Source organism: Camelina sativa, chromosome 15 (assembly GCF_030686135.1).
Source record: "Camelina sativa cultivar CO46 ecotype springtype chromosome 15, ASM3068613v1".
In the NCBI taxonomy this organism is placed as follows: Eukaryota; Viridiplantae; Streptophyta; class Magnoliopsida; order Brassicales; family Brassicaceae; genus Camelina; species Camelina sativa.
The window spans coordinates 17,680,576-17,752,664 of record NC_141894.1 but is presented as its reverse complement, the minus strand read 5'-3'; the positions used below and the strand labels follow the sequence as shown (position 1 = coordinate 17,752,664).

Sequence of the window (72,089 nt, the reverse complement as noted above, 5' to 3'; positions counted from 1 at the left end):
CTCCACATCTATCTCAAACTCTTATAACTAGTCAGTTGCATTGGATTAAGACACATTTTAACCCCAGAAACACTAACATAGCTGTTTACAGCTTCTAAACAATGTTTTCTTGGTTTTAGCCTGCTTTGGGACAAAATGGGTATAAGTGGCTTTTAAACTCTCCACATCTTTCTCAAACTCTTATAACTAGTCATTTGCATTGGATTAAGACACATTTTAACCCCAGAAACATTAACATAGCTGTTTACAGCTTCTAAACAATGTTTTCTTGGTTTTAGCCTGTTTTGGGACAAAATGGGTATAAGTGGCTTTTAAACACTCCACATCAATCTCAAACTCTTATAATTAGTTAGTTGCATTGGATTAAGACACATTTTAACCCCATAAACACTAACATAGCTGTTTACAGCTTCTAAGCAATGTTTTCTTGGTTTTACCCTCTTTTGGGACAAAATGGGTATAAGTGGCTTTTAAACTCTCCACATCTATCTTAAAGTCTTATAATTAGTTAGTTTCAATGGATTAAGACACATTTTAACCCCATAAACACTAACATAGCTGTTTACAGCTTCTAAGCAATGTTTTCTTGGTTTTAGCCTGTTTTGGGACAAAATGGGTATAAGTGGCTTTTAAACTCTCCACATCTATCTCAAACTCTTATAACTAGTCAGTTGCATTGGATAAAGACACATTTTAACCCCAGAAACACTAACATAGCTGTTTACAGCTTCTAAACAATGTTTTCTTGGTTTTAGCCTGTTTTGGGACAAAATGGGTATAAGTGGCTTTTAAACTCTCCACATCTTTCTCAAACTCTTATAACTAGTCATTTGCATTGGATTAAGACACATTTTAACCCCAGAAACATTAACATAGCTGTTTACAGCTTCTAAACAATGTTTTCTTGGTTTTAGCCTGTTTTGGGACAAAATGGGTATAAGTGGCTTTTAAACTCTCCACATCTATCTCAATCTCCTATAATTAGTTAGTTGCATTGGATAAAGACACATTTTAACCCCAGAAACACTAACATAGCTGTTTACAGCTTCTAAGCAATGTTTTCTTGGTTTTAGCCTGTTTTGGGACAAAATGGGTATAAGTGGCTTTTAAACTCTCCACATTTATCTCAAACTCTTATAACTAGTCAGTTGCATTGGATTAAGAAACATTTTAACCCCAGAAACATTAACATAGCTGTTTACAGCTTCTAAACAATGTTTTCTTGGTTTTAGCCTATTTTGGGACAAAATGGGTATCAGTGGCTTTTAAACACTCCACATCAATCTCAAACTCTTATAATTAGTTAGTTGCATTGGATTAAGACACATTTTAACCCCATAAACACTAACATAGCTGTTTACAGCTTCTAAGCAATGTTTTCTTGGTTTTACCCTCTTTTGGGACAAAATGGGTATAAGTGGCTTTTAAACTCTCCACATCTATCTTAAAGTCTTATAATTAGTTAGTTTCAATGGATTAAGACACATTTTAACCCGAGAAACACTAACATAGCTGTTTACAGCTTCTAAGCAATGTTTTCTTGGTTTTAGCCTGTTTTGGGACAAAATGGGTATAAGTGGCTTTTAAACTCTCCACATCTATCTCAAACTCTTATAACTAGTCAGTTGCATTGGATAAAGACACATTTTAACCCCAGAAACACTAACATAGCTGTTTACAGCTTCTAAACAATGTTTTCTTGGTTTTAGCCTGTTTTGGGACAAAATGGGTATAAGTGGCTTTTAAACTCTCCACATCTTTCTCAAACTCTTATAACTAGTCATTTGCATTGGATTAAGACACATTTTAACCCCAGAAACATTAACATAGCTGTTTACAGCTTCCAAACAATGTTTTCTTGGTTTTAGCCTGTTTTGGGACAAAATGGGTACAAGTGGCTTTTAAACACTCCACATCAATCTCAAACTCTTATAATTAGTTAGTTGCATTGGATTAAGACACATTTTAACCCCATAAACACTAACATAGCTGTTTGCAGCTTCTAAGCAATGTTTTCTTGGTTTTACCCTCTTTTGGGACAAAATGGGTATAAGTGGCTTTTAAACTCTCCACATCTATCTTAAAGTCTTATAATTAGTTAGTTTCAATGGATTAAGACACATTTTAACCCCAGAAACACTAACATAGCTGTTTACAGCTTCTAAGCAATGTTTGCTTGGTTTTAGCCTGTTTTGGGACAAAATGGGTATAAGTGGCTTTTAAACTCTCCACATCTATCTCAAACTCTTATAACTAATCAGTTGCATTGGATAAAGACACATTTTAACCCCAGAAACACTAACATAGCTGTTTACAGCTTCTAAGCAATGTTTTCTTGGTTTTAGCTTGTTTTGGGACAAAATGGGTATAAGTGGCTTTTAAACTCTCCACATCTTTCTCAAACTCTTATAACTAGTCATTTGCATTGGATTAAGACACATTTTAACCCCAGAAACATTAACATAGCTGTTTACAGCTTCTAAACAATGTTTTCTTGGTTTTAGCCTGTTTTGGGACAAAATGGGTACAAGTGGCTTTTAAACACTCCACATCAATCTCAAACTCTTATAATTAGTTAGTTGCATTGGATTAAGACACATTTTAACCCCATAAACACTAACATAGCTGTTTACAGCTTCTAAGCAATGTTTTCTTGGTTTTACCCTCTTTTGGGACAAAATGGGTATAAGTGGCTTTTAAACTCTCCACATCTATCTCAAACTCCTATAATTAGTTAGTTGCATTGGATTAAGACACATTTTAACCCCAGAAACACTAACATAGTTGTTTACAGCTTCTAAGCAATGTTTTCTTTGTTTTAGCCTGTTTTGGGACAAAATGGGTATAAGTGGCTTTTAAACTCTCCACATCTATCTCAAACTCTTATAACTAGTCATTTGCATTGGATTAAGACACATTTTAACCCCAGAAACATTAACATAGTTGTTTACAGCTTCTAAACAATGTTTTCTTGGTTTTAGCCTGTTTTGGGACAAAATGGGTACAAGTGGCTTTTAAACACTCCACATCAATCTCAAACTCTTATAATTAGTTAGTTGCATTGGATTAAGACACATTTTAACCCCATAAACACTAACATAGCTGTTTACAGCTTCTAAGCAATGTTTTCTTGGTTTTAGCCTGTTTTGGGACAAAATGGGTACAAGTGGCTTTTAAACACTCCACATCAATCTCAAACTCTTATAATTAGTTAGTTGCATTGGATTAAGACACATTTTAACCCCATAAACACTAACATAGCTGTTTGCAGCTTCTAAGCAATGTTTTCTTGGTTTTACCCTCTTTTGGGACAAAATGGGTATAAGTGGCTTTTAAACTCTCCACATCTATCTTAAAGTCTTATAATTAGTTAGTTTCAATGGATTAAGACACATTTTAACCCCAGAAACACTAACATAGCTGTTTACAGCTTCTAAGCAATGTTTGCTTGGTTTTAGCCTGTTTTGGGACAAAATGGGTATAAGTGGCTTTTAAACTCTCCACATCTATCTCAAACTCTTATAACTAGTCAGTTGCATTGGATAAAGACACATTTTAACCCCAGAAACACTAACATAGCTGTTTACAGCTTCTAAGCAATGTTTTCTTGGTTTTAGCTTGTTTTGGGACAAAATGGGTATAAGTGGCTTTTAAACTCTCCACATCTTTCTCAAACTCTTATAACTAGTCATTTGCATTGGATTAAGACATATTTTAACCCCAGAAACATTAACATAGCTGTTTACAGCTTCTAAACAATGTTTTCTTGGTTTTAGCCTGTTTTGGGACAAAATGGGTACAAGTGGCTTTTAAACACACCACATCAATCTCAAACTCTTATAATTAGTTAGTTGCATTGGATTAAGACACATTTTAACCCCATAAACACTAACATAGCTGTTTACAGCTTCTAAGCAATGTTTTCTTGGTTTTACCCTCTTTTGGGACAAAATGGGTATAAGTGGCTTTTAAACTCTCCACATCTATCTCAAACTCCTATAATTAGTTAGTTGCATTGGATTAAGACACATTTTAACCCCATAAACACTAACATAGCTGTTTACAGCTTCTAAGCAATGTTTTCTTGGTTTTAGCCTGTTTTGGGACAAAATGGGTATAAGTGGCTTTTAAACTCTCCACATCAATCTCAAAGTCATATAATTACTTAGTTGCATTGGATTAAGACACATTTTAACCCCATAAACACTAACATAGCTGTTTACAGCTTCTAAGCAATGTTTTCTTGGTTTTAGCCTGTTTTGGGACAAAATGGGTATAAGTGGCTTTTAAACTCTCCACATCTATCTTAAAGTCTTATAATTAGTTAGTTTCAATGGATTAAGACACATTTTAACCCCATAAACACTAACATAGCTGTTTACAGCTTCTAAGCAATGTTTTCTTGGTTTTAGCCTGTTTTGGGACAAAATGGGTATAAGTGGCTTTTAAACTCTCCACATCTATCTCAAACTCTTATAACTAGTCAGTTGCATTGGATAAAGACACATTTTAACCCCAGAAACACTAACATAGCTGTTTACAGCTTCTAAACAATGTTTTCTTGGTTTTAGCCAGTTTTGGGACAAAATGGGTATAAGTGGCTTTTAAACTCTCCACATCTATCTCAATCTCCTATAATTAGTTAGTTGCATTGGATAAAGACACATTTTAACCCCAGAAACACTAACATAGCTGTTTACAGCTTCTAAGCAATGTTTTCTTGGTTTTAGCCTGTTTTGGGACAAAATGGGTATAAGTGGCTTTTAAACTCTCCACATCTATCTTAAAATCTTATAATTAGTTAGTTTCAATGGATTAAGACACATTTTAACCCCAGAAACACTAAAATAGCTGTTTACAGCTTCTAAGCAATGTTTTCTTGGTTTTTGCCTGTTTTGGGACAAAATGGGTATAAGTGGCTTTTAAACTCTCCACATCAATCTCAAAGTCTTATAATTACTTAGTTGCATTGGACTAAGACACATTTTAACCCCATAAACACTAACATAGCTGTTTACAGCTTCTAAGCAATGTTTTCTTGGTTTTAGCCTGTTTTGGGACAAAATGGGTATAACTGGCTTTTAAACTCTCCACATCTATCTCAAACTCTTATAACTAATCCGTTGCATTGGATTAAGACACATTTCAACCCCAGAAACAATAACATAGCTGTTTACAGCTTCTAAGCAATGTTTTCTTGGTTTTAGCCTGTTTTGGGAAAAAATGGGTATAAGTGGCTTTTAAACTTTCCACATCTATCTCAAACTCCTATAATTAGTTAGTTGCATTGGATTAAGACACATTTTAACCCCAGAAACACTAACATAGCTGTTTACAGCTTCTAAGCAATGTTTTCTTGGTTTTAGCCTGTTTTGGGACAAAATGGGTATAAGTGGCTTCTAAACTCTCCACATCTATCTCAAACTCCTATAATTAGTTAGTTGCATTGGATTAAGACACATTTTAACCCCAGAAACACTAACATAGCTGTTTACAGCTTCTAAGCAATGTTTTCTTGGTTTTAGCCTGTTTTGGGACAAAATGGGTATAAGTGGCTTTTAAACTCTCCACATCTATCTCAAACTCTTATAACTAGTCAGTTGCATTGGATAAAGACACATTTTAACCCCAGAAACACTAACATAGCTGTTTACAGCTTCTAAGCAATGTTATCTTGGTTTTAGCTTGTTTTGGGACAAAATGGGTATAAGTGGCTTTTAAACTCTCCACATCTTTCTCAAACTCTTATAACTAGTCATTTGCATTGGATTAAGACACATTTTAACCCCAAAAACATTAACATAGCTGTTTACAGCTTCTAAACAATGTTTTCTTGGTTTTAGCCTGTTTTGGGACAAAATGGGTACAAGTGGCTTTTAAACACTCCACATCAATCTCAAACTCTTATAATTAGTTAGTTGCATTGGATTAAGACACATTTTAACCCCATAAACACTAACATAGCTGTTTACAGCTTCTAAGCAATGTTTTCTTGGTTTTAGCCTGTTTTGGGACAAAATGGGTATAAGTGGCTTTTAAACTCTCCACATCTATCTTAAAGTCTTATAATTAGTTAGTTTCAATGGATAAAGACACATTTTAACCCCAGAAACACTAACATAGCTGTTTACAGCTTCTAAGCAATGTTTTCTTGGTTTTTGCCTGTTTTGGGACAAAATGGGTATAAGTGGCTTTTAAACTCTCCACATCAATCTCAAAGTATTATAATTACTTAGTTGCATTGGACTAAGACACATTTTAACCCCATAAACACTAACATAGCTGTTTACAGCTTCTAAGCAATGTTTTCTTGGTTTTAGCCTGTTTTGCGACAAAATGGGTATAAGTGGCTTTTAAACTCTCCACATCTATCTTAAAGTCTTATAATTAGTTAGTTTCAATGGATTAAGACACATTTTAACCCCAGAAACACTAACATAGCTGTTTACACCTTCTAAGCAATGTTTTCTTGGTTTTAGCATGTTTTGGGACAAATTGGGTATAAGTGGCTTTTAAACTCTCCACATCTATCTCAAACTCCTATAATTAGTTAGTTGCATTGGATTAAGACACATTTTAACCCCAGAAACACTAACATAACTGTTTACAGCTTCTCAGCAATGTTTTCTTGGTTTTAGCCTGTTTTGGGACAAAATGGGTATAAGTGGCTTTTAAACTCTCCACATCTATCTCAAACTCCTATAATTAGTTAGTTGCATTGGATTAAGACACATTTTAACCCCAGAAACACTAACATAGCTGTTTACAGCTTCTAAGCAATGTTTTTTTGGTTTTAGCCTGTTTTGGGACAAAATGGGTATAAGTGGCTTTTAAAGTCTCCACATCAATCTCAAAGTCTAATAATTACTTAGTTGCATTGGATTAAGACACATTTTAACCCGATAAACACTAACATAGCTGTTTACAGCTTCTAAGCAATGTTTTTTTGTTTTTAGCCTGTTTTGGGACAAAATGGGTATAAGTGGATTTTAAACTCTCCACATCAATCTCAAAGTCTTATAATTACTTAGTTGCATTGGATAAAGACACATTTTAACCCCATAAACACTAACATAGCTGTTTACAGCTTCTAAGCAATGTTTTCTTGGTTTTAGCCTGTTTTGGGACAAAATGGGTATAAGTGGCTTTTAAACTCTCCACATCTATCTTAAAGTCTTATAATTAGTTAGTTTCAATGGATTAAGACACATTTTAACCCCAGAAACACTAACATAGCTGTTTACAGCTTCTAAGCAATGTTTTCTTGGTTTTTGCCTGTTTTGGGACAAAATGGGTATAAGTGGCTTTTAAACTCTCCACATCAATCTCAAAGTCTTATAATTACTTAGTTGCATTGGACTAAGACACATTTTAACCCCATAAACACTAACATAGCTGTTTACAGCTTCTAAGCAATGTTTTCTTGGTTTTAGCCTGTTTTGCGACAAAATGGGTATAAGTGGCTTTTAAACTCTCCACATCTATCTTAAAGTCTTACAATTAGTTAGTTTCAATGGATTAAGACACATTTTAACCCCAGAAACACTAACATAGCTGTTTACACCTTCTAAGCAATGTTTTCTTGGTTTTAGCATGTTTTGGGACAAAATGGGTATAAGTGGCTTTTAAACTCTCCACATCTATCTCAAACTCCTATAATTAGTTAGTTGCATTGGATTAAGACACATTTTAACCCCAGAAACACTAACATAACTGTTTACAGCTTCTCAGCAATGTTTTCTTGGTTTTAGCCTGTTTTGGGACAAAATGGGTATAAGTGGCTTTTAAACTCTCCACATCTATCTCAAACTCCTATAATTAGTTAGTTGCATTGGATTAAGACACATTTTAACCCCAGAAACACTAACATAGCTGTTTACAGCTTCTAAGCAATGTTTTCTTGGTTTTAGCCTATTTTGGGAGAAAATGGGTATAAGTGGCTTTTAAACTCTCCACATCAATCTCAAACTCTTATAATTAGTTAGTTGCGTTGGATTAAGACACATTTTAACCCCAGAAACACTAACATAGCTGTTTATGTTGAAATAAGCGGAAGACTTAGAGAGATTTGAGAGGTTTAGAATGAAGAAGAAGAGTTGGTGGCGAATAGTATGAAAGAGAGTGATAATGGATTAGAATTAGGTAGAATATCTCAAATACAACACATGACAAAGGTTTAAATAGAGAGGCAGCTAGGGCGACCACATGACCTAAAATAGAAACAAAAGAAATCGACAATTAGGAGAGAGAGGGGGTAGGTGATCGGTGATAGCGACTTGTCCTAGCCTTCCACTCTTGTCCACTTGCGCTTTCTCCCTAACGGCTACACAAGAGATTCTCGATCCTTCTCATGGGCCGAAGGTAAGCAGGCCTCCTCACTATCCTCACACATAGATGACTCGGCCTTAGTGCTTCACTCAGCCTCATTGCTTGCACGTACGGACGGTACGGACTGTACGGACGCCGTAGGCTTATTCTTGATCAATACTCCCCCTCAAGCTTAGCCTGATGAAATGGCTAAGCTTGGAACCCGTGAAGCAGCACCTCATTAAAAACCTTGACTTAGAAAACCTCATGGGACAAAACTAAGCCAAGGGAAAAAGAGTGTGCTGTCCACGGATTAGGAAAGTTGATCACGGCCGTGTGATGTCTACAAGTCCAAGTTTGCTATGAATATAATCACAAACCTTGGGACTTGCAGATTTGGTGAAGATGTCGGCTAGCTGGTCTTGACTCCTTGTGTGGCATGGTAGAACCGCTCCCTCTTCGATCCTCTCCCTAACCTTGTGGCAGTCGCTCTCAATGTGCTTGGTCCGTTCATGGAAGACTGAGTTAGTGGCTATGTGGATCGCTGCCTCATTGTCACAATGCATTGTCATCGGCTGTCTTGTTTCAATGCCGAGATCCTTAAGTAGACCTTTCAACCATGTCATCTCATTAGTTAGCTTCCTCATAGCTCGGTACTCAGCCTCGGCACTTGAACATGACACCACCTTTTGCTTCTTAGACCTCCATGTAACTAGGTTTCCTCCAACAAAGGTGCAATATCCAGTAGTTGACCGCCTATCCAATGTGTCTCCATTATAGTCCGCATCACAATAACCCACGATCTCAGTGTTGCCGTTTTTACCCATCCAAATGCCTTGACCAGGGCTGCCCTTGAGATAGCTCAAAATCCTCTCCACTTGACTCCATTGATACTTGCTCGGAGCTTGCATGTGCTGACTCACCTGATTAACAGCATAAGAGATATCAGGTCGTGTGATAGTTAAATAGATCAACTTACCTACAAGCCGTCGGTAGCGTGTGACGTCCGGGAACGGCTCGTCCAATGGTTCGCGTGGTTTGCCTTCCTTCGCCCGAATGCTCTCCCCCTTTCGCTTGAGCTGGTAATCTTCATCCAGTGGTGTAGTAGCTGGAACCGTACCAAGTTTGCCTGTCTCAGCAAGCAAGTCAAGAGCATACTTGCGTTGTGAGAGGAAGAGACCCTCCGGGGAACGGCAGATTTCGATGCCGAGGAAGTATTTGAGCTCTCCGAGGTCCTTAATGTCAAAGGCAGACTTGAGAGAGTCTTTAATGGCAACAATACCGGCCTTGTCATCGCCAGTCACGATGATGTCATCGACATAAACCAGCACCACAACCAGGCCAAGTGATGTCTTGAGAGTGAAAAGAGTGTGGTCAGCCTCCGATCGTCTAAAGCCATTCGCCTTAAGAGTGGAGCTGAGCTTATGGTACCAGGCGCGTGGTGACTGTTTGAGGCCATAGATGGCCTTGCGTAACCGTAAGACCTTCCCGGGAGCAACAATGTCCTCAAGGCCGGGCGGAGGAGTCATGTACACTTCTTCATCTAGCTCGCCTTGGAGGAACGCGTTCTTCACATCCATTTGCCATAAGTCCCAAGAAAGGTTCACGGCCAACGATAGCACCACTCGCACGGTATGCAATTTGGCCACGGGAGCAAACGTTGCCGTGTAGTCATCTCCATAGGTTTGAGTGAACCCTCGGGCCACCAGCCGCGCCTTATGCCTTTCAATCTCCCCCGTGCTCAAGAACTTGATGGTGAATACCCACTTTGAACTTACGGCCTTCTTCCCTTTGGGGAGGTCAGCCTCATCCCATGTGTGATTTCTGATCATTGCACCAGCTTCATCCTCCACAGCATCTACCCATACCTTATGTTCTTTGGCCTCCTCGTACGTTTGGGGAACCCAGTGTTCATCAACTTGGCTGAAGAATGCTTGGTGCTCGGCCGGAAGCAGCTCGAGCGAACATACGGCTTGGATAGGATGTGCGACGGCTTGACTGTTGTAGTAGACCCTCTTATCTTTCCATGTAGAGGGGTGAGACCGGACACGCGTGCTTCGTCATGGAGCTGGTTGAGCTGGCGGCACTGATTGGCTGGACTGAGTGACATCTTCGATGACCGGTTCAGCATCAGGTCGTGTCTCGGTCAGGCTTGAGTTTGGCTCGGGCATCTCATGTGCCTCGGTCATGCTCTGGTTTGGCTCGGGCATCTCATGGTCCGGGGATATCATCTCGGGCATAGCACCTTCCGGCTCGAGCGAATGGTCAATGGAGCTCGGGTTGGGTTCTGGCTGAGGAAGGGCTGTGGCCGTAGGCGGATTTCCGAGATGGTCAAGGAGGAACTTAAGGCTGGAGGCTCTATCATTTGGTGATGATGAAAGATCCTTCAAGCTGTTCCAGTCTTTGTTATCAAAATAACCCACATTTTCCAAGAACCGAACATCTCTTGATACATACAGCCGGCTTGTCTTTGGGTCAAAACACTTGTATCCCTTTTGAGTAGTGGAGTAGCCGATGAACATACACCTTATGCTTTTGGGATCGAGCTTACTCCGCTGTTCTCCTGGCACAAGTACAAAAGAAACACACCCAAAGACCCGTAAGTGCTCTAGAGATGGTTTAAATCCATTCAATACCTCAAATGGCGATAGGTCATTAAGGACTTTGGTTGGTGTCCGATTGATCAAGTAGCATGCTGTCATCACAGCATCACCCCAATATCGCCTTGTAACGTGTGAATGGAACATCATCGACCGTGCCACCTCCATTAGATGTCGGTTCTTCCTCTCGGCCACACCATTTTGTTGGGGCGTATAGGGACAACTCGTTTGGTGTAGTATGCCATGTTTTGCTAGGTGTTCTCTGAATTTGTGACTTGTATACTCTCCACCATTGTCTGATCTAAGTACCTTAATTTTAGCATTGAAATGATTAGTAACATAATTTTGAAAGTTTATAAAAGCATCAAACACTCTATCCTTTGAAGGCAACAAAGTAATCCATGTGTACTTAGATTTTTCATCAATAAAAGTCACAAAATATTTGTTATTATCTCTAGAAAGGCATGGTGAAGTCCACACATCCGAGTGCACTAAATCAAAACAATGCTCATAAATAGTTTTAGACTTGGGAAAAATAGATTTGCAATGTTTACCAAGAATACAAGACTCACACATTGAACTATCAAAAGAAACACTTGGTAACATTAAAGCAAGGGCACGAGAATGAGGATGGCCTAATCTAGCATGCCACACACTATCCAAATTAACAACAAAACAAGATTTAGTAGATAAACTTGGCGAGGTTTTCTCTAGGACATAGAGATCTCCACTCCCTTGTCCTTCTCCAAGAACTTTTCCAGTCTCAATATCCTGAAAATGAACACTATTAGGACCAAAGATTGCATAACAATTCAAATCATTAGTGGTTCTCTTAACCGATAGAAGATTAGATGTGAAGGTAGGCATAAAGAAAGCTTTTGTGGTTTTATCAAATAGTTTCAAGTCCCCTATTCCTTTCACTGGTATTTGTTCTCCATTAGCAATTATAACATTTCCTAAAGCCGGTTTTATATTGTCAATTAGACTAGGATTACTAATCATGTGGTGAGAAGCACCCGAGTCTATGACAAGAGATTTACTAGGCTTAGAGGTAAAGAAAGAGATACCAGACTCCTTGAGTGAGGCAATGGAACGGATGAGCGCCTCAAGGTCTGATTTCCTCACCACTTCTCCATAGGCTGCGGTCATGGCTGCCTCATCTCCTTGCTTTGACGGCCCGCCTCCCTTGTCGCTAACCGCTTCCTTTGAGAGGTTTGCTTTGAACTTGGCCGGTTTGAGATGAGGGTGGAGGACCCAGCACTTGTCTTTCAGGTGACCCCGCCTCTTGCAGTGGTCGCATATCCACACCTTCCTCTCCTCTTGCTTGTACACTCCTTTATTAGCCGTAGCAAGCTCCCCCTTACCGCTAAACAAGTCAAGAGAACCTTGCTCTCTTTGGATTTGTGAACAAATGTCTTCAAAAGAGGGAAGTTTCTCTGCCCTGAGGATGTGCTTCAAGAGATCGTTGAAGGATGGATTTAAAGTAAGAAGGAGACCAAAGATCTTGTCTTGCTCCTTTCTATCAGTCAACACACTCGGATCGAGTGTACTCGGCCGCAACATGTCAAGCTCGGACCATAAAGCTCGAAACTTGCCAAGATGTTTAGTGAACTCCACATCATCTTGGTTAAGCTCATTTATGGCCTTCTTGACCTCAAAGACCCGAGTCAAGTTGGAGATATTGCCATAGACACCTTTAAGTGTCTCCCACAACTCCTTGGCCGTCTCGCAATATGAGTAGGCCTCAAGGATTGGTGTGTCAAGAGAGTTTTGGAGAACAGATAGGACAACTTGGTCTTCTTGGAACCACTTGGCCTTCCTCTCGCTCTCTTCTTCTACTTCCTCCTCGGAAAGGCCTTCATCTTCTCCTTTGAGGTTTTGTTTTGGAGCATAGTCACTCTCGACATGACTCCAAAGACCACGACCTCCAAGGGCAGTTCTTGTGGTTCTAGTCCACAGCAAGTAGTTTGTTCCTTTGAGAACAACCGGCATGACAATGGGTTTGGCGTTTTCCATGGTTTAACCGCTATGGACCGATGGACAAAGCTTTTACCCGGAGAATAAAGAGAAATAGGACTGAGAATCGAGTGAACAAGAATGAAGAATAGAAGAATAGAAGAGATAGGTTATCAAGAACGACAGCCTAGCTCTGATACCATGTTGAAATAAGCGGAAGACTTAGAGAGATTTGAGAGGTTTAGAATGAAGAAGAAGAGTTGGTGGCGAATAGTATGAAAGAGAGTGATAATGGATTAGAATTAGGTAGAATATCTCAAATACAACACATGACAAAGGTTTAAATAGAGAGGCAGCTAGGGCGACCACATGACATAAAATAGAAACAAAAGAAATCGACAATTAGGAGAGAGAGGGGGTAGGTGATCGGTGATAGCGACTTGTCCTAGCCTTCCACTCTTGTCCACTTGCGCTTTCTCCCTAACGGCTACACAAGGGATTCTCGATCCTTCTCATGGGCCGAAGGTAAGCAGGCCTCCTCACTATCCTCACACATAGATGACTCGGCCTTAGTGCTTCACTCGGCCTTATTGCTTGCACGTACGGACGGTACGGACTGTACGGACGCCGTAGGCTTATTCTTGATCAATAGTTTACAGCTTCTAAGCAATGTTTTCTTGGTTTTAGCCTGTTTTGGGACAAAATGGGTATAAGTGGCTTTTAAACTATGCACATCTTTCTTAAAGTCTTATAATTAGTTAGTTTCAATGGATTAAGACACATTTTAACCCCAGAAACACTAACATAGCTGTTTACAGCTTCTAAGTAATGTTTTCTTGGTTTTAGCCTTTTTTGGGACAAAATGGGTATAAGTGGCTTTTAAACTCTCCACATCTATCTCAAACTCTTATAACTAGTCAGTTGCATTGGATTAAGACACATTTCAACCCCAGAAACACTAACATAGCTGTTTACAGCTTCTAAGCAATGTTTTCTTGGTTTTAGCCTATTTTGGGACAAAATGGGTATAAGTGGCTTTTAAACTCTCCACATCTATCTCAAACTCCTATAATTAGTTAGTTGCATTGGATTAAGACACATTTTAACCCCAGAAACACTAACATAGCTGTTTACAGCTTCTAAGCAATGTTTTCTTGGTTTTAGCCTGTTTTGGGACAAAATGGTATAAGTGGCTTTTAAACTATGCACATCAATCTCAAACTCTTATAATTACTTAGTTGCATTGAATTAAGAAACATTTTAACCCCAGAAACACTAACATAGCTGTTTACAGCTTCTAAACAATGTTTTCCTTGTTTTAGCCTGTTTTGGGACAAAATGGGTATAAGTGGCTTTTAAACTCTCCACATCAATCTCAAACTCTTATAATTAGTTAGTTGCATTGGATTAAGACATATTTTAACCCCAGAAACACTAACATAGCTGTTTACAGCTTCTAAGCAATGTTTTCTTGGTTTTAGCCTGTTTTGGGACAAAATGGGTATAAGTGGCTTTTAAACTCTCCACATCAATCTCAAACTCTTACAATTAGTTAATTGCATTGGATTAAGACACATTTTAACCCCATAAACACTAACATAGCTGTTTACAGCTTCTAAGCAATGTTTTCTTGGTTTTAGCCTGTTTTGGGACAAAATGGGTATAAGTGGCTTTTAAACTCTCCACATCTATCTCAAACTCTTATAACTAGTCAGTTGCATTGGATTAAGACACATTTTAACCCCAGAAACATTAACATAGCTGGTTACAGCTTCTAAACAATGTTTTCTTGGTTTTAGCCTGTTTTGGGACAAAATGGGTATAAGTGGCTTTTAAACACTCCACATCAATCTCAAACTCTTATAATTAGTTAGTTGCATTGGATTAAGACACATTTTAACCCCATAAACACTAACATAGCTGTTTACAGCTTCTAAGCAATGTTTTCTTGGTTTTAGCCTGTTTTGGGACAAAATGGGTATAAGTGGCTTTTAAACTATGCACATCTTTCTGAAAGTCTTATAATTAGTTAGTTTCAATGGATTAAGACACATTTTAACCCCAGAAACACTAACATAGCTGTTTACAGCTTCTAAGTAATGTTTTCTTGGTTTTAGCCTTTTTTGGGACAAAATGGGTATAAGTGGCTTTTAAACTCTCCACATCTATCTCAAACTCTTATAACTAGTCAGTTGCATTGGATTAAGACACATTTCAACCCCAGAAACACTAACATAGCTGTTTACAGCTTCTAAGCAATGTTTTCTTGGTTTTAGCCTATTTTGGGACAAAATGGGTATAAGTGGCTTTTAAACTCTCCACATCTATCTCAAACTCCTATAATTAGTTAGTTGCATTGGATTAAGACACATTTTAACCCCAGAAACACTAACATAGCTGTTTACAGCTTCTACGCAATGTTTTCTTGGTTTTAGCCTGTTTTGGGACAAAATGGTATAAGTGGCTTTTAAACTCTGCACATCAATCTCAAACTCTTATAATTAGTTAGTTGCATTGAATTAAGAAACATTTTAACCCGAGAAACACTAACATAGCTGTTTACAGCTTCTAAACAATGTTTTCCTTGTTTTAGCCTGTTTTGGGACAAAATGGGTATAAGTGGATTTTAAACTCTCCACATCAATCTCAAACTCTTATAATTAGTTAGTTGCATTGGATTAAGACATATTTTAACCCCAGAAACACTAACATAGCTGTTTACAGCTTCTAAGCAATGTTTTCTTGGTTTTAGCCTGTTTTGGGACAAAATGGGTATAAGTGGCTTTTAAACTCTCCACATCAATCTCAAACTCTTACAATTAGTTAATTGCATTGGATTAAGACACATTTTAACCCCAGAAACACTAACATAGCTGTTTACAGCTTCTAAGCAATGTTTTCTTGGTTTTAGCCTGTTTTGGGACAAAATGGGTATAAGTGGCTTTTAAACTCTCCACATCTATCTCAAACTCTTATAACTAGTCAGTTGCATTGGATTAAGACACATTTTAACCCCAGAAACATTAACATAGCTGGTTACAGCTTCTAAACAATGTTTTCTTGGTTTTAGCCTGTTTTGGGACAAAATGGGTATAAGTGGCTTTTAAACACTCCACATCAATCTCAAACTCTTATAATTAGTTAGTTGCATTGGATTAAGACACATTTTAACCCCATAAACACTAACATAGCTGTTTACAGCTTCTAAGCATTGTTTTCTTGGTTTTACCCTCTTTTGGGACAAAATGGGTATAAGTGGCTTTTAAACTATGCACATCTTTCTTAAAGTCTTATAATTAGTTAGTTTCAATGGATTAAGACACATTTTAACCCCAGAAACACTAACATAGCTGTTTACAGCTTCTAAGTAATGTTTTCTTGGTTTTAGCCTTTTTTGGGACAAAATGGGTATAAGTGGCTTTTAAACTCTCCACATCAATCTCAAACTCTTACAATTAGTTAATTGCATTGGATTAAGACACATTTTAACCCCATAAACACTAACATAGCTGTTTACAGCTTCTAAGCAATGTTTTCTTGGTTTTAGCCTGTTTTGGGACAAAATGGGTATAAGTGGCTTTTAAACTCTCCACATCTATCTCAAACTCTTATAACTAGTCAGTTGCATTGGATTAAGACACATTTTAACCCCAGAAACATTAACATAGCTGGTTACAGCTTCTAAACAATGTTTTCTTGGTTTTAGCCTGTTTTGGGACAAAATGGGTATAAGTGTAAGACTTTGTAGAATAAAGAGGAGAATCAAGAGATTGATGAGAGATATCGGTAGACAAAGAGAATGAGGAAGAAGAAAAGATTAGGTTATTGTTCCATAAGAATACATACTACAATGTAGGCTAAAGTCTATATATATATCAAGGGAAAATTAGGGCTACACCCTCTACCAACCGATCGTATAAGTGATAGGGACAAGGAGAGAGATAGAACTAATCCCAACGGTGATAGTGACCCGTCCTAGTCTCCTTAAACACAACATAACCCGTGACTCCACTTGTTCCTCCTCTCTAACGGCTACAAGCGACATTCTAGATCCTTCTCATGGGCCTAAGGAGAGCAGGCCTCCTCATTGTCTTTACACACTTACATGACTCGGCCTTATTGCTTGGTTGTACGGACGGCCCCATAATTGTACGGACGGCCATGGCTGCCTTAGGCTTATTCTCTTGATCAATACTCCCCCTCAAGCTTAGCCGAGTGAAATGGCTAAGCTTGGAACCCGTGAAGCAGCACCTCATTAAAAACCTTGACTTAGAAAACCTCATGGGACAAAACCAAGTCAAGGGAAAAAGAGTGTGCTGTCCACGGATTAGGGAAGCTTGATCATGGCCGTGTAATGTCTACAAGTCCAAGTTTGCTGTAGATGTGATCACAAACCTTGGAGCTTGCAGACTTGGTGAAGATGTCAGCTAGCTGATCTTGACTCCTTGTGTGGCATGGTAACACCACTCCTTCTTCAATCTTCTCTCTCACCTTGTGGCAATCGCTTTCTATGTGCTTGGTCCTCTCATGAAAGACTGAGTTTGTGGCAATGTGGATAGCCGCTTCATTGTCGCAGTGCATGGTCATGGGTTGCTTTGTCTCGATGCCTAAGTCCTTGAGTAGGCCCTTCAGCCATGTCATCTCGTTAGTGAGCTTCCTCATAGCTCTATACTCGGCCTCGGCGCTAGAGCATGAAACCACCTTTTGTTTCTTAGACCTCCATGTAACCAAGTTGCCTCCAACAAACGTGCAGTACCCAGTGGTGGATCTCCTATCCAGCGTGTCGCCATTGTAATCCGCATCACAATAGCCAACGATTTCGGTGTTGTCATTCTTGCCCATCCAAATACCTTGACCCGGACTGCCCTTGAGATAGCTTAGGATCCTTTCGACTTGACTCCATTGGTACTTGCTTGGTGCCTTCATATGTTGGCTAACCTGATTCACAGCATAGGATATGTCAGGTCGTGTGATAGTAAGGTATATCAGCTTACCTACAAGCCGGCGGTAGCGTGTGACGTCTAAGAATGGCTCGTCCATTGGTTCCTTAGGTCGGCCTTCTTTTGCCCGTAAGCTCTCCCCCTTTCGCTTGAGCTGGTAATCTTCATCAAGGGGCGTAGCAACCGGAGACACACCAAGCTTGCCAGTTTCCTCTAACAAGTCAAGAGTAAACTTGCGTTGTGAGAGGAAGAGTCCTTCCGGTGAGCGACAAATCTCAATACCAAGAAAGTATTTGAGTTCCCCAAGGTCCTTGATGTCAAATACCGACTTGAGAGAGTCCTTGGTGTCCTGAATGGCCGCCTTATCATCACCAGTCACGATGATGTCGTCGACGTATATGAGCACCACCACCCAACCAATAGAGGTGCGACGCGTGAAGAGAGTATGATCAGCCTCCGATCGCGTAAAACCATCAGTCTTGAGAGTGGAGCTTAGTTTGTGGTACCACGCTCGTGGGGACTGCTTAAGGCCATAGATGGCCTTACGTAGCCTCAAGACTTTTCCGGGTGTAACCATGTCTTCAAGGCCGGGAGGAGGCGTCATGTATACTTCTTCATCAAGTTCACCTTGAAGGAAGGCGTTCTTCACATCCATCTGCCATAAGTCCCATGAGAGGTTGACAGCAAGAGACAGCACAACCCGAACCGTATGGAGCTTGGCCACGGGTGCAAAGGTGTCCGTGTAGTCCGCGCCATAGGTTTGGGTGAAGCCACGGGCCACTAACCTGGCTTTATGCCGTTCAATGTCACCATTGCTCAAATACTTTATGGTAAACACCCATTTGGAGCTAACTGCCCGCTTGCCTTGAGGAAGATCCGATTCGTCCCACGTATGATTCCGGATCATGGCGCCAGTTTCATTCTTGACCGCATCTAACCAAACTTGATGTTCCTTAGCTTCATCATATGTCTGCGGGATCCAATTGGCGTCCACTTGGCCGAAGAAAGCTTGGTGATCAGCAGGTAACAGCTCAAGGGAACAAACGGACTGAATGGGATGAGCGACAGCTTGGCTGTTGTAATAGACACGCTTGTTCTTCCAAGTGGAGGGATCTGATCGAGGTCTGGTGCTCCGACGCAGGACTGGTGCCGGAAGTGGATCCACGCTAGGCAACCCGGTGGACGTACCGTCCGTAGGAGCCGTCTCCGTGTTTTCCTCGGTAGAGGCCGCCGCCGGAGCATGCGTGTCCGTTGTAGGGCCAGAGACGGGAACACCGGTTATGGGTAGGCCAGACCCGAGAGATTCACCATCTTGGGCTGAACCATTGTCATTTGCATCTCCTTGGTCAGACCCACCATCGGTAGAATTTTGACTTAGTGTTGGCCGCACGGCACCCGTTGGTGGAGATGGGTTGCCAAGGTGATCAAGAAGGAACCGTAGACTCGAAGCTCGGTCATTAGGTGAGTGAGAGAGATCTTTAAGGCTGTTCCAATCCCTCTTGTCATGGTAGCCCACATGTTCTAGAAACCGGACGTCTCGAGAGACATATAGTCGACTTGTGGCCGGATCATAACATTTGTACCCCTTTTGTGTGGTGGAGTAGCCAATGAACATACACTTTGTACTTTTGGCATCCAGCTTACTCCTTTGTTCTCCTGGTACTAACACAAAACAAACACAGCCGAAAACTCGTAAGTGATCAAGAGATGGTTTAAATTTGTTTAGTACTTCAAATGGAGATAAGTCATGAAGAACTCTAGTTGGTGTTCGGTTGATTAGGTAGCATGCAGTCATCATGGCATCACCCCAATATCGTTTAGGAACACTCGAATGGAACATGATTGCCCGCGCCACTTCCATGAGGTGCCGGTTCTTCCTCTCGGCCACACCATTTTGTTGTGGCGTGTAGGGACAACTAGTTTGATGGAGAATGCCATGCTTGGAGAGATGTTCTTTGAACTTGCAACTTGTGTATTCCCCCCCATTATCAGACCTAAGTACCTTAAGTTTAGCATTGAAGTGATTAGTCACATAATTTTGAAAATTGATAAAGGCATCAAATACTCTATCTTTAGATGGCAACAAGGTAATCCAAGTGTATTTTGATTTTTCATCAATAAAAGTCACAAAATACTTGTTATTATCTCTAGATAGGCATGGTGATGTCCAAACATCTGAGTGAACCAAATCAAAACAATTCTCATAAATAGTAGTTGACTTAGGAAAGATAGACTTGCAATGTTTTCCAAGAATGCAAGGTTCACAAGTAGAATTATCAAAAGAAATATTAGGAAACATCAACCCTAAAGCACGTGAATGTGGGTGGCCTAGCCTAGCATGCCACACCATATTCGAATCAACAACAAAACAAGACTTAGTAGAGGATAAATTTGGATCGGTTTTCTCTAGGACATAGAGATCTCCACTCCCTTGCCCTTCTCCAAGAACCTTTCCAGTCTCAATATCCTGAAAATAAACATTGTTAGGACCAAAGATTGCATAACAATTCAAATCATTTGTGGCCCTCTTAACCGATAGTAAATTGGAGGTAAAGGTAGGCATAAAGAAAGCTTTTGAGGTTTTATCAAATAGTTTCAAGTCCCCTATTCCCTTTACTGGTATTTGTTCTCCATTTGCAATAACAACATTTCCTAAGGCCGGTTTTATGTTGTCAATTAAACTAGGGTTACTAATCATATGATGTGAGGCTCCCGAGTCAATAACAAGCGATTTGCTAGGCCTAGAAGTAAAGAGAGAGATACCAGACTCCTTGAGTGAAGCAATGGAGCGGATGAGAGCCTCAAGGTCTGACTTCCTCACCACATCTCCGTAGGCTGCGGTCATGGCCACCTCATCTCCCTGCTTTGATGATCCGGCTCCTTTATCGCTAACCGCTTCCTTTGAGAGGTTGGCTTTGAACTTGGCCGGCTTGAGATGAGGATGGAGAACCCAGCACTTGTCTTTCAGATGACCCCGCTTCTTGCAGTGGTCGCACACCAACAACTTCCTCTCCTCTTGCTTGTACATTCCTTTGTTGGCCGAAGCAAGCTCCCCCTTACCGCTAAACAAATCAAGGGATCCTTGCTCTTTCTGAATTTGGGAGCAAATATCCTCAAAGGAGGGGAGCTTCTCTGCCCTTAGGATGTGCTTCAAGAGGTCGTTGAAGGACGGGTTCAAGGTAAGTAGGAGTCCGAAGACTTTGTCTTGCTCCTTTCTTTCGTTTAGCACACTTGCCTCAAGTGTACTTGGCCGCAACATGTCAAGCTCGGACCATAGTGCACGGAACTTACCAAGATGCTTAGTGAACTCCACATCATCTTGGTTAAGATCATTTATGGCCTTCTTGACCTCAAAGACTCTAGTCATGTTAGAGACATTACCATACACGCCTTTAAGTGTTTCCCACAGTTCCTTGGCCGTCTCGCAATATGAGTAGGCCTCAAGGATAGGCGTGTCCAGAGAGTTTTGGAGAACAGATAGGACAACTTGGTCTTCTTGGAACCATTTGGCCTTCCTCTCGCTCTCTTCCTCCGCTTCCGCCTCGGAAGCGTCCTCTCCTTTGGGGTTTTTCTTTGGGACATAGTCGGACTCGACATGACTCCAAAGGCCACGACCTCCAAGGGCGGTTCTTGTGGTTCTTGTCCACAGCAAGTAGTTTGTCCCCTTTAGGACAACCGGTGAAACAATGGGCTTGGCGTTTTCCATGGTCGGATTTCTATGGACCGATGGGTAAAGCTTTTACCCGGAGAATAAAGGAGATGCGAGTAAGAAGAAACGAAGATAAGGAGACTAGAGTGTAGGAATGAGTAGGAGAATGAGATTAGACTGTAGAGAATCGAAGAACTTGCTCTGATACCATGTAAGACTTTGTAGAATAAAGAGGAGAATCAAGAGATTGATGAGAGATATCGGTAGACAAAGAGAATGAGGAAGAAGAAAAGATTAGGTTATTGTTCCATAAGAATACATACTACAATGTAGGCTAAAGTCTATATATATATCAAGGGAAAATTAGGGCTACACCCTCTACCAACCGATCGTATAAGTGATAGGGACAAGGAGAGAGATAGAACTAATCCCAACGGTGATAGTGACCCGTCCTAGTCTCCTTAAACACAACATAACCCGTGACTCCACTTGTTCCTCCTCTCTAACGGCTACAAGCGACATTCTAGATCCTTCTCATGGGCCTAAGGAGAGCAGGCCTCCTCATTGTCTTTACACACTTACATGACTCGGCCTTATTGCTTGGTTGTACGGACGGCCCCATAATTGTACGGACGGCCATGGCTGCCTTAGGCTTATTCTCTTGATCAATAATAAGTGGCTTTTAAACACTCCACATCAATCTCAAACTCTTATAATTAGTTAGTTGCATTGGATTAAGACACATTTTAACCCCATAAACACTAACATAGCTGTTTACAGCTTCTAAGCAATGTTTTCTTGGTTTTAGCCTGTTTTGGGACAAAATGGGTATAAGTGGCTTTTAAACTATGCACATCTTTCTTAAAGTCTTATAATTAGTTAGTTTCAATGGATTAAGACACATTTTAACCCCAGAAACACTAACATAGCTGTTTACAGCTTCTAAGTAATGTTTTCTTGGTTTTAGCCTTTTTTGGGACAAAATGGGTATAAGTGGCTTTTAAACTCTCCACATCTATCTCAAACTCTTATAACTAGTCAGTTGCATTGGATTAAGACACATTTCAACCCCAGAAACACTAACATAGCTGTTTACAGCTTCTAAGCAATGTTTTCTTGGTTTTAGCCTATTTTGGGACAAAATGGGTATAAGTGGCTTTTAAACTCTCCACATCTATCTCAAACTCCTATAATTAGTTAGTTGCATTGGATTAAGACACATTTTAACCCCAGAAACACTAACATAGCTGTTTACAGCTTCTAAGCAATGTTTTCTTGGTTTTAGCCTGTTTTGGGACAAAATGGTATAAGTGGCTTTTAAACTCTGCACATCAATCTCAAACTCTTATAATTAGTTAGTTGCATTGAATTAAGAAACATTTTAACCCGAGAAACACTAACATAGCTGTTTACAGCTTCTAAACAATGTTTTCCTTGTTTTAGCCTGTTTTGGGACAAAATGGGTATAAGTGGATTTTAAACTCTCCACATCAATCTCAAACTCTTATAATTAGTTAGTTGCATTGGATTAAGACATATTTTAACCCCAGAAACACTAACATAGCTGTTTACAGCTTCTAAGCAATGTTTTCTTGGTTTTAGCCTGTTTTGGGACAAAATGGGTATAAGTGGCTTTTAAACTCTCCACATCAATCTCAAACTCTTACAATTAGTTAATTGCATTGGATTAAGACACATTTTAACCCCAGAAACACTAACATAGCTGTTTACAGCTTCTAAGCAATGTTTTCTTGGTTTTAGCCTGTTTTGGGACAAAATGGGTATAAGTGGCTTTTAAACTCTCCACATCTATCTCAAACTCTTATAACTAGTCAGTTGCATTGGATAAAGACACATTTTAACCCCAGAAACACTAACATAGCTGTTTACAGCTTCTAAGCAATGTTTTCTTGGTTTTAGCCTGTTTTGGGACAAAATGGGTATAAGTGGCTTTTAAACTCTCCACATCTATCTCAAACTCTTATAACTAGTCAGTTGCATTGGATTAAGACACATTTCAACCCCAGAAACACTAACATAGCTGTTTACAGCTTCTAAGCAATGTTTTCTTGGTTTTAGCCTATTTTGGGACAAAATGGGTATAAGTGGCTTTTAAACTCTCCACATCTATCTCAAACTCCTATAATTAGTTAGTTGCATTGGATTAAGACACATTTTAACCCCAGAAACACTAACATAGCTGTTTACAGCTTCTAAGCAATGTTTTCTTGGTTTTAGCCTGTTTTGGGACAAAATGGTATAAGTGGCTTTTAAACTCTGCACATCAATCTCAAACTCTTATAATTAGTTAGTTGCATTGAATTAAGAAACATTTTAACCCGAGAAACACTAACATAGCTGTTTACAGCTTCTAAACAATGTTTTCCTTGTTTTAGCCTGTTTTGGGACAAAATGGGTATAAGTGGATTTTAAACTCTCCACATCAATCTCAAACTCTTATAATTAGTTAGTTGCATTGGATTAAGACATATTTTAACCCCAGAAACACTAACATAGCTGTTTACAGCTTCTAAGCAATGTTTTCTTGGTTTTAGCCTGTTTTGGGACAAAATGGGTATAAGTGGCTTTTAAACTCTCCACATCAATCTCAAACTCTTACAATTAGTTAATTGCATTGGATTAAGACACATTTTAACCCCAGAAACACTAACATAGCTGTTTACAGCTTCTAAGCAATGTTTTCTTGGTTTTAGCCTGTTTTGGGACAAAATGGGTATAAGTGGCTTTTAAACTCTCCACATCTATCTCAAACTCTTATAACTAGTCAGTTGCATTGGATTAAGACACATTTTAACCCCAGAAACATTAACATAGCTGGTTACAGCTTCTAAACAATGTTTTCTTGGTTTTAGCCTGTTTTGGGACAAAATGGGTATAAGTGGCTTTTAAACACTCCACATCAATCTCAAACTCTTATAATTAGTTAGTTGCATTGGATTAAGACACATTTTAACCCCATAAACACTAACATAGCTGTTTACAGCTTCTAAGCATTGTTTTCTTGGTTTTACCCTCTTTTGGGACAAAATGGGTATAAGTGGCTTTTAAACTATGCACATCTTTCTTAAAGTCTTATAATTAGTTAGTTTCAATGGATTAAGACACATTTTAACCCCAGAAACACTAACATAGCTGTTTACAGCTTCTAAGTAATGTTTTCTTGGTTTTAGCCTTTTTTGGGACAAAATGGGTATAAGTGGCTTTTAAACTCTCCACATCTATCTCAAACTCTTATAACTAGTCAGTTGCATTGGATTAAGACACATTTCAACCCCAGAAACACTAACATAGCTGTTTACAGCTTCTAAGCAATGTTTTCTTGGTTTTAGCCTATTTTGGGACAAAATGGGTATAAGTGGCTTTTAAACTCTCCACATCTATCTCAAACTCCTATAATTAGTTAGTTGCATTGGATTAAGACACATTTTAACCCCAGAAACACTAACATAGCTGTTTACAGCTTCTAAGCAATGTTTTCTTGGTTTTAGCCTGTTTTGGGACAAAATGGTATAAGTGGCTTTTAAACTCTGCACATCAATCTCAAACTCTTATAATTAGTTAGTTGCATTGAATTAAGAAACATTTTAACCCCAGAAACACTAACATAGCTGTTTACAGCTTCTAAACAATGTTTTCCTTGTTTTAGCCTGTTTTGGGACAAAATGGGTATAAGTGGCTTTTAAACTCTCCACATCTATCTCAAACTCTTATAACTAGTCAGTTGCATTGGACTAAGACACATTTTAACCCCATAAACATTAACATAGCTGGTTACAGCTTCTAAACAATGTTTTCTTGGTTTTAGCCTGTTTTGGGACAAAATGGGTATAAGTGGCTTTTAAACACTCCACATCAATCTCAAACTCTTATAATTAGTTAGTTGCATTGGATTAAGACACATTTTAACCCCATAAACACTAACATAGCTGTTTACAGCTTCTAAGCAATGTTTTCTTGGTTTTACCCTCTTTTTTTGGACAAAATGGGTAGAAGTGGCTTTTAAACTATGCACATCTTTCTTAAAGTCTTATAATTAGTTAGTTTCAATGGATTAAGACACATTTTAACCCCAGAAACACTAACATAGCTGTTTACAGCTTCTAAGTAATGTTTTCTTGGTTTTAGCCTGTTTTGGGACAAAATGGGTATAAGTGGCTTTTAAACTCTCCACATCAATCTCAAACTCTTACAATTAGTTAATTGCATTGGATTAAGACACATTTTAACCCCAGAAACACTAACATAGCTGTTTACAGCTTCTAAGCAATGTTTTCTTGGTTTTAGCCTGTTTTGGGACAAAATGGGTATAAGTGGCTTTTAAACTCTCCACATCTATCTCAAACTCTTATAACTAGTCAGTTGCATTGGATTAAGACACATTTCAACCCCAGAAACACTAACATAGCTGTTTACAGCTTCTAAGCAATGTTTTCTTGGTTTTAGCCTATTTTGGGACAAAATGGGTATAAGTGGCTTTTAAACTCTCCACATCTATCTCAAACTCCTATAATTAGTTAGTTGCATTGGATTAAGACACATTTTAACCCCAGAAACACTAACATAGCTGTTTACAGCTTCTAAGCAATGTTTTCTTGGTTTTAGCCTGTTTTGGGACAAAATGGTATAAGTGGCTTTTAAACTCTGCACATCAATCTCAAACTCTTATAATTAGTTAGTTGCATTGAATTAAGAAACATTTTAACCCGAGAAACACTAACATAGCTGTTTACAGCTTCTAAACAATGTTTTCCTTGTTTTAGCCTGTTTTGGGACAAAATGGGTATAAGTGGATTTTAAACTCTCCACATCAATCTCAAACTCTTATAATTAGTTAGTTGCATTGGATTAAGACATATTTTAACCCCAGAAACACTAACATAGCTGTTTACAGCTTCTAAGCAATGTTTTCTTGGTTTTAGCCTGTTTTGGGACAAAATGGGTATAAGTGGCTTTTAAACTCTCCACATCAATCTCAAACTCTTACAATTAGTTAATTGCATTGGATTAAGACACATTTTAACCCCAGAAACACTAACATAGCTGTTTACAGCTTCTAAGCAATGTTTTCTTGGTTTTAGCCTGTTTTGGGACAAAATGGGTATAAGTGGCTTTTAAACTCTCCACATCTATCTCAAACTCTTATAACTAGTCAGTTGCATTGGATTAAGACACATTTTAACCCCAGAAACATTAACATAGCTGGTTACAGCTTCTAAACAATGTTTTCTTGGTTTTAGCCTGTTTTGGGACAAAATGGGTATAAGTGGCTTTTAAACACTCCACATCAATCTCAAACTCTTATAATTAGTTAGTTGCATTGGATTAAGACACATTTTAACCCCATAAACAGTAACATAGCTGTTTACAGCTTCTAAGCATTGTTTTCTTGGTTTTACCCTCTTTTGGGACAAAATGGGTATAAGTGGCTTTTAAACTATGCACATCTTTCTTAAAGTCTTATAATTAGTTAGTTTCAATGGATTAAGACACATTTTAACCCCAGAAACACTAACATAGCTGTTTACAGCTTCTAAGTAATGTTTTCTTGGTTTTAGCCTTTTTTGGGACAAAATGGGTATAAGTGGCTTTTAAACTCTCCACATCTATCTCAAACTCTTATAACTAGTCAGTTGCATTGGATTAAGACACATTTCAACCCCAGAAACACTAACATAGCTGTTTACAGCTTCTAAGCAATGTTTTCTTGGTTTTAGCCTATTTTGGGACAAAATGGGTATAAGTGGCTTTTAAACTCTCCACATCTATCTCAAACTCCTATAATTAGTTAGTTGCATTGGATTAAGACACATTTTAACCCCAGAAACACTAACATAGCTGTTTACAGCTTCTAAGCAATGTTTTCTTGGTTTTAGCCTGTTTTGGGACAAAATGGTATAAGTGGCTTTTAAACTCTGCACATCAATCTCAAACTCTTATAATTAGTTAGTTGCATTGAATTAAGAAACATTTTAACCCCAGAAACACTAACATAGCTGTTTACAGCTTCTAAACAATGTTTTCCTTGTTTTAGCCTGTTTTGGGACAAAATGGGTATAAGTGGCTTTTAAACTCTCCACATCTATCTCAAACTCTTATAACTAGTCAGTTGCATTGGACTAAGACACATTTTAACCCCATAAACATTAACATAGCTGGTTACAGCTTCTAAACAATGTTTTCTTGGTTTTAGCCTGTTTTGGGACAAAATGGGTATAAGTGGCTTTTAAACACTCCACATCAATCTTAAACTCTTATAATTAGTTAGTTGCATTGGATTAAGACACATTTTAACCCCATAAACACTAACATAGCTGTTTACAGCTTCTAAGCAATGTTTTCTTGGTTTTACCCTCTTTTTTTGGACAAAATGGGTAGAAGTGGCTTTTAAACTATGCACATCTTTCTTAAAGTCTTATAATTAGTTAGTTTCAATGGATTAAGACACATTTTAACCCCAGAAACACTAACATAACTGTTTACAGCTTCTAAGCAATGTTTTTTTGGTTTTAGCCTGTTTTGGGACAAAATGGGTATATGTGGCTTTTAAACTCTCCACATCTATCTCAAACTCCTATAATTAGTTAGTTGCATTGGATTAAGACACATTTTAACCCCATAAACAATAACATAGCTGTTTACAGCTTCTAAGCAATGTTTTCTTGGTTTTAGCCTATTTTGGGACAAAATGGGTATAAGTGGCTTTTAAACTCTCCACATCTATCTCAAACTCCTATAATTAGTTAGTTGCATTGGATTAAGACACATTTTAACCCCAGAAACACTAACATAGCTGTTTACAGCTTCTAAGCAATGTTTTCTTGGTTTTAGCCTGTTTTGGGACAAAATGGTATAAGTGGCTTTTAAACTCTGCACATCAATCTCAAACTCTTATAATTAGTTAGTTGCATTGAATTAAGAAACATTTTAACCCCAGAAACACTAACATAGCTGTTTACAGCTTCTAAACAATGTTTTCCTTGTTTTAGCCTGTTTTGGGACAAAATGGGTATAAGTGGCTTTTAAACTCTCCACATCTATCTCAAACTCTTATAACTAGTCAGTTGCATTGGACTAAGACACATTTTAACCCCATAAACATTAACATAGCTGGTTACAGCTTCTAAACAATGTTTTCTTGGTTTTAGCCTGTTTTGGGACAAAATGGGTATAAGTGGCTTTTAAACACTCCACATCAATCTCAAACTCTTATAATTAGTTAGTTGCATTGGATTAAGACACATTTTAACCCCATAAACACTAACATAGCTGTTTACAGCTTCTAAGCAATGTTTTCTTGGTTTTACCCTCTTTTGGGACAAAATGGGTATAAGTGGCTTTTAAACTATGCACATCTTTCTTAAAGTCTTATAATTAGTTAGTTTCAATGGATTAAGACACATTTTAACCCCAGAAACACTAACATAGCTGTTTACAGCTTCTAAGCAATGTTTTCTTGGTTTTAGCCTTTTTTGGGACAAAATGGGTATAAGTGGCTTCTAAACTCTCCACATCTATCTCAAACTCTTATAACTAGTCAGTTGCATTGGATTAAGACACATTTCAACCCCAGAAACACTAACATAGCTGTTTACAGCTTCTAAGCAATGTTTTCTTGGTTTTAGCCTATTTTGGGATAAAATGGGTATAAGTGGCTTTTAAACTCTCCACATCTATCTCAAACTCCTATAATTAGTTAGTTGCATTGGATTAAGACACATTTTAACCCCATAAACAATAACATAGCTGTTTACAGCTTCTAAGCAATGTTTTCTTGGTTTTAGCCTATTTTGGGACAAAATGGGTATAAGTGGCTTTTAAACTCTCCACATCTATCTCAAACTCCTATAATTAGTTAGTTGCATTGGATTAAGACACATTTTAACCCCAGAAACACTAACATAGCTGTTTACAGCTTCTAAGCAATGTTTTCTTGGTTTTAGCCTGTTTTGGGACAAAATGGTATAAGTGGCTTTTAAATTCTGCACATCAATCTCAAACTCTTATAATTAGTTAGTTGCATTGAATTAAGAAACATTTTAACCCCAGAAACACTAACATAGCTGTTTACAGCTTCTAAACAATGTTTTCCTTGTTTTAGCCTGTTTTGGGACAAAATGGGTATAAGTGGCTTTTAAACTCTCCACATCTATCTCAAACTCTTATAACTAGTCAGTTGCATTGGACTAAGACACATTTTAACCCCATAAACATTAACATAGCTGGTTACAGCTTCTAAACAATGTTTTCTTGGTTTTAGCCTGTTTTGGGACAAAATGGGTATAAGTGGCTTTTAAACACTCCACATCAATCTCAAACTCTTATAATTAGTTAGTTGCATTGGATTAAGACACATTTTAACCCCATAAACACTAACATAGCTGTTTACAGCTTCTAAGCAATGTTTTCTTGGTTTTACCCTCTTTTGGGAAAAAATGGGTATAAGTGGCTTTTAAACTATGCACATCTTTCTTAAAGTCTTATAATTAGTTAGTTTCAATGGATTAAGACACATTTTAACCCCAGAAACACTAACATAGCTGTTTACAGCTTCTAAGCAATGTTTTCTTGGTTTTAGCCTTTTTTGGGACAAAATGGGTATAAGTGGCTTTTAAACTCTCCACATCTATCTCAAACTCTTATAACTAGTCAGTTGCATTGGATTAAGACACATTTCAACCCCAGAAACACTAACATAGCTGTTTACAGCTTCTAAGCAATGTTTTCTTGGTTTTAGCCTATTTTGGGACAAAATGGGTATAAGTGGCTTTTAAACTATCCACATCTATCTCAAACTCTTATAATTAGTTAGTTGCATTGGATTAAGACACATTTTAACCCCAGAAACACTAACAAAGCTGTTTTGTGCTTCTAAGCAATGTTTTCTTGGTTTTAGCCTTTTTGGGACAAAATGGGTATAAGTGGCTTTTAAACTCCCCACATCTATCCCAAACTCTTATAATTAGTTAGTTGCATTGGATTAAGACACATTTTAACCCCAGAAACACTAACATAGCTGTTTACAGCTTCTAAGCAATGTTTTCTTGGTTTTAGCCTGTTTTGGGACAAAATGGTATAAGTGGCTATTAAATTCTGCACATCAATCTCAAACTCTTATAATTAGTTAGTTGCATTGAATTAAGAAACATTTTAACCCCAGAAACACTAACATAGCTGTTTACAGCTTCTAAACAATGTTTTCCTTGTTTTAGCCTGTTTTGGGACAAAATGGGTATAAGTGGCTTTTAAACTCTCCACATCTATCTCAAACTCTTATAACTAGTCAGTTGCATTGGACTAAGACACATTTTAACCCCATAAATATTAACATAGCTGGTTACAGCTTCTAAACAATGTTTTCTTGGTTTTAGCCTGTTTTGGGACAAAATGGGTATAAGTGGCTTTTAAACACTCCACATCAATCTCAAACTCTTATAATTAGTTAGTTGCATTGGATTAAGACACATTTTAACCCCATAAACACTAACATAGCTGTTTACAGCTTCTAAGCAATGTTTTCTTGGTTTTACCCTCTTTTGGGAAAAAATGGGTATAAGTGGCTTTTAAACTATGCACATCTTTCTTAAAGTCTTATAATTAGTTAGTTTCAATGGATTAAGACACATTTTAACCCCAGAAACACTAACATAGCTGTTTACAGCTTCTAAGCAATGTTTTCTTGGTTTTAGCCTTTTTTGGGACAAAATGGGTATAAGTGGCTTTTAAACTCTCCACATCTATCTCAAACTCTTATAACTAGTCAGTTGCATTAGATTAAGACACATTTCAACCCCAGAAACACTAACATAGCTGTTTACAGCTTCTAAGCAATGTTTTCTTGGTTTTAGCCTATTTTGGGACAAAATGGGTATAAGTGGCTTTTAAACTCTCCACATCTATCTCAAACTCCTATAATTAGTTAGTTGCATTGGATTAAGACACATTTTAACCCCATAAACAATAACATAGCTGTTTACAGCTTCTAAGCAATGTTTTCTTGGTTTTAGCCTATTTTGGGACAAAATGGGTATAAGTGGCTTTTAAACTCTCCACATCTATCTCAAACTCCTATAATTAGTTAGTTGCATTGGATTAAGACACATTTTAACCCCAGAAACACTAACATAGCTGTTTACAGCTTCTAAGCAATGTTTTCTTGGTTTTAGCCTGTTTTGGGACAAAATGGTATAAGTGGCTTTTAAACTCTGCACATCAATCTCAAACTCTTATAATTAGTTAGTTGCATTGAATTAAGAAACATTTTAACCCCAGAAACACTAACATAGCTGTTTACAGCTTCTAAACAATGTTTTCCTTGTTTTAGCCTGTTTTGGGACAAAATGGGTATAAGTGGCTTTTAAACTCTCCACATCTATCTCAAACTCTTATAACTAGTCAGTTGCATTGGACTAAGACACATTTTAACCCCATAAACATTAACATAGCTGGTTACAGCTTCTAAACAATGTTTTCTTGGTTTTAGCCTGTTTTGGGACAAAATGGGTATAAGTGGCTTTTAAACACTCCACATCAATCTCAAACTCTTATAATTAGTTAGTTGCATTGGATTAAGACACATTTTAACCCCATAAACACTAACATAGTTGTTTACAGCTTCTAAGCAATGTTTTCTTGGTTTTACCCTCTTTTGGGACAAAATGGGTATAAGTGGCTTTTAAACTATGCACATCTTTCTTAAAGTCTTATAATTAGTTAGTTTCAATGGATTAAGACACATTTTAACCCCAGAAACACTAACATAGCTGTTTACAGCTTCTAAGCAATGTTTTCTTGGTTTTAGCCTTTTTTGGGACAAAATGGGTATAAGTGGCTTTTAAACTCTCCACATCTATCTCAAACTCTTATAACTAGTCAGTTGCATTGGATTAAGACACATTTCAACCCCAGAAACACTAACATAGCTGTTTACAGCTTCTAAGCAATGTTTTCTTGGTTTTAGCCTATTTTGGGACAAAATGGGTATAAGTGGCTTTTAAACTCTCCACATCTATCTCAAACTCCTATAATTAGTTAGTTGCATTGGATTAAGACACATTTTAACCCCATAAACAATAAAATAGCTGTTTACAGCTTCTAAGCAATGTTTTCTTGGTTTTAGCCTGTTTTGGGACAAAATGGGTATAAGTGGCTTTTAAACTCTCCACATCAATCTCAAACTCTTATAATTAGTTAGTTGCATTGAATTAAGACACATTTTAACCCCAGAAACACTAACTTAGCTGTTTACAGCTTCTAAACAATTTTTCCTTGTTTTAGCCTGTTTTGGGACAAAATGGGTATAAGTGGCTTTTAAACTCTCCACATCTATCTCAACTCTTATAACTAGTCAGTTGCATTGGACTAAGACACATTTTAACCCCAGAAACACTAACATAGCTGTTTACAGCTTCTAAGCAATGTTTTCTTGGTTTTAGCCTGTTTTGGGACAAAATGGGTATAAGTGGCTTTTAAACTCTCCACATCAATCTCAAACTCTTATAATTAGTTAGTTGCATTGAATTAAGACACATTTTAACCCCAGAAACACTAACATAGCTGTTTACAGCTTCTAAACAATGTTTTCCTTGTTTTAGCCTGTTTTGGGACAAAATGGGTATAAGTGGCTTTTAAACTCTCCACATCTATCTCAACTCTTATAACTAGTCAGTTGCATTGGACTAAGACACATTCTAACCCCAGAAACACTAACATAGCTGTTTACAGCTTCTAAGCAATGTTTTCTTGGTTTTAGCCTATTTTGGGAGAAAATGGGTATAAGTGGCTTTTAAACTCTCCACATCAATCTCAAACTCTTATAATTAGTTAGTTGCATTGGATTAAGACACATTTTAACCCCAGAAACACTAACATAGCTGTTACAGCTTCTAAGCAATGTTTTCTTGGTTTTAGCCTGTTTTGGGACAAAACGGGTATAAGTGGCTTTTAAACTCTCCACATCAATCTCAAACTCTTATAATTAGTTAGTTGCATTGAATTAAGAAACATTTTAACCCCAGAAACACTAACATAGCTGTTTACAGCTTCTAAACAATGTTTTCCTTGTTTTAGCCTGTTTTGGGACAAAATGGGTATAAGTGGCTTTTAAACTCTCCACATCTATCTCAAACTCTTATAACTAGTCAGTTGCATTGGACTAAGACACATTTTAACCCCATAAACACTAACATAGCTGTTTACAGCTTCTAAGTAATGTTTTCTTGATCTTAGCCTGTTTTGGGACAAAATGGGTATAAATGGCTTTTAAACTCTTCACATCTATCTCAAACTCCTATAATTAGTTAGTTGCATTGGATTAAGACACATTTTAATCCCAGAAACACTAACAAAGCTGTTTAGTGCTTCTAAGCAATGTTTTCTTGGTTTTAGCCTGTTTTGGGACAAAATGGGTATAAGTGGCTTTTAAACTCTCCACATCTATCTCAAACTCTTATAACTAGTCAGTTGCATTGGATTAAGACACATTTTAACCCCAGAAACATTAACATAGCTGGTTACAGCTTCTAAACAATGTTTTCTTGGTTTTAGCCTGTTTTGGGACAAAATGGGTATAAGTGGCTTTTAAACACTCCACATCAATCTCAAACTCTTATAATTAGTTAGTTGCATTGGATTAAGACACATTTCAACCCCATAAACACTAACATAGCTGTTTACAGCTTCTAAGCATTGTTTTCTTGGTTTTACCCTCTTTTGGGACAAAATGGGTATAAGTGGCTTTTAAACTATGCACATCTTTCTTAAAGTCTTATAATTAGTTAGTTTCAATGGATTAAGACACATTTTAACCCAGAAACACTAACATAGCTGTTTACAGCTTCTAAGTAATGTTTTTTTGGTTTTAGCCTTTTTTGGGACAAAAAGGGTATAAGTGGCTTTTAAACTCTCCACATCTATCTCAAACTCTTATAACTAGTCAGTTGCATTGGATTAAGACACATTTCAACCCCAGAAACACTAACATAGCTGTTTACAGCTTCTAAGCAATGTTTTCTTGGTTTTAGCCTATTTTGGGACAAAATGGGTATAAGTGGCTTTTAAACTCTCCACATCTATCTCAAACTCCTATAATTAGTTAGTTGCATTGGATTAAGACACATTTTAACCCCAGAAACACTAACATAGCTGTTTACAGCTTCTAAGCAATGTTTTCTTGGTTTTAGCCTATTTTGGGACAAAATGGGTATAAGTGGCTTTTAAACTCTCCACATCTATCTCAAACTCCTATAATTAGTTAGTTGCATTGGATTAAGACACATTTTAACCCCATAAACAATAACATAGCTGTTTACAGCTTCTAAGCAATGTTTTCTTGGTTTTAGCCTGTTTTGGGACAAAATGGGTATAAGTGGCTTTTAAACTCTCCACATCAATCTCAAACTCTTATAATTAGTTAGTTGCATTGAATTAAGACACATTTTAACCCCAGAAACACTAACTTAGCTGTTTACAGCTTCTAAACAATGTTTTCCTTGTTTTAGCCTGTTTTGGGACAAAATGGGTATAAGTGGCTTTTAAACTCTCCACATCTATCTCAACTCTTATAACTAGTCAGTTGCATTGGACTAAGACACATTTTAACCCCAGAAACACTAACATAGCTGTTTACAGCTTCTAAGCAATGTTTTCTTGGTTTTAGCCTATTTTGGGAGAAAATGGGTATAAGTGGCTTTTAAACTCTCCACATCAATCTCAAACTCTTATAATTAGTTAGTTGCATTGGATTAAGACACATTTTAACCCCAGAAACACTAACATAGCTGTTTACAGCTTCTAAGCAATGTTTTCTTGGTTTTAGCCTGTTTTGGGACAAAATGGGTATAAGTGGCTTTTAAACTCTCCACATCAATCTCAAACTCTTATAATTAGTTAGTTGCATTGAATTAAGACACATTTTAACCCCAGAAACACTAACATAGCTGTTTACAGCTTCTAAACAATGTTTTCCTTGTTTTAGCCTGTTTTGGGACAAAATGGGTATAAGTGGCTTTTAAACTCTCCACATCTATCTCAACTCTTATAACTAGTCAGTTGCATTGGACTAAGACACATTTTAACCCCAGAAACACTAACATAGCTGTTTACAGCTTCTAAGCAATGTTTTCTTGGTTTTAGCCTATTTTGGGAGAAAATGGGTATAAGTGGCTTTTAAACTCTCCACATCAATCTCAAACTCTTATAATTAGTTATTTGCATTGGATTAAGACACATTTTAACCCCAAAAACACTAACATAGCTGTTTACAGCTTCTAAGCAATGTTTTCTTGGTTTTAGCCTGTTTTGGGACAAAATGGGTATTAGTGGCTTTTAAACTCTCCACATCAATATCAAACTCTTATAATTAGTTAGTTGCATTGAATTAAGAAACATTTTAACCCCAGAAACACTAACATAGCTGTTTACAGCTTCTAAACAATGTTTTCCTTGTTTTAGCCTGTTTTGGGACAAAATGGGTAAAAGTGGCTTTTAAATTCTCCACATCTATCTCAAACTCTTATAACTAGTCAGTTGCATTGGACTAAGACACATTTTAACCCCATAAACACTAACATAGCTGTTTACAGCTTCTAAGTAATGTTTTCTTGATTTTAGTCTTTTTTGGGACAAAATGGGTATTAGTGGCTTTTAAACTCTCCACATCTATCTCAAACTCCTATAATTAGTTAGTTGCATTGGATTAAGACACATTTTAATCCCAGAAACACTAACAAAGCTGTTTAGTGCTTCTAAGCAATGTTTTCTTGGTTTTAGCCTGTTTTGGGACAAAATGGGTATAAGTGGCTTTTAGACTCTCCACATCTATCTCAAACTCTTATAATTAGTCAGTTGCATTGGATTAAGACACATTTTAACCCCAGAAACACTAACACAGCTGTTTACAGCTTCTAAGCAATGTTTTCTTGGTTTTAGCCTATTTTGGGAGAAAATAGGTATAAGTGGCTTTTAAACTCTCCACATCAATCTCAAACTCTTATAATTAGTTAGTTGCATTGGATTAATATTAGTATATGAGGAGGAGAAGAGAGAGTGAGGCCGGTGAGGCCGAGCTGCACAAGGAAGAAGAGAGTGGCCGGTAAGGCTGCTAGTACAAGAAGTGTGGCCGGTACGGCCATGAGTGGTGTGGGAGCGGCCAGTAAGGCCGTGAGCACAATGAGAGTGGCCAATAAGGCCATGTGGGCCGTGAGAAGAATGAGAGTGGTCAGCAAGGCCATAAGTGCAATGTGAGAAGAATTGTGAAGTAAAGGCCTTATAAGAAGAAGAGGCCCAAGAAGAAGTTAAATGTCTCACAAAGGGAAAAGAAGGGTAGGAAGGAAGCATGTGAGACCTTGGTTGGTGAAGAATGAGACAACCAAGGGAAGGAGCTGTCCCCTTCACCATACACCCACTTGTGCACCAACGGCTATATGTCACTCTCATCTCTCATTTATCTCTAACGGCCATATCAACTTGTATTCTCTATATTAAGCATTGTAATCTCTCATTTGTATATCACAACATTATTATTGAATAAAAGAAACCGATTCCCCTCTCTACCTTGTGTTCTTGTCCATATCAACAATGTAGAGTGGTGTAGGTTTAGCGGTTAGGGGCTGCCCTTAAGGCAGCCTATTCTCTTATCAAATCCCACCTAAATTCTTCTTATTTACTCTTTACTAAGCCTAGATTATGGGGAGTTCATCACAAGTTGATGTCCTCTCCTCCCCCTTGAGAATGAGTTAGTTTGTTGTGGGTAAAGGGGGATTCATTCACCAAGTGTTTGTCTACCCTCTCTTATGAGCTTTGTCTCATAAATCCCAACATGGTATCAGAGCAGGTTCTGCTCTTGGTGATTCAAACTCGTTCTCAATTCAATTCTTCTTAGGAGTTAGCTTAGTTAAAGTTTTAGACTTTGCTTAGGTGTTAAATCGCTTAGCTTAGTTTCTTTAAAACTTTAATTTTGCTTTTATTGTTAAATCGATTCTCTAGCAGCTCATTGTTGAGAAAGCTTGGTCTTGGGTCTTGATAGAATTCGTAGGCCAAGTGTGTGAAAGAAATCGATTTGTAAACCCCATTCTTAAGCTTTACCGATTTGGTAATAGCCTTGTTTAAATGGGGAAGTGATGAACCATTGAGCAAACTATGTTGTTCATGGTGAGGATTCACGGTTCTTGTGTGCTTGTATGAGCCACGAAATTCTTAGGATTTTCTTAGGATTCTCTTAGGATTTAGTTAATTTTCCTTTAAAGGTTTAATTTTGCTTTAAGTTAATTTTCCTTTAAAGGTTTAGTTGCTAAATCGCTACTTCTTCTTCTCAAGGTTGAGAAAGCTTTGTTTCTGGCCGTGGTGTGTCCAGATTCGAGCTTGAGGAAGAGAGAGTTCTTGTTTTTAGCATGTATGGCCCGCTTGGTCAAATAGATTCAAGTTGGTCCAAGATGCATTCTTTTAACCGATGGACAAAAGGTTGTTCCAAAGGCTTTCTTTTGTTTCTTCTTTGCTTGTGAACACGAGAAACATCTTCTATATGTTATCTTCGTGGATCTATAGCCTTAAGCTCTTGGAGAACACCTTGTTTAAGGTGATTCAACCATGAGCTTTGTTGTTAAACCGTGGGAGTCTCAAAACCCCATGGTCCGTAGAAGCTCCAGCCACTAAAACGCCCAAGTACTCGAGTAAACAAACGCCATGGTGTGTTACTCCCTAAAGTTCTGGGCTGTTCAAGGCTGCCTAAAGCTTCTCTCAACTCAAGAAAACAGAGTATGCTCTGTCCATAAGAACTCTTGAGCAAATTCTCTATTCTACTCGCCATTCTCTTATACTTCCACTTATTCTCTTTTAATTCTCTAATTCTTGGTTACTTATTCTATAAATTCTATTTTATTTTTCTGTAATATTCTCTATTCTCTAATCTCTCACCATCTCTTGTTTAGAATCTGTCTTGATCTCAAACAGGTTCCTGATTTAAAGATGGTGAAGTGGTTGGCGCATTACAATGCTTGGAAGTTAGAACCGATGGCCATCGAGTTGGTGGAAGGCGATGAATCAGCTCCAAAGTATGTGTGGTGGTGTCAACAGCCAAATGGAGGCACTAGAAGCTTACGGGGGAGCTAGAACCATTCGCAACCAGAAGTGATGCCCTCTTAGGCGAATCTAACCAAGTCAAAGCTCAAGGCAACACCAAGAGGGAGTCCGGCCGGCGAACTCAAGAAGTTGTTCAAGGGAATGGTCTATGGTAGATAAGCAAGGGGAGAAGGAAACTGGTGTGAAGTGCTGAATCAATCCCACGTTTGATGAGTGTCGAAGTTTGGAGGTGCACAAGACTTTCAAAGTCGTTGGTGTACCAAAGTTCAAAATTATGTTCTTCAAGGAAGCGTCTCAAAGAACGACTCGGACGAAACCCTTCCACTGAGATTCAGCTTCCGCGTTCTTCATCAAAGTTCGAGACCACAGAGTCATCTTGCCAGTGGAAGTGGAATCATACCAATCCGAGCAGCCGTTCGAGAGTTATGTCCGATTCAGTGGACGTATACCATTCTGACGCGACTTAGAAGAAGCGGTCTCAAGAGGAGAATTCAAACCGCAACAATGATCAACTCTTCTCTTCTCCTCAATCAAAAACACCCAAAAGGCTGTGCTCTAAACTCTACTCTAGTTAAATTTCTTTAATTCATTATCTTAGTTCCATTACTAGTCTTTACTCTTTATGTTCTCTTAAATTGTCACATTTTCTTTAAAATTTTCTTTGATATTCCTCATGATCTCTACTTGTTTAAAGTATACTATGAGAGCCTCAAAGAGATTGTCTTTGATATTCCTCATCATTTATACTTATTCAAAGTAGACTATGAGAGCCTCAAAGAAACTTTTTGAAAAATTTCCTTTGATATTCCTCATAGCATACACTTATACTTTTCTTCTTTATCACTTGTTTAAGGGGTAAAGGAGACTATGAGAGCCTCAAGGAAATTCGGAAAAGTGTGAGCTGGAGATCATGCGAAGTGAAGGCAAGGAGAGCTAAGGAAGTGTAGCGGTTCAAAGCCATGGAGAGAAGAGAGCCGGTCCTTACAAACCAAGATCATTGCGACATCAAGGACCGTGAAGGCTACACTCTTTTTACTTAACAAAGTTTTCTCCCAAGTGGTTTTCTTTGTTAAGGTTTTTAATGAGGTAGTCGACACGTGTCCACGCTTGATCTTTGGTCCATATGGTGTCCCGGCGATCAAACGTGCGGGGGAGTATTAGTATATGAGGAGGAGAAGAGAGAGTGAGGCCGGTGAGGCCGAGCTGCACAAGGAAGAAGAGAGTGGCCGGTAAGGCTGCTAGTACAAGAAGTGTGGCCGGTACGGCCATGAGTGGTGTGGGAGCGGCCAGTAAGGCCGTGAGCACAATGAGAGTGGCCAATAAGGCCATGTGGGCCGTGAGAAGAATGAGAGTGGTCAGCAAGGCCATAAGTGCAATGTGAGAAGAATTGTGAAGTAAAGGCCTTATAAGAAGAAGAGGCCCAAGAAGAAGTTAAATGTCTCACAAAGGGAAAAGAAGGGAAGGAAGGAAGCATGTGAGACCTTGGTTGGTGAAGAATGAGACAACCAAGGGAAGGAGCTGTCCCCTTCACCATACACCCACTTGTGCACCAACGGCTATATGTCACTCTCATCTCTCATTTATCTCTAACGGCCATATCAACTTGTATTCTCTATATTAAGCATTGTAATCTCTCATTTGTATATCACAACATTATTATTGAATAAGAGAAACCGATTCCCCTCTCTACCTTGTGTTCTTGTCCATATCAACAATGTAGAGTGGTGTAGGTTTAGCGGTTAGGGGCTGCCCTTAAGGCAGCCTATTCTCTTATCAAATCCCACCTAAATTCTTCTTATTTACTCTTTACTAAGCCTAGATTATGGGGAGTTCATCACAAGTTGATGTCCTCTCCTCCCCCTTGAGAATGAGTTAGTTTGTTGTGGGTAAAGGGGGATTCATTCACCAAGTGTTTGTCTACCCTCTCTTATGAGCTTTGTCTCATAAATCCCAACAATTAAGACATATTTTAACCCCAGAAACACTAACATAGTTGTTTACAGCTTCTAAGCAATGTTTTCTTGGTTTTAGCCTGTTTTGGGACAAAATGGGTATAAGTGGCTTTTAAACTCTCCACATCAATCTCAAACTCTTACAATTAGTTAATTGCATTGGATTAAGACACATTTTAACCCCAGAAACACTAACATAGCTGTTTACAGCTTCTAAGCAATGTTTTCTTGGTTTTAGCCTGTTTTGGGACAAAATGGGTATAAGTGGCTTTTAAACTCTCCACATCTATCTCAAACTCTTATAACTAGTCAGTTGCATTGGATTAAGACACATTTTAACCCCAGAAACATTAACATAGCTGGTTACAGCTTCTAAACAATGTTTTCTTGGTTTTAGCCTGTTTTGGGACAAAATGGGTATAAGTGGCTTTTAAACACTCCACATCAATCTCAAACTCTTATAATTAGTTAGTTGCATTGGATTAAGACACATTTTAACCCCATAAACACTAACATAGCTGTTTACAGCTTCTAAGCAATGTTTTCTTGGTTTTACCCTCTTTTGGGACAAAATGGGTATAAGTGGCTTTTAAACTATGCACATCTTTCTTAAAGTCTTATAATTAGTTAGTTTCAATGGATTAAGACACATTTTAACCCCAGAAACACTAACATAGCTGTTTACAGCTTCTAAGCAATGTTTTCTTGGTTTTAGCCTTTTTTGGGACAAAATGGGTATAAGTGGCTTTTAAACTCTCCACATCTATCTCAAACTCTTATAACTAGTCAGTTGCATTGGATTAAGACACATTTCAACCCCAGAAACACTAACATAGCTGTTTACAGCTTCTAAGCAATGTTTTCTTGGTTTTAGCCTATTTTGGGACAAAATGGGTATAAGTGGCTTTTAAACTCTCCACATCTATCTCAAACTCCTATAATTAGTTAGTTGCATTGGATTAAGACACATTTTAACCCCAGAAACACTAACATAGCTGTTTAGTGCTTCTAAGCAATGTTTTCTTGGTTTTAGCCTGTTTTGGGACAAAATGGTATAAGTGGCTTTTAAACTCTGCACATCAATCTCAAACTCTTATAATTAGTTAGTTGCATTGAATTAAGAAACATTTTAACCCCAGAAACACTAACATAGCTGTTTACAGCTTCTAAACAATGTTTTGCTTGTTTTAGCCTGTTTTGGGACAAAATGGGTATAAGTGGCTTTTAAACTCTCCACATCTATCTCAAACTCTTAGAACTAGTCAGTTGCATTGGACTAAGACACATTTTAACCCCATAAACACTAACATAGCTGTTTACAGCTTCTAAGTAATGTTTTCTTGATTTTAGCCTGTTTTGGGACAAAATGGGTATAAATGGCTTTTAAACTCTTCACATCTATCTCAAACTCCTATAATTAGTTAGTTGCATTGGATTAAGACACATTTTAATCCCAGAAACACTAACAAAGCTGTTTAGTGCTTCTAAGCAATGTTTTCTTGGTTTTAGCCTGTTTTGGGACAAAATGGGTATAAGTGGCTTTTAGACTCTCCACATCTATCTCAAACTCTTATAATTAGTCAGTTGCATTGGATTAAGACACATTTTAACCCCAGAAACACTAACATAGCTGTTTACAGCTTCTAAGCAATGTTTTCTTGGTTTTAGCCTATTTTGGGAGAAAATGGGTATAAGTGGCTTTTAAACTCTCCACATCTATCTCAAACTCTTATAACTAGTCAGTTGCATTGGATTAAGACACATTTTAACCCCAGAAACATTAACATAGCTGGTTACAGCTTCTAAACAATGTTTTCTTGGTTTTAGCCTGTTTTGGGACAAAATGGGTATAAGTGGCTTTTAAACTCTCCACATCAATCTCAAACTCTTATAATTAGTTAGTTGCATTGAATTAAGACACATTTTAACCCCAGAAACACTAACTTAGCTGTTTACAGCTTCTAAACAATGTTTTCCTTGTTTTAGCCTGTTTTGGGACAAAATGGGTATAAGTGGCTTTTAAACTCTCCACATCTATCTCAAACTCTTATAACTAGTCAGTTGCATTGGACTAAGACACATTTTAACCCCAGAAACACTAACATAGCTGTTTACAGCTTCTAAGCAATGTTTTCTTGATTTTAGCCTGTTTTGGGACAAAATGGGTATAAATGGCTTTTAAACTCTTCACATCTATCTCAAACTCCTATAATTAGTTAGTTGCATTGGATTAAGACACATTTTAATCCCAGAAACACTAACAAAGCTGTTTAGTGCTTCTAAGCAATGTTTTCTCGGTTTTAGCCTTTTTTGGGACAAAATGGGTATAAGTGGCTTTTAGACTCTCCACATCTATCTCAAACTCTTATAATTAGTCAGTTGCATTGGATTAAGACACATTTTAACCCCAGAAACACTAACATAGCTGTTTACAGCTTCTAAGCAATGTTTTCTTGGTTTTAGCCTGTTTTGGGACAAAATGGGTATAAGTGGCTTTTAGACTCTCCACATCTATCTCAAACTCTTATAATTAGTCAGTTGCATTGGATTAAGACACATTTTAACCCCAGAAACACTAACATAGCTGTTTACAGCTTCTAAGCAATGTTTTCTTGGTTTTAGTCTTTTTTGGGACAAAATGGGTATTAGTGGCTTTTAAACTCTCCACATCTATCTCAAACTCCTATAATTAGTTATTTGCATTGGATTAAGACACATTTTAACCCCATAAACAATAACATAGCTGTTTACAGCTTCTAAGCAATGTTTTCTTGGTTTTAGCCTGTTTTGGGACAAAATGGGTATAAGTGGCTTTTAAACTCTCCACATCAATCTCAAACTCTTATAATTAGTTAGTTGCATTGAATTAAGACACATTTTAACTATCCTTTAAAAGTACTTTTGAGAAAACAACTATCAAGTCCAAAGATAGGCCGACACCATCTGGTCCACTGTTTTTTTAGATTTGTGAAGCACATATAGAATATGTGGAAGATTTCTGATCCTTCATCATCATCATCCACAAATGTGTTTAACTCCACAGTTGATCCATGATTTGACCTTGTAAACAAGAAAGAACTAGTCAAATGGCTAACACATAATCAAATCACTGACATATAATTATCCAAATTCAACATTTATACTTACTGTAACAGCTCTGTGCGGTAGTCTCTAAGCCTAAAAAACTACTCCTCATGCTCTTTTTTGATGATGTCCAATGCTTTTTTTTCCTTTTCTACATTTATCTCTTGTGACAATCAGATTATAGTTCTTCAGAACAGTCTCTTCCATTATTATCGGTTTAAACTCAGGATCAGACCTTATATCATCCAGAAACATCTTTGCAAGCACGCTTGATTTCAAGATCTTGCAATATCCATCCAGAGTGCAAAAATGTTCATCTTAAAATGTTTTCACCTCATACTTTCCAATTGGCTCTTCATAGGCGCAATAGATTCTCCATTCACAAGGAATTTCAGTATTTTCTACTTCAAATACTGAAGAACACTTGTATTTTCCCCATCGGTTTAACATAATCTACTAAGGCATCAACTTTTTAATGCATAATCTACTAAGGCATCCTTGAACTCACCAAGCTTTCAAACACTTGATGCATCTTCAATTGACGACTTCCTGGCTTGCATCTCACATTCCTCACCTCGTCACCTTCATCATCAGAATTAGGAGGAGTATTATGATAGTCAAACTCTTCATCCTCATCCGCATCAGCAAAAGGAGCCACATTTCTTTCAACTCACAGTTCTTCCTCACAGGGCTCACCACCAATCTCCTCATTTTGGTCGTGCACCTCTGTTGCTTCGGTCAGAAACACGTTAACAACCTTAACCCATCGAGCCCCATCACACATCTTATTAAAATTACTTTCATTCAATTCCTTTCGCTCCTTAGTATCTTCAAAAGGACAACAATACCACAACTTCTTCCCATAAAACAACTCACCGAATTGACTCCCCACTATTGTATATAATTCTTCAGCTTTACACTCAATTGTTGTCATCTCACCACAATTATAAGCATCCCCATCATCATTACTCGACCAAGTCCCACCGTGATAAACAAAGAATGTTACTTTAACAGTGTTCATACTGAAAACGATATAAAAAAAACTAACATCAAAACAAGGGACAACTCGCTTATTTCATCGACATGGACATATGGGGCCAAAATTGCAAAATTGAAAAACAAATCATTACCTGACTTTGTCTTCTCAAGGACACATGATTGGACCTTCGAACACGTTTAAGTGAAACGCTATCTCAGCTCCTTCGATTAACCACATAATTTGACCACACACTCACTCTCTATTTCGCAACACTCTCCTCTGCGGCAAAAGGAAGAACACAAGCCCTAATTTTAGTTTTTTCCACAATTGTAAAATTATGTAGTTTTATTTTTTGCCAAAATATACGGCCATATGATGAAACGACCTCGTATTACTACACTACAGTGCCACATGTCATCTGAGTCATCACCGTTAAAAAGCTAATTAACGCTGTTTAATCACATGTTTGAATCGGCAACATCACATACGGTTCAGGTTGCAAATTCAAAAATTATTGCAGTTCAAATTGGTAAATGTAGGGCCTCCCAAGTTTGGGTATGAAAAAGCGTTTCCAAAATAATTGGGGTTGTTTCTGGCCGTTTTCCCGTGGCACAAACAATACATATTTTTATTCTAATTTTCTTGGAATAAGAAGAGACATGAGAAGAAACTTAAAAAAAAAAAGGAAATATATTGACCATGTTCTATCTGTTCTAGGCCATGACCGTACAGTCGTCCGTACGACCGTCCGTACAAGTGATCAATAAGGCCGAGTTCTATTGACATATGGAGAAGAGACGAGGCCAGTCCACTAGAAAGCCCAAGAGAAAGATCTAGAAGTCGCCGAGTAGCCGTTGGAGGGTAAGGTCACGGGTTGGTCTCACCTTGGGAGACCAAGACGGGTCGCTTTCACCATTGGGATTAGCTTATTCTCTCTCTTTATGTCATTATCAGCAAGTTGTCGAGTGTAGAAGGGGTAGCCCTAGTTTCTTTTGATATTTAAAAGGCTTAAGCCAACATTGTAATGTTTACACTTAAGGAATATACTCTCCTTTTTATTCTTCTTGCCGACTACTCTCTCATTTCTTCACTCTTTACTTCCGCTAAATTCAACATGGTATCAGAGCAAGTTCTCGATCTATGATTCTCTAAACTCACTCGTTCTCTTATTTTTGCTATTCTTAAATTCTCCTATTCTCTATATTCTACTTGGTTTACTCTTTTACTCTTTTACTCTCAAATCGTTGAACATGGATAACAACAAACCGATTGTTACCCCTGTGGTGCTCAAAGGAGAAAACTACTTGTTGTGGAAAAGAACCACAAAGACCGCACTTAGTGGCCGGGGACTATGGATTCATGTTGAAATGGACCAACTCCCCAAGAAAGCCATCAAAGAAGACGGTAAAGACGAAAAGGAAGAAGACAAGGAAGCTGATCTTGAAAAGGAAGTCAAGTGGTTCCAAGAAGATCAGACTGTGCTTGCAATTCTCCAAAGCTCGCTGGACGCACCAATCCTTGAAGCTTACTCGTATTGCGAGACGGCCAAGGAGCTGTGGGAGACGTTGGCGAATGTCTATGGGAACGTGACAAACTTGACTTGAGTGTTCGAAGTCAAGAAGGTGATTAACGGTCTCTACCAAGAAGACTTAAAGTTTACGAAGCATTTTGGGAAGTTTCGGTCACTATGGGCTCAGCTCGAAATGCTTCGACCAAGCACCATCGATCCGGCGATCCTCAATGAGAGGAAAGAACAAGACAAGGTCTTTGGTCTCCTTCTCACTCTGAACCCGGCATTTAATGATCTCATCAAGCACATTCTCCGAGGCGATAAGCTACCTTCTCTAAAAGATGTGTGCTCACAAGTCGAAAAGGAACAAGGTTCACTTGGTCTTTTTAGTGGCAAGGAAGACTTAGCCACAACCAACAAAGGGGTCTACAAACATGAGGACAAGAAAGTGTTTGTGTGTGACCATTGCAAGAAAAGGGGTCATATCAAGGACAAATGTTGGATTCTTCATCCTCATCTCAAGCCGGCAAAGTTCAAGGCAAATCTATCACAAGAAGGTTCAAGTGGTCAAGGTAGCGGTGCAGCAAACCAGGGAGGCATGGTGGCCTTGGCTGCGTCCTATGGTGACCTTGTGAGGAAATCTGATCTGGAAGCCCTCATCAAGTCCATCGCTGCACTCAAGGACTCTGGTATCACCTTCTTTGCTTCAAAACCTAGTAACTCTCTTGTTGTTGACTTGGGTGCTTTTCACCATATGATTAGTAACCCTAGTCTTATACACAACATAAAACCAGCAGTAGGCAATGATATCATTGCTAATGGAGATCGTATACCTATTAAAGGAGTAGGAGATTTGAAACTGTTTGATAAGAACTTAAAAGCTTTCTTCATGCCTACTTTTACTTCCAACCTCCTATCGGTTAAGAAAGCTACTATTGATCTTAATTGTTATACTATTTTTGGGCCTAACAGTGTACATTTTCAGGATATTGAGACTGGAAAGATTCTTGGAGAAGGGGATGCTAGAGGAGATCTCTATGTCATAGAGAACACTTTATCAAGTCCTTCTAAGTGTTTTTCTTTTATGTCGAATCTTAGTAATATTTCGAGTGATGTATGGCATGATAGGCTAGGCCACCCTCATTCTTGTGCTCTTAAATTATTATTGCCAAATGTTTCCTTTGATAGCTCTAGTTGTGAACCGTGTATCCTTGGAAAACATTGCAAGTCTATTTTCCCTAAGTCTAATACTATTTATGAGCATTGTTTTGACTTAGTGCATTATGATGTGTGGACTTCCCCTTGTCTTTCTAGAGATCATAACAAGTATTTTGTAACATTTATTGATGAAAAATCTAAGTATACTTGGCTTACCTTGTTACCCTCTAAAGATAGAGTGTATGATGCTTTTATTAAATTTCAAAATTATGTTACTAATCACTTCAATGCTAAAATTAAGGTACTTAGATCAGACAATGGGGGAGAATACACAAGTCACAAACTCAAAGAGCACTTAGAGAAGCATGGCATTCTACAACAAACTAGCTGTCTATACACTCCTCAACAAAATGGGGTAGCTGAGAGAAAGAATCGCCATCTTATGGAGGTTGCAAGATCAATGATGTTTCACTTGAACGTTCCAAAGAGGTTTTGGGGTGACGCTGTGATGACTGCATGCTACCTGATCAACAGAACTCCAACTAAGATCCTTCATGACTCATCTCCATTTGAAATTCTTAATCAAACTAAACCCTCTCTTGATCACTTACAAGTTTTCGGGTGTGTGTTTTGTTTTGATTGCATGAGAACAAAGGAGTAATCTAGATGCAAAGAGTACTAAATGTATGTTCATTGGCTACTCTACTACGCAGAAGAGTTACAAGTGCTATGATCTGGCTCATGGCCGTGTGTATGTCTCCCGGGATGCGAAGTTTCTTGAAACCCAAGGGTATTATGCCAACAGAGACTGGGCAAGTTTAAAGGATTTAACTCAATCTACAAGTGATATGGCGGCCAACTTGAAATTTCTCCTTGATCACCTTGGAGTCACAACTACATCATCACACTCCTCCGAGACAAGTAGTCAGGATGACCCGGTGTACCAGCTTCAATCGAGACCAGAGGAGGAAGCAGTTTAATCCCAATCCTCCGATCATGTTGCCTCCACCTCATCATATGACATCATGCCTACTAATACCGGCCCCGCCCAACACATCGTCAGCTTAGACTCGGAATATGATGATGGTGCAGATGATGTGGAGCCAGAGCCTATACACGACTTGACCACCCTTGCCGATTCTCAACGACAACAACAACTTCAGTGCAGTGATCGTTTAAAACAACCGCGGCGTAGTGAAAGGTTGAAGAATCAACGGGTCTATTATAACAATCAGGTTGTGGCGCATCCTATCCAGGCTGTGTGTTCGCTTCACCTGGTCTCCTCCAATCATGCGACCTTTCTTGGGAAGATTGATGCTCATTTTATTCCTCAAACCTATGAGGATGCCAAGGAATATCAGGAGTGGCTCGATGCAATCGACGACGAGACCTGCACTATGGTTCGGAACCATACGTGGGACGAATCTGATCTTCCTCATGGAAAGAAAGCAGTGAGCTCCAAATGGGTGTTTACAATCAAGTATCTGAGTAATGGCGATGTGGAACAGCACAAGGCTCGTCTCATTGCTCGTGGTTTCACGCAGACCTATGGTACAGACTACACGGACACCTTCGCTCTGGTTGCTAAGCTCCACACTGTTCGTGTTGTTCTTTCACTTGCCACCAATCTCTCTTGGGATTTATGGCAAATGGACGTCAAGAACGCTTTCCTTCAGGGGGAGCTGGATTAGGAGGTTTACATGCGTCCACTTCCAGGCTTGGAGGATATTGTTGCTCCGGGCAAGGTGCTGCGTCTTCGCAAGGCTATTTATGGCTTGAAGCAATCGCCATGAGCGTGGTACCACAAGCTTAGTTCGACGCTCCGCACCAATGACTTCAAAAGGTCTGAAGCGGATCACACCCTCTTCACCCTTCGTACCGCTTGTGGTCTTGTCGTTGTTCTTGTTTATGTTGACGACATCATTCTCACCGGTGATGATAAGGAGGGTATATTAGCCACTAAAGCTCTCCTTAATTCCACATTTGATATTAAGGATCTTGGTGAGCTCAAATACTTCCTTGGGATTGAGATTTCTCGTTCTCTGGAGGGATTGTTTCTCTCCCATCGGAAGTATGCGCTTGATCTTTTCCAAGAGACAGGTAAACTTGGAGCAAAGCCGGTGTCTACTCCACTGGAAGAAGGCTACCAGGTCAAGCGAAAGGGAGTGATGAAAAAGACGCCAAATGCTCCAGTGAACAAGCTGGCTGAACCATTTGAAGATGTAGGGAGATATCGTCGACTGGTGGGTAAATTGATCTACCTTACGATCACAAGGCCTGATCTCTGCTACACGGTAAACTAGGTCAGTCAGCATATGAAAGCGCCTACGAACTTCAACTGGAACACGGTGGAACAGATTCTTTGCTATCTTAAAGGGAGCCCTGGCCAAGGTATTTGGATAGGTAAGAACAACAATACGGAGATAGAAGGGTTTTGTGATGCGGACTATGCTGGTGATACGATGGACAGGAGGTCAACAACTGGGTATTGTACGTTCATTGGAGGCAACTTAGTGACTTGGAAGTCTAAGAAGCAGAAAGTTGTCTCCTGTTCAAGCGCTGAGTCCGAATATAGAGCCATGAAGAAACTGACTAACAAACTCACTTGGCTCAAAAGTCTTCTCAATGATCTTGGCTTTGAGTCAGACCAGCCCATCACCATGCACTGTGACAAGGAGGCTGCTATACACATTGCCACAAACTCTGTTTTCCATGAACGCACCAAGCACATAGAGGTGGACTGTCACAAGGTTCGAGAGAAGATTGAAGAAGGCGTGATCTTACCATGTCACACACAGAGTAAAGATCAGCTGGCCAACATCTTCACCAAGGCTACCAGTCCTCAAGTTTGTGAATACATCTATCGCAAACTAGGACTTGTAGATCCTACACATCCATGATCAGCTTCCCTAACACATGGACATCACACTCTTTTTCCCTTAACATAATTTTGTCCCATGAGGTTTTCTATGTTAAGGTTTTTAATGAGGTGATGCTTCATGGGTTCCAAGCTTAGTCCAAGCTTCATGGGTAAGATCACGCCTTCTTCAATCTTCTCTCGAACCTTGTGACAGTCCACCTCTATGTGCTTGGAACCCATGAAGCATTCGGCTAAGCTTGAGGGGGAGTAATGACCATGTTCTATCCGTTCTAGGTCATGATCGTACAGTCGTCTGTACGACCGTCTGTACAAGTGATCAATAAGGCCGAGTTCTATTGACATATGGAGAAGAGACGAGGCCGGTCCACTAGAAAGCCCAAGAGAAAGATCTAGAAGTCGCCGAGTAGCCGTTGGAGGATAAGGTCACGGGTTGGTCTCACTTTGGGAGACCAAGACGGGTCGCTTTCACCATTGGGATTAGCTTATTCTCTCTCTTTATGTCATTATCAGCAAGTTGTCGAGTGTAGAAGGGGTAGCCCTAGTTTCTTTTGATATTTAAAAGGCTTAAGCCAACATTGTAATGTTTACACTTAAGAAATATACTCTCCTTTTTATTCTTCTTGCCGACTACTCTCTCATTTCTTCACTCTTTACTTCCGCTAAATTCAACAAAATATACTTTGTTATATCTAATCATTATAGTTAATACGTCAAAGGTTTGAGTATGTAACGTTCGTGTTTTTGATATTTGAATTTGTATTAAATAAATCTAACTATTGTGCGAGCATTAGCTTATAAGAAGCCTATGAAAATATGTATTCCTAGCTAGATCTATATGTTAAGGTACGAGAACGTTTGAGTGTGTGTATGTAAGAGCGTAATTGTAAATAAAACACGAACTTTGTTAATGGGGTTCGGATAACCTACATCCCCGGGACCAAGTTTAGAATTCATTAACTAGAAAAGTCCGCAACTTACAATTGTTAATGGCACCCACCACTCTTTACTAGAATTACAATGAAAGAAGACTACTACTAATGTCATTTCCGACTAGTGTTGATCTTCAACAAAACCATCAAAAGATCTCTTTGTCTGGTTGACGGGGCGACACCATAAATCTTGTGTGCATCTCTCGAAACAACCTTAAAACGCGCAAGTCTTCATGAAGCGCCCTATTGTTATTTATATCATTGCACAACCCCTAGGGTTGACAACTTTCCTATTAAACAACAAATAGGAATAGGAAGATTAACAATTGCACAACCCTTAGGGTTGACAATTTTCCTAATATACAACAAATACGAAAGTTTCTCTCCATTATCCCATCTTGAATCTTCCATTCAACATGTTTTTTAAGCATCTGTACTCAAACTCTTTAATTCAGCTTCTTGTACTACTTCCTATATTAACGTCGAAACTAGTACAAGAACTGGTTCAGACGTTTGATACATCCTCCGATATATCTAACTGCAGGGTTCTTGATTCAACACCTTATCTTCTTTGCTTTGTGTTAATCACTGTGTCAGCATGATCATCAAGTGTCTCGTAAGTTCTGCTCTACCAGCATTTGTATCAAGTAATACTTCATCCCTTGAGTCAGTTCTGTCCACTCTCTTTGTCTGAACTGTTGCACCACCACAGTGACATATATGATGTATCTATGTATCTATATCTCATCCATTACAGCCACTAAGTAGAGATTTCACCACATGTTCTAAATCTTATAAAACTTCCGTCAACACAACATCTTCAATCTCTTCCTTTGTAATTGAGTTTTATAATCCATGCACCTATTATAACTAGTCTGCTTTGTATCTTCAATCTCTCCTAGATGATTGACTTTTAAATTCCATGCATCTTATAAATCCAGTCATCACAATATCTTTAATCTCTCCTTTGTTGACTGCGTTTTAGAACCCAAGTACACACAATGCTTCTTGTTACAAAATCTAATAGACTTGTATGATCAAACATCTTCATTCTCCCCATTTTTAACTTAGTTTGATACTCAAGCACATCCTTGAATCACTAGTAGAACTCCCCCATAATTTTTGCTCTTAGCTCACATCAGACTTGACATTGCCTTCTCCCCCAGCTTGAGTGCCAACTAAGTTAAAAACAACCAACATATCAATTTCACCCATCTTGAGTGTTTTGGTTTTGCACAACATCTTAACTAGTCTTTCATTATATCCGATGTTAATCATCCCTTTAATGCACCATCTTATGTTTCAGTGATCTTTGTGAGCTGATATATCAGTTCTTACATCATCCCCGAGCTGATTGTAACATCACATATCCGAACCAACAACTCTTTTTATCTTCCATTGATGGAGCATATTCTACTATCATAAATTATTGCAGCCAATATCAACTATTAGATTTTTCTATGCTCTGATTTCTGCTAGCTTTTCTTGTAGTTATCTCACACAAACTGATCCAATGACTCAATGAGACTTTTACATGAAATTTGCAGATCCCTGAAATTTCTCTGAGTTTTGATGTCTTCATCTCTCTCTTCTGTTGGAAATCTCTCCAGCTTTCTTGACAACCACAATTAACTTCAATAGAAAATCATTACACTGAATCGACAACATGAGCTGCTACAGAGTGAATAACACTTCCCTTACACGGCTGCATCTCATTCTCCCCCTGCCTAGCTGCAGCAAACATGAACCTGGCATGATTTAAACATGCACTCCATCAGACTATGCAAACCTCCTACACATGCTCTTGACACACAAAAAAGCTTTATGTTTAGACTGAGCTTTTACAATAATCGACCATAATGGTAGCTTTCCTTTTAGCTATCTCACATCAGCTAATTCAAAGACGTTTGACATTTTTGAGGCTTCTGTTTTAACAATTTTTCTTTTCAAAAATGAGCACAAACTCTGCAGACACATCAAACTCCAACGATGGAACCAAATGATGAAAACCTAACCTCGTCAGCCACATGATTCTTTAAAACCAGAATGAAGACTTCACACAATTTTTTTTTTTAATCTGACATTTACAAGGACATATTCTTCTTTTTGCCACTTCATAAGCTTCATTCCGTTCTGTATTCTACCCAACTTCTAACACTGAAAGACTTAAAGTTCAAAGACTGCAGATCCGTGAAACTCTTTTCACACTTATCACACAAAACTTTGCAAAAACATAGCTTTAAAAATCTTCGAATGAAATAGTCTGAACCACCATCATTCTCCTATGTTCCCAGAGTCCAAAACCAGTTCTCTTCTACCAGAATCTAGTTTAATATGTATATGGTATCTCTGCTAAATTTCATCCCATTCTGAGTTCATTTGGTCCTTCTTTTGATGTTACCACCGGAAATGGTAAAATCTGAAACTTTGGAAACATTGTGCCTAAAACACACTGAAGATGCTTGAATAAATCACAAACCAACCATGAAAACTTCAATTCAGCCGTTGAATCTCAAGTCCGTAATAGCACCAAACTCCCCAAAATTTTTCAGTATGATCAGATTATTTTGGGATCACCAAACCTTCTCTTGAAGATGCTATCTTGAAACAAATTTTGTAATCTTTCACAGATTAAAAAAGAATAATCATCTCTCTTTTGATGATGTCAACTACACTGAATTTTCCTAAACACATTCTGAAGAAAACTCTGGCTTTGTGACCTCTTCTTCATTACATATTACAGCCAGTGACACCCAACAATTCTTGTCATGTGCTGCTTGCTACCTCTTAAATTTCTTCATCTGTTTTGATGCAGAGCATAAACGGAGTAGCAAAATAACCCAAAAATAAAGAAAATTGGTGGGGATATTAAAAAGTCATACAAAACCATAGAAGAAAACAGATCGCGATTTTGATTTACGGTTTGAGAGTTATGGCCAAAATCCCAACACAGATCCATAATGAAACAATGCTATGAGCAGTCAACTTTGAGATCAATTTCCTATCAAACCAAATGGAATCAGAAGGTAATCTTTATTTCTTTAAAAAAATTCTCGCTCTCAAGTTTTTAGAACATCTTTCAGAGATAAAATCCAAGGTCTGTCAAAATAAAGAAGGATGAAAGAGTCAAATCTGATCATGAAAACTACCTTTAAAACCTGAAACTTTCTTCATTATTCCTATCTCTGAGCTACTTTTCTTGATTAAGAGATGTATAAAACTTCGTCTTGATCATTCTACCATCACATTGAAATCCTTAAGAACCATATTATATAGGCTCATCCTATATTACCTATATTACTTTTATTCATCAGTCTTTTTCATGGCAAGAGCCATTGTTAGCTGCATCAAGAACAAAATTCTCTTTCTCTTTGCTTTGAATAAGAATATGAACAAGCTCTTGTTTTTTCTAACAAAGCTCTTTTAACGATGCTCTTAGTCTTAATAAGACAAACATCCAAGCCATGACATATTATTAAATTCAAGCTTTACTGTGGGCTTCCAACCCAAAACCAATTGCCAATGATTGGAGAGACCCTAACCCTTTATATATTACTTAAATCCCTTCACATCTTTCCGATGTGGGATATTTTACACTAACACCCCCCCTCACGCTCAGGCATGACTATCTAAAGTGTGGGCATATGTGGGAACAACATCCACGGGTGGCCCAACAATCAACTTGCTCTGATACCATATTAAATTTGGGCTTTACTGTGGGCTTCCAACTCAAAACCAATTGTTGGAAAGGCCCTAACCCTTTATATATTACTTCAATCCCTTCACATATCTTTCCGATGTGGAATATTTTACACTAACACATATACAACCATACACATCCTAGAATGCTTTAACAAACCTCCATAACATACACCGTTGAACCTTCCAAAACCTCACGAGACTGGTTAAGAAACTCTAATGAATGAGGCTTGTCTCCAAGTTTTCATCTTTCTTCGAATGTATGTGCTTTCGAAATTGAGACCTTTTGTACCCAAACTTTCGTCTTTACTGATAACCTCACCCATATTTTTTTTAATATGCTTCAGCTTACAACTCCTTAATTGAGAAAGAAGTATCAAAAACATCTTGCCTTTGTCTTCAATAAACATCTTTTCATTTCTCGTGAAGTTGCAAAACCATTCAATTGATGAGAGATTATCTTCTTTCTTTTAAACTCTCTAAGTCTCTCTCAATAAAAATTTGCTTCTTCTTCTTCTTCGAACCTCTTGATTTCAGTTCAGCCAATCGAGTTTTTCAGATTTGAGATTTCTTCCACAATCTTCTGACGCCGAGAAAGACAAGGACATGACTAGACGAACTGCTCCTTGAGCCAACCAGCCAATTCAATTTTGTTCACACTAGAGAAGAAACCAGAAGACAATCTCAAAAACATGTGTCTATGATTGCTTCAAAGTCATGAAGAGGCAATCTGTTAAACCCCCAATCTTGTCGAATTTTAAGAAAACAAAAGCCTGGGTCACCTTTGCAATTTTTTCATCGTGAACCACACTTCAGAACATGTTTTCCTTTTCCAGGCCGTTTCTTGATGGCAACAGAACCAAGTTACTTTTTTTTTTTTTCATACAACTCCAATTGATAGCACAAACCCTTCCTGAGAGATTTAGATTTATTCTGCCTCTGTCAAATTCAAAGCGATTCATCACCACACCGTATAACTCTAACTTGATTCCAAATTGATGTTTTGAAAAGGAACATCGTTTTAACTACACATGGCTCCACCATCAAAGCTTTTATACAAATCAAGAGCACTCTATTCCTTGTTATCTCTCCAGTCTCTTAATGGATTATATGCTAGTGATGTCAATATGGGAAATTCTAGCTTGGTTGTCAAAATATAGAGTGGGAAAAACTTATATTGAAATTAATTTAAAGACAATTATAATATTAGTCATATTGCATACATAAAATTTTAAATTCAAATAAAACTTATATAACAAATAGTTAACCTGCCACCCAGCCTCTTTGGTGTTCTAATCACCTCCTTCAAATAAACCCGAGGCGAGCCAAGTTTGGCCTAGGCTGAACTCCTGAACATGAGCGACTTTGGGGTGCCCCACACTCATTGTGAATTTTGTTCCATAAATGTTTGCTATGTTGTTCAGACGTTCGACAGCATACTGTGTATACAAAACAAATATACAGTAAAAGTTACAGTTGAAAAAAACAATTAGCATATTTACAAAAAGAAAAAAAAAAGATGGAATTTTTTTGGACCATCTCGTATTATAGAAAAATGGAAAACTATATATTTACCTCATGTGCTTCCGTGAAATTTCCAGAATTGGTAGTCTCGTCCGCCTGAAATCTCCGTATCGGAATCGTCCCCTTGGGACATCTTTTTAAGGAAATGGATGATTCTATTGATAGGAGATATTACAATATATATAGTGATGTACATAAGGGTTTTATACATTCCTAATTACATATTTAACCTCGGTTACACTTCCCTTCTCTATACGCCCCCTCAAGATGGAGGCAATTTCTTGACTCCAATCTTGAAATTCAAGTCGACAAAACGAGGTGGAGGCAGTGGTTTTGTGAGTGCATCAGCCAGCTGATCATCGCCGGAGATATGAGCAACCCTGAGAGTACCGGATTGGATGTTTTCTCGAATAAAATGATAGTTGATCCCCACATGCTTCATCTTAGAATGGAAGACTGGATTTGCACAAAGATAGGCAGCCCCAATATTATCACAATATATCACTGGGGCAACAGGTAGAGCGATTCCCAGTTCTGTCAGAAGTGAGCAAATCCATTTGAGTTCAGACGCAGTATTTGCCACCGCTCTGTACTCGGCTTCAGTTGAGGAGCGAGAGACACTTCTCTGTTTCTTGGATGACCACGAGACAGGGCTTCCACCAAAGTAAACAATATAAGTGTTGGTAGATACATAAGTAGCTCTAGCACGCCCCCAATCAGCATCTAAGAACGCATGAACTGTGAGAGGAGCATACCGGCGCATAAATATACCATGAGACCTAGTACCAGCTAGATAACGTAGAACCCTCTTGACCGCTTGCCAATGCAAATTAGTAGGTTTGTGCATAAATTGTGATAGGCGATTAACAGAGAAGGCAATATCAGGACGTGTAAAAGCAAGATACTGCAAACTCCCCACAACCATTCTATACTCTTTAGCATCGACAAGAGGCGTACCAGAGAGAACGGTGAGCTGAGAAGACGAGGACATAGGTGTTGGAACAGGTTTTGCATCTTGCATCTTTGTCTTGAGTAACAGATCGATAATGTATTTTCGTTGCATCAGATGAAGACCATTCGAAGTGCGTGTGGCTTCAATGCCCAGAAAGTAGCTCAAGGGACCAAGGTCTTTGAGGGAGAAACGACGAGCGAGAGAAGAGTTGAAAGCACGAACTAGTGGAGGAGGACCCGTGATGATGATATCATCAACATATACAAGTACATAGACATACAAAGTACCTTGTCTATAAACAAACAAGCTGTGATCCCCAACCGAGGTCTTGTACCCAAATTCAAGCAAAAATTTACGCAACTCTTGATACCAAGCTCGCGGCGCTTGTTTCAAGCCATAGAGAGCCTTGCGTAACCGACAAACATGGTGAGGACGGTCACGATCAACAAACCCCAGAGGTTGAGAGACATAAACCTCCTCCTGTAGATTACCCTGTAAAAACGCATTATTGACATCGACTTGATGAATCGCCCAGTTTTTCTTCACAGCAATTTCAAGAACAAGTCGAATTGTGGTCAATTTAATCACCGGACTAAAGGTTTCGGAGTAATCAACCCCATATTGCTGATTAAAACCGCGAGCTACCAATCTAGCTTTATACTGAGCAATTGAGCCATCCGGATGATATTTAAGCGTAAATATCCACTTACAGGTTATTACATTCTGAGACGAGGATGGAGGAGTAAGATTCCACGAGTGCTCCTGGAGCTGTGCATTAATTTCCTCAACCATAGCCGCTCTCCAGTTCGTATCACGAAGAGCTTCGGCCACCGTAGTTGGAATACACGGCGTGGATATCACCGTAAGACCATATTTGGGATTCGGCTTGCGTATATTGTTGCGAGACCGTGTCTGCATTTGATATGGTTGCGGTTGCGCAGGCAGTAAAGGTGGCGGAGCCACAGTCGGAGCAATTATCGGTGATGAGTCTGCGGAGGATGAGCTTTCAGAGGATGTGAACCCCGAGTTACTTGATGGACTCGATTGTGGATCTGCTGAATGTGATGGGCTTGGAGTCAGGCCTGTGGAATCAGATTGGTTAGATGGGCCTGGTGAGGCCTGTGAGGAAAAACCATCTTGAGCCCGCTTCGTTATGTTTTCGTGAGCCGAAGAAACAGAGGAAGGAGATGACGACGAAGCCGGAGACACCTCCGTTGATGGTGACGACGGATCGGAGGATGGAGAATTCATATGTAGGCCTGGGGATGAGGCCGACGGTGGTGGAGAGGATGGACGCACGACCGGTATCGATGTCGAATATGGATGAGAAACGGACTGAACCGGTGGCTGAGTGACGACGTTCTGCACACGAAGCTCAGCAAACGGGAACCTCGTTTCAACAAACTGAACATGACGAGACGTATACATTCTGCCATTGACAAGATCGAAGCATAAATAGGCACTTTGTGTTAGAGAGTAACCTAACAAGACACATGGAGTTGAGCGAGGTTCGAGTTTGTTGTGACGATACGGGCGTAACCAGGGATAGCAGAGACAGCCAAACACCTTCAGTTTGAGATAATTCGGTTGTGTGTGAAAGAGCTTATGATACGGTGACTCACCACCAAGCACGTCCGTCGGCATACGGTTAATCAAGTACACGGCCGTGGCAAACGCATAAGGCCAATAACTTGGAGGAATAGAGGCATGATTGAGCATGGATAAGCCGGTTTCGACAATATGTCTATGTTTCCTCTCCGAGAGACCATTGAGTTCAGGGTTATGAGGTGGTGTTGTGAAATAAGAGATACCATGTAAGGCCAGGAACGACCGCATAGCAATGAATTCTCCACCATTATCAGAATATAAGGTGCGTATCCGCGTTTGAAAACGATTCTCGACCAAAGCCTTAAAGGCAATGAAGACATCTTTGACTTGGGATTTGAGTTTTAAAGGGTATAGCCATGTGTATCTTGTAAAGTGATCGACTAAGACAAGGTAATATTTGAAATTTTCTGTTGAAGTAATGGGTAAGGACCAAACGTCGGTGTAAACATATTCAAGAGGTTGTGTAGAAACGATTGTGTTTATTGAGAAAGGGAGCTTGTGACTCTTATTAAGAAGACAATCAGAAAAAGATAATTGTTTTTGTGTGGAAGAAGAAAGAGGTAATGAAAACTTAGAAACAAGATTTTTGAGAACTTGTAAAGAGTGATGCCCAAGTCGAAGATGCCATGAAGAGAGATCAGTTTTCGGAGAGATAGTGGCGGAGAAGACATTGATGGTATCTTGATGAACCGGCCACTCATACAATCCGTTCCTAGTTCGGCCTTGGAGTAACCGGACCCCCGTGCTCAGATCCCTCACCTGAAAATATGCAGGATAGAATTCCACAAAAACCTTATGAGCATTACATAAACGATACACCGAAATCAGATTCTTGCAAAGATCAGGAACATATAGAACATCTTTTAAAGCAAGAGAACGAGATGGTGTAGGGAGTAAAGCTGAACCCGCGTGAGTGATCTTTAAACCGGAGCCATCCGCAATTTGGACCTCTTCCCCACCGAAGTATGGCTGATGGAGTGATAGATTAGAGAGGTCAGACGTGAGGTGATGAGTAGCCCAACTATCCATCACCCAGTTAGCCGGGTTGTAGGATGGAATGCTAGCAGCATTGGCTTGAGGCTGACCGTAAGAACCAGGAGAGGAAGAGTAGTTACCACCCGAAGGCTGAAAACCACGAGCAGACGTGGACAGCTGAGAACACCGGCGAGCGCTATGACCAAAAACGCCACACAACTGACACCGCCCCTGATATCCTTTGCCGTGACCACCACGGGACGAAGAGGATGAAGAGCCACAAGAGGAGTTACGAGGATTGCGGGACTGGTAGTTGTTGTTATTGTTGGAGTAGCCATACGACTTGTTGAAAGCAACATTAGCAGTAACAGGAGCAACGGATATAGTAGATGCTTGAGACTGAAGCTTCAGTTCAAAATTAATGAGCTTCTCATGGAGCGCCGGCATTGTGGGTGGAGAGTCACGTCCCTCTATTTGATCAACGATGGGCTTATAGTCCTCTGGGAGACCAGCAAGTAAGTATTCAATTTGTTCCTCATCCTCGTACGGTTTTCCCAACGTAGCGAGCTGATCAAAACGAGAGACAAGACCTTGAACATACTCATCAACAGATCGAGTACCTTTACGCCATTCCTTGATCTGTTCCCGGAGTTGTTTGATGTGTCCCCATGTAGGTTTCGCATAGGTAGAGGTAAGAAGAATCCAGATCTGTGTGGTGGTTGACGCCTTAGAGAGGATGGGCTGAATCTCAACCGAGATTGTACCAAGGAGACTCGCAACAATGAGTTGATCCTGTCGTTGCCAAAGAACATACTCAGGATTAGGAATGGTGTGACCTTCACGAAGAACAGTGGGAGCAGGAGCCACTGTCGTTCCATCAAGGTAACCGGCAAGACCATATCCGGCGATCAAGGCATGGATCTGGCGAATCCACATCAAGAAGTTTGATGCAGTGAGTTTGGTAACGTTCGCCATGTTAACATGGTGAAGTTGATCCGCAGAAGCAGTGGTGATAGTAGCAGAGGTAGTTTCAGCCATGGTGAGAAGGAGAAACAAAGAAGAACACTAAGAAGGAGAAAAGCGGCGAGAGGAAGAGAGTAGAGAAAAAAAAAAATTTAGGTCTAGGATTTTACTGCTCTGATACCATGTAAGGAAATGGATGATTCTATTGATAGGAGATATTACAATATATATAGTGATGTACATAAGGGTTTTATACATTCCTAATTACATATTTAACCTCTGTTACACTTCCCTTCTCTATAATCTTAACCCATTACCACCATTCCAAATCTGCCAGCCGCTAACTCCATCTTCATTTTGGGCTGTGTTAGGAAGATCTCTTGGTACTTCCTGTATTATATTTTGTTTCATAGAAAAAAAAAAGGAAAACATTGTATTAGTAAGAACTAAATCACACATACAATAATTTTGAAACTGATGTGTGTATATGAGTACGTAAAATTTTAAATAAATAAAACAAAGACCTAGAGCTCGTGATCCTTGAGGAGAGGATGACTGAACGACGGCTGAGCTAATATGTCTGTACAGTCTATGATATCTCCGTTAGGACTCTGTTGGGGTTTACAAAAAAAAAAGAAAAAGAAAAAAAAAAGGAGTTATATCAATAACAATAATATAAATAAAATTTTGTGTTGTGAACTTGCGGTTCATTTACATGGATGGTTGTACTCGTTGTTGCCGGGACGCAGAGAGTGAGTGTTAGTAAACACAAGAAGAGAGCCCTGCACATAAATAAATAAAACACTGTCTTAGTTTCTGATCATGCATGCATGCACATCTCCAACTAAATCATGCACATCTTAGTTACCATGAAGAAGATCCTCGGGTTCTTCTGCTTCTTAACAATGGAAAATTCATAGATTCTGCGTATCCCACTATAATCTGGTGGCGTACCTGAAGAAGAAGGTGCATCCAAATTAATGAAATAATTATTAGATACGAGAAAAGAAGAAAAAAAAAACAGAAATTATAGTACCAGTAGTATTCCAATAATATCATAAAATACTATATATATCATTCGTACGTACTCTCATAAATCAATCCACTATCGAAATATCTACTCTAATTATTCTCAAGAACCAGCAACTCAGATTTACAAAACATGAAAAACATTGACGAGATTCTATAGCATAGATTCACATGCATAAACACTAATCTATATATACTAGCAAATCCACTTTTTTGTGTCAACCTTAATCCAACAGATGATATTAGTTTTATTATTCCATCTAATAGTTTTAAATTATTTATGATTCCAACAGTTACAAGTTCTTTTTTTTTTATCAACCATTGGACAACAACGGGCATGCCCATTAGCCAAATTCCTACATTCGTAGGAGCCGGGATTCGATCCCGGGTGTGATGGTGGCTTCTACAAATGGACTTACCTCCTGCCACTGCACTAAGGTCACTTCACCAGTTGCAAGTTCTTTTCTTTCAAATAATCGTATCTCTTCGTCGTAGCTCCATCTTTCATTAATCGTATCTATTGATTTTTGCATCTCTTCGTCGTACCTCCATCTTTTAAAAATCGCACCTATTAATTTTTGCACCTTTTTGTTTCACACCTCTATGTTTTACACATTTCTATTTCACACCTCTTTGTTTATTATATATAAACTTCTGGACTACAAAAAAAAGTTTCGAATTTATTGTTTTCTGAGTATTTTTTAAACTTACAAGTTAAGAAATAAATAAAATCAAAGATTTGTTTTATTGAAGTGTTTTTTAATTAACCTGCATCAATCTTCAATTCAAGGTATTTTTATATTTGCATATAGATAGATTTATGAATCTATATGTAATAGCAAACCCACTTTTTTGTGTCAACTTTAATCTAACGGATGAGATTAGTTCTATTATTCCATCCAATGGTTTAAAACTATTTATGATCCCAACAGTTGCAAGTTTTTTTCCTTCAAATAATCTTGTCTCTTCGTCGTACCCCCATTTTTCATAAATCGCACCTATTAATTTTTGCATCTCTTTGTCGTATCCCCATCTTTCAAAAATCGCACCTATTAATCTTTGTACCTTTTTGTTGCACACCTCTATGTTTTATACTTTTATATTTTACACCTCTTTGTTTATTATTATATATAAACATTTATAGACTACAAAAACAAGTTTCGAATTTATTGTTTTCTAAGTATTTTTTAAACTTACAAGTTAATAAATAAATTCAAAGAATTGATTTATTGGAGTGTTTTTAAATTAACCTGCATCAATCTTTAATTCAAGGTATTTTTATATGTGTTGCATTGTAATAGATATAAATAGATTTATGAAACTCACCGAACCAATGACAAAAGCTTATGAATGAACCTGTTAGTATCTACTTATGAACTTGTTAGTGTACATATGGTTAAATACGAATAAAGTTAATTTCTTCTTTGTTAGATTATTATTATTATACATGTGGTCATATAGTTTCGAAAGAGCATAACATTAATGAACTATAAAGATATAAACCTTCAGGCATACAAAGTTTATTTTATTATTTTTTGTATTGTTCTATTTCTAATAAACCCATTTTTGGGGGTCAATTTTAATCGAACGAATGAGATTATTTCTATTATATCTGAAATGACCGACCCTTTTTATAAATAATAAATTATATATATATATATATATATATATAATTATAGCTAGTGGTCTCATACCCACTAGCAACCTAACCACATTCACAATCAACAGCGGAATAACAAAACCAATATCCAATAATAAACCAATAACTATCCAATATCATAGCATAAGCAATAACCAAATACCAAACAACCAGAAACAAGGAACCAGCAACCTAGCAATGTTTCTAATGACTCAACTCTAGCAACCTAGCAATGCCAGACAACATCCAATCGAGTCCCTAGAACATCCTCCTCTTCATTGCCTTGATTCCACGATCACACTTTGCCTTTACCTGCACCACAAACACAAAATGAGATGCATGAGTATTTGATAAACACTCAGTGAGGCAATTCTCCCATCTACTGGGCTATACACACAAGCAATAAGATCTCTACATGCCACAATCAACAATCAATAAAACAAACCAGGCAATATACAAGCATGCAACATCCATCGTAGCTGAAAGAAGGGGTGTCGACCGACACCAGATGGCGTCGATCGACAATGACAATCTGGTGTCGACCGACACCCTGCCCGACACTCCCGAAACTCTAGTTTGTGTCGACCGACACCTCCACATGGCATCGATCGACACTCGCCAAAGTCCCGCGCCGTCCTCGCGTTGGTGTCGACCGACACCCCAACTGGTGTCAACCGATACCGAGGCCGAGCAGTAATTTCCTTCGATCAAAAACTTCGAATTTCGCCTCCAATCTTCTCCAATCCGCTCCATGCCTTCCCAGAACCAAACCCAGCCAAAGCAGCGACGAAATACCATAGAGAACTCAAAGAAACAACCACATAAGCACCAAATCACATAAAAACTAGAGATCTTAGCTTAGATAAGCCATGGTCATGCACTCACCTCTTTGCAAGAAAATTTAAACCAAGAGCAACGAATCCAACCCTCCTAGCAAGCCTCTAGATCCTTCCTAGCTCCAAATCTCACAAGAACAGCTAATAAAACTCACAAATCTCTCCCAAAAATCGAAATCTCCTTCTTCTCTATGTTTCTTTGTCAAAAACGGCCAAAAGGGAAGAGAAAGGTCGAGTTCCCCTTTAAAAACCCCGATTTTAGGGTTTCCTAAACCAACCATGCAAACCGGACGATTAAAATCAAACCGACCGAACCGACCACAACCAGTGTCACCCTCACCAAATTACCAATAAATGGTTTGCGGGTGTTACAATTCTCCCCCACCAATCTAGATTTGTCCTCGAATCTCGAACAACCATCAGCCAAGGACTCCTGTGCAACCGTCTCCACGGCCCGCATTCCTCTGACCGATCTACAGAAGGTCACCTCTAGGCGATAAACTCATGCTCCAGGCATCATTTGCTCTCGACTTTTGGACTTTCCTTTACTCATAAGCCTAGACCTTGAGTTCTTATTGGCTCCTTATCAGACCTAAGTCTGCATGCCAAATGTTGGCTCCTCATCGGGCCTAAACCCGCATGCCATAATATATAAGGAAATATCCAAACTCGTCTCTCGGGTTGTCACCCTACAGCGCGCTTCCGGACCGTCGTCCGAAGTCGATATACCAACCATACTCCTAAGCCACAAAGTCTCTGAATATGGCAGTACTAGGAGAACCAAAGTTTCCCAAGAGTCGCAAGCAAATGATTCTGAACACGTCCAAGTCCTATCCCTATCCAGGTTTCCTTCCCGTGGCTCGTGTAAAACATCTCAATGTCCTACCAACCACATATCCCCTCACTGGAATACCTCATGACCACACAAGGATCATATACATGCCACAAGGGCCGCCACCAAGGCCAAACAAAATGTCCTAAAGAGGACTGCCACCAAGGCCAAACAAAATTTCCTAGAGAGGACCGCCACCAAGGTCAAACAAATGTCCTAAAGAGGACCACCACCAAGGCCAAACATCACAGTCCCACAGGACTCTTTGCCTCAGGCTCCAAAGTCTGCTCCTCAACACCATCACAGTCCCACAGGACTCTCATCAAAGGAATCTTCTTCTTCCGAAGTTCCTTGATCCTCCTCTCGAGAACCCTCACTGGTCTCGCCTCCAAAGTCATGTTAGGCTGAAGATCCTCAGGAATCTTAGCCAACACTCGCTCACCCTCACGGAGACACTTCCGCAACATAGACACATGGAAACCTTATGGAATGCATGCATAACCTCAGGTAACTCCAGTCTATATGCCACCCATCAGTGTCTCCGTGAGAACCCGAATTTTCTCTGAGGTCTCCTGAACAAAACTAGCACCAAACATGCTCCTCTCCCCCACCTGAGTCCAGCATAATGGTGTACGACATGGTCTCCCATACAAAGCCTCGTAAGGAGCCATCTTAATACTCGCCTGATAACTGTTGTTGTAAGCAAACTGTACCAGGTTCAAGTGATCTGCCCAATGGCCACCCCAATCCAACACACACATCCTCAGCAAATCCTCCAGCGTCTGGATCGTCCTCTCAGACTGTCCATCTGTCTGGGGATGATAAGTTGTACTCATATGCACCTTCGTGCCCATTTCTGCCTGAAATGCCTTCCAGAACACCGAAGTGAACTTAGAATCCCTGTCAGACACAATGCTCGCTGGCACCCCATGCAATCTGACTATCTCCCTCACATACTTCTTAGCCAAGACCGCTGCTCCATCAGTCTTCTTAATGGCCAGAAAATGTGCTGACTTAGTCAACCGGTCCACAATGACCCAAATAGCATCAAAGGTCTGTGACACTGGCAATCCTACCACAAAATCCATAGTGATCATATCCCACTTCCACTCAGGAATGGGTAGACTCTTCAGTACCCTGCCAGGCACCTGATGCTATGCCTTCACTAGCTTACACACATCGCACATCAAAACCCAACTAGCCACATCCTTCTTAATCCCGACCCAATGATAATACCTCTTGAGGTCACGGTACATCTTAGTCGCTCCTGGATGAATAGACAACTTGCTCACATGAGCCTCTCTCAGAATCTCCTGCCTCAACTCCTCATCCTTGGGCACACAAATCCGACCGTGCACCAAGATAGTACCATTATCTGAGACCTGATACTCTGAATCCACATCCTTAGAGGCATTCACCAGCCTCTAATCCTTCTCCTGAGCCAACCACACCCTACTCAGAAGATCTACTCTATCAACTGCTTCCAAACCCAACGGTTCCTGTGAAACAGCACACAAACTCAAAGCACTGATCTCTCCAACCAGAGACTCCAACTCCTGCTCCTGAGCCGAAACTACCCTCTTCCGACTCAGAGCATCTGCAACCGTGTTAGCCTTACCAGGATGATAGGCTATCTCCAAATCATAATCTGCCACAAGCTCCATCTACCGCCTCTCCCTCAAATTCAATTTAGGCTGAATGAATATATACTTCAGGCTCTTGTGATCTGTAAACAAATGTACCTTTGCACCATAAAGATAAGATCTCCAAATCTTCAGGGCAAATACTACAACCCCCATCTCTAAATCATGAGTAGGATAGTTGCCTTCTTGCACCCGCAACTGCCGCGAAGCATAGGCAATCACCTTCCCATGCTGCATCAGAACACACCCCAAACCAACTCTAGATGCATATGTATACACCACATAGGGTTCTCCCTGCTCAGGCAAAGCCAACACTGGCGCAGTAGTCAACATCTCCTTCAGGCTTGCAAAGCCTTCCTCACACTCTTCTGACCAAACAAAAGGAACATCGTTCCCTGTCAACTTAGTCATAGGACGTGCTCTGCTCGCAAACCCCTGCACAAATCTCTTCTAGTATCCTGCCAATCTAAGGAAACTCCTGATCTCTGTGGCATTCTGCGGTCTAGACCAATCTCTGATAGCCTGAATCTTCTCCGGATCTACAGAAACCCCCTCTGCAGAAACAATGTGACCCAGAAAGCCCATCTCACGCTGCCAAAAACTACACTTGCTCAACTTGGCAAACAACTTCTGTTCCCGCAGCTTCTCCATAACTGCCCTCAAATGCACTGCATGCTCATCAGGACTCTTAGAATAAACCAGGATATCGTCGATGAAAATGATGACAGACACATCCAGAAACTCTTGAAACACGCTGTTCATCAATCTCATAAACGCTGCTGGCGCGTTAGTCAACCCGAAAGGCATCACCACAAACTCATAATGCCCATACCTCGTCCTGAAAGCAGTCTTCCTCACATCTGCCTCATCTATCGGTATATGATGATAACCCGACGCCAGATCTACCTTGGAGAACCAAGTAGCACCCCTCAACTGATCCAACAACTCATCGATCCTCAGAAGAGGGTACTTGTTCTTCACAGTGACCCGGTTCAAACCCCGATAATCAATGCACAACCTGAAACTCCCATCCTTCTTCTTCACAAACAACACCGGCGCTCCCCACGGTGATACACTAGGACGGATGAATCCCTTACTCAACAAATCCTCTAGCTGCTTCTTCAGCTCTGCCATCTCTGCTGGAGCCATCCTGTAAGGAGCCTTGGATAACGGCATCGTCTCCGGTTCCAGTTCAATCATAAAAGGATCAGACCGAGATGGTGGTAATCCCTGCAAAGACTGAAACACATCCTCAAACTCCTCCACTACCGGAATACCGCTAACCGTAGACTTCTCCACTGACTCTGGCATAGAGATAGTAACCAGATAAGCCTCACGGCCCTTCTCGATCATCTTCCCAGCCTGAATGGCTGAGATCACGAGACTCCCCAAAGTCGGTCTAATACCCTGAAACACCAACTTCCCTCCTGGATGCTCAAACTCCACTCTACCCCGATGGCAATCCAAATGCACCCTATGCCGATGCAACCAATCAATCCCAAGAATAACATCATATAACTCCACTGGACTGATAAGCCGCTGGCCACGACTCTCCTGCGATCTAAATATCAATTCCTCTAGCTCGCTCAATCACTCTCAGGAACTCACCTCCCGCAACTCTGACAACTCCTGCACGCTCTCCAGGATCCCCGCACACTCTGCACACTCTGGAGTAATGAAGCTATGAGAAGCTCCAGAATCAAACATAACATGGGACTTAAACCCGCCCACCAATAAGGTCCCTACACAAACCTCATGTGTTGAGAACCTAACACTTTATCGCAGAAAACATATACAATCTGAACCTACTAAAATCCACAAAGTTTAAGTACCAGAAAATATACCTGTTATCGCCCCGGCACTGGTTCCACCAGTCTCTGCTGTCGTGTAAACCTGTGGCGCCTGCTCAATCCGTGCCACCTTCTGACCTCCATGCTGCACCTGCTGCAACGCTGCCACTGCTGCCGACTGCAACTTGGGACAAAAAGGCCTGATGTGCCCTGTCTCCCTACAATGATAACATACCCGAGGCCCTGCCGTCGGAGCACTCCTCTTGGGACAACTAGCAACCCTGTGATCCTTGCTCCCACAGCCGAAGCAACTCGCACCACTAGACTTCTGTGTAGCATCCCACCTCCTCTTGGTTCCCTGTGCAGGCCTACCGCCCCTGCTAGAACCACCCTGCTGCTGAGCCTTACTAGGCTGAACTGCTGGAGCTACCGCCACTGACTGTGCCCGGATATCCTCCTCAATCTCTGCTGCAGTCTCAACCAGCTCTGGACGCGTAGCATAACTCCGCCCTCTACAGTGAACTCTCAAATCATCACGTAGAGCCCTCAAGAACCTCCTGATCTGAGCCTCCTCAGACTCCAAAGCCCGACCCCCATAACAAAGAAGTCGACTGAACTCCAAGTCCAGCTCCCGCACTGACCGTGTCCCCTGAGACAACTGAAGGAACTGCACCTCCAACCGATCCAATGCCTCCCTAGGAAAATACTTGCGGTTGAACTCCAAGATGAAGTCAGCCCAAGTCATCTCCCGCTGCACCCTCCTAGCAGCCACTGATCTCCACTACAACTCAGCATCACCACTCAAATAGTAGACCCCTATGTCCACCCAAAACTCCTCAGGACATCTCAGAATATGGAAGTTACGTTCCACACTTGTCCTCCACGCATCCGCAACAGTAGGATCTGTACCACCCGAAAACCTCTTAGTGAACAGACCCTTCATCTCCTTGAGCATAGACAAATAATGTCCATGAACTCCCACATTTGCAGCCACTGGCTGCCGCTCCTCCGCCACCACTGGTGGCACTCCCTGAGCCTGAGCCGGTACCGCTTGTGGTAACCGCGCTAACACCTCTGCTAGCATAGTCGCAACGTCAGTACCAGGGACTCCACCCGCTGGAACTCCCACACCCGGGACCCTAGCATCACCGGCCACTGGAGCATCAACAACGCCCCCTCCTCCCACACTCACAGAATCCCCCGGAACATCCTGCGACTCGCCAATACCCTCAGCTGTCATACTCTGGTCCTCGGTCTCACTAACCACTGGGACTCTGCCCCTACCACGACCACGTCCGCTTCCACGACCTCGACCAGCCACAGCATCCTCTCTAACCATCTGCACTACCATGAACAGAAGTCTAAGCAAACAATTTCCATTATAACACAGAAACATAAACTCACCGTGGAATCACACAGTCGGCTCGAAGAGGATGTTCTAGGACTCCATGCCACACACAATTGACTAACTCACATAATCAATCAAGACATGCAATCCCAACATCACAACAGAAACCTAGTGAACCCAAACCTAGAACCGTAAGGCTTCTGATACCAAAATGAAACGACCGACCCTTTTTTATATAAATAATAAATAATATATATATATATATATATATATATATATATAACTACAGCTAGTGGTCCCATACCCACTAGCCACCTAACCACATTCACAATCAACAGCGGATAACAAAACTAATATCCAATAATAAACCAATAATAATCTAATAACCATCCAATATCATAGCATAAGCAATAACCAAATACCAAACAACAAGAAACAAGGAACCAGCAACCTAGCAATGTTTATAATCACTCAACTCTAGCAACCTAGCAATGCCAGACAACATCCAATCGAGTCCCTAGAACATCATCCTCTTCATTACGTTGATTCCACGATCACACTTTGCCTTTACCTGCACCACAAACACAAATTGAGATGCATGAGTATTTGATAAACACTCAGTGAGGCAATCCTCCCATCTACTGAGCTATACACACAAGCAATAAGATCTCTACATGCCACAATCAACAATCAATAAGACAAACCAGGCAATATACAAGCATGCAACATCTGTCGTAGCTGAAAGAAGGGGTGTCGACCGACACCAGATGGCGTCGATCGACACTGACAATCTGGTGTCGATCGACACTGACAATCTGGTGTCGACCAACACCCTGACCGACACTCCCGAAACCCTAGTTTGTGTCGACCGACACCTCCACATGGCATCGATCGACACTCGCCAAAGTCCCGAGCCGTCCTCGCGTTGGTGTCGACCGAAACCCCAACTGGTGTCGACCGACACCAATGCCGAGCAGTGATTTCCTTCGATCAAAAACTTTGAATTTCCCCTCCAATCTTCTCCAATCCGCTCCATGCCTTCCCATAAGCCAAACCCAGCCAAAGCAGCGACGAAATACCATAGAGAACTCAAAGAAACAACCACATAAGCACCAAATCACATAAAAACTAGAGATCTTAGCTTAGATAAGCCATGGTCATGCAATCACCTCTTTGCAGGAAGATTCAGACCAAGAGCAACGAATCCAACCCTCCTAGCAAGCCTCTAGATCCTTCCTAGCTCCAAATTTCATAAGAACAGCTAAGAAAACTCACAAATCTCTCCCAAAAATTGAAATCTCCTTCTTCTCTATGTTTCTTTGTCAAAAACGGCCAAAAGGGAAGAGAAAGGTCGAGTTCCCCTTCTAAAACCCGATTTTAGGGTTTCCTAAACCAACCACGCAAACCGGACGATTAAAATCGAACCGACCGAACCGACCACAACCAGTGTCGATCGACACCTCCTGTGGTGTCGATCGACACCCTCACCAAAATACCAAAAAATGGTTTGCGGGTGTTACAATATCATCTAAAGGTTTATAATTATTAATGATCCCAACAGTTGCAATTTTTTTTCCAATGATCGTGTTTCTTCGTCGTGCCCCCATCTTTCAAACATTGCACCTATTAATTTTTACACCTTTTTGTTTCACACCTTTATGTTTTACAACTATGTAATTTACACCTCTTTGTTTATTATATATAGATTTTTATGGACTATTAAAACAAGTTTCTATTTTATTGTTTTCTGAATATTATTTTAATTTTAAACTTACAAGTTAATAAATAAAATCAAAGAATTGATTTATTGGAGTGTATTTTTAAAACATTTTTATATATAATAGCAAAACCACTTTTAAGAGTCAATTTAAATCTAACGGATGAGATTGTTTTTATTGTCTCATCTAACGTTTTAGATTTGTTAATGATCTCAAAAGTTGCAATATTTTGATCCAACAGTTGTGTTTCTTTGTCCTACCCCTATCTTTCACACCTTTTTGATTCACACCTTTTATTTTCATACCTTTTTGTTTTCACACCTCTTTATTTATATATATATACAGATTTTTATGGACTTTGAAAAGAGTTTTTGTTTTTGTTAGTATTTTTCACATCTCCAAGTTTTAAAAATTATGAGTATTATTTTCTTTCATTTATTAATCAACATTGATTCACTCATATTCGTTAATATTTTGGATTGTTTTATTTATTG

The 72,089-nt window shown here is 39.4% G+C and overlaps 1 pseudogene; it reads right to left on the bottom strand.

Annotated features, from left to right (window-relative positions):
- Window positions 1–43,641: 43,641 nt before the first annotated feature.
- LOC147926782 (uncharacterized) lies at window positions 43,642–44,603 on the bottom strand (annotated as a pseudogene).
- Between the last annotated feature and the right edge of the window lie 27,486 nt (window positions 44,604–72,089).